The following is a 72,089-nucleotide window of genomic DNA, read 5'->3' on the forward strand; positions in this document are numbered from 1 at the left end:
CAGCAATCTTTATGGGCTGCCTAGAGTTTCAGTCTTTTTTTTTTTTTTTTAAGATATTATTTATTTGAGGGAGAGGGAGAGAGAATCTGAAGCAGACTCCATGCTGAGCGTAGAGACTGATGCGGGGCTCGGTCCTACGACTGGAAGATCATGACCTGAGCTGATACCAGGAGTCGGACGCTCAACCCGACTGAACCACCCAGGTGCCCCTAGAGTTTCAGTCTTTAAGACGTTGTGGCCAGAAGCACTCTGCATTAAAAATAAAATGAGTGAGACCAAATAAAATGTTTTAAGGAAGCCAGTCTCAAACATTTTGAAGAAATGCCAGTGTCATTCCGGAAGAAATAACATTTGCCAATTTACTGCTCTGTGAGCGGTACAGCCATCTTTTTTTTTCTCCTGCAGGCCAATTCCCCTGCTTTGGTTAGAAAACTAAAATGAAGCCTTGTGGAGACTAGCAAGAATGTAGGTGGTTGACATGTTTTGCTTGGGAAAGGCACTTCCGTGTTAACTTGGATTCAGCCTCAGTCAATACTCAGGGAGTACTTTGTACGTATGGAGTACCTATCAAGGGGCTAGGCATTGTGCTGGATGCTTCCACCCACATCATCTCTTTTAATTCTTAAAACAGCCCTGTTGAACACTGTGATTCAATTTGGTCATCTGTAAAAGATGAAAACGGACGTGCTCAAGGTCATGGCCGACGTGGCAGGGGTCTCCCAAGTCTAGAGCTCTTTCCTCTGTCCCGTGGCAGGGTTGCCACGAATATACATTGACGTGCTGCCCAAATAGTTGTTTGGCCTCGGGAGAGAGGGGAATGAACCCAGACGGAGTCCCCACTGTGCACCAGCCACTGTTCTCGGCGTGTCTCGACTTCAAGGTGTGCACAGGTCACCTCAGAATGTTCTGAAAAGACAGATTCTGATTCTGTTGGTTTGAACTTGGTGAGGCTAAGAGCCTGCATTTCTAACAAGTTCCTATGTGATATCTGTGTGGCTGGTTCGGGGCCCTCCTTTACGAACAGCTGTCATCCCATATTATGGGTGAAGAAACTAAGCCCAAGGCCACACTGTGGAGACCACTTATGGTCTCAGAGCTGGGATTTGAAACGAGGACAGATTGATTAAGGCCTCTGCCAATACACCCTGCTGAATTCCCTAAGGTTTTTGAAACTTTCTCCTTGTCGGATCCATTTGTATTCCTTACTTAATTAAGGGGCCTAGCACTTGAAAGTCCTCGTTTCTTTAGAGCCCTTCCTTCTTTGCTCAGAAAAACATCTTTGCAGTTAATCATGCTTACACTTGTGGCTTTAATTTTTCTCTTGTTGCCTCAATTAGCCACATTGGTTTGCCATCCTAGCTGCACCTTAGAAACACCTGAGAAGCTTTTTAAGGCCTATCAAGACGCATACCCCACTATGGGACCAATTGAATGAGAATCTCTAGAGGTGAGCATTTTATAAAAGCTCCCCAGATGATTCTGATTCAGCTAGGGTAGAGAACCCCTGAATTACGGGGTTCAAGGAAGCAATTTCTGGGAAATGGAGCCCAAATCCCTTATTGTGTGTTGTCATGAAAGGAAGGGCCAGCATATTTAGCCAATCACCAACAAAGTTCCCAATGAATTCTTGGCACCGTTTTGTTTTGTGACTGTGAGCTTAGATTGTACTGTGGTTGATACTGTAGCATATGTAAAGTTTGAAATAGCTGTGTGGACCCTGAGGATGAGGAGCTGATGAGGAAGGACCAGGGTAGCGAGATGAAGTATCATGGGCTGGCTTCAGGCCAAAGACTCATGTTCTCACCAGCCCAAGACATTGGCCTTGACGGGTGTTAATAGAATAAAGCTTGGTTTGACTCAATTCAACAAAACTGACTGGTGAGAGAGTCATTTTGAAAAAAAGTCATGAGAACAGAGGGCAGAGGTGGATTAATGCTATGGTAGAGCTATGGACAAACCACCGCAGTTGCTCAAGCTGGAATGGGGCTGCTATGTGGAGATCTGGACTGCTGTACAATTTTGTATGTGGCAACGCTGGGCTGAGATGTGGACAGAAATGGAAATAGTAAGATGACTGGGGGCCAGAGCCTGCCCTCCAAGGAGCAAAGAGGACTTTTCACTGGGATCGTGCGGAAAGGCTTAAAATAGTCCTTCTCAACCCTAGCTGTGCACTTGGATCAGCTGAGGAGCTTGGAAACCTACCAGTGCTCTGGCCCCAGCCCAGAGATTCTGGTTTAATTGATCTGGTGTGGCACCATGGGCATCTTATTTTTTCAGAGTTTCCCCAGTCACACTAAAGCACCAGCACAGCTGAGAACCACTGGTTTAGACTGCGCTTGCACTGGGCCGAGGAGAATGCGGCTGGCTGCGAGAGGCAAAACGAACAGCTGGGGCCGTCGTTCTCCACCTGTGATCCTTGCCCAGCGGCTGCAGCACTTAGGAACTTGTTAGAGATGCCAATGCTCACGCTCCAGCCCCGACCACCTCCATCAGAAACTCTGAGGGAGGGGGCCCAGGCATCTGTGCCTCCACAAGCCTTCTAGGGGAGTGTGATAGACGCTTCAGTTTGGCTGGGACTTGAGCAGGGTGCATGGCAGGGGAATGCAATGACATAAAGCTGGAAAACGTGCACGTAACAGGCTGGTGACAACTCCTCTGATTGTACCATTGAGATGGAGCAAGACCCAGTATTCTTAGGTGGAATGTATTTCTCTGTGGCCTTGCTCTTTCTCTCTCACATGCTCGAAATTGCAGCGGGGATGAAATATAGGTCATTCATGCAGGGGCACAGGACCTCCGAAATCACACTCTGCTCTGCCGGCGGAAGCTGCCACTTTTCTTGTTAACGGACTCATTTCTGTCTTCAGTAGGAGGAAGCATCCTCCCTGGTGACTTGGGCCTTTAGAAGATGGGAAGGCCAGGCTTCAAGAAAGCTCCCTGGATAAGGTCAGAGAGGGTTTCCCAGCCTCCTCTTCTTACCTCTCATCCCCACCTGAGCCAGGTCTTTGGTTGGCTGGGCCCCACCTATTATTCACAGCAGGTGCCTGAGGTTGCTCGCCATTGGTGCTGCCCAGTGTCCCCATTCACGGGACAAAGCTTTCCCTAGGCTGAGTAATGACCCCGCTGATGTGTAGCGGTAGTGCTTTACATCTTGCCAAAGGCTTTCTGTTGCCTAGGTGATTGGCATGCTCCCCGGTGCATTTTCCTCTCTTTCTGGTCCAGACTGTGTGGGGTAGTATTCATTCCCCAAATGGAATAGCTGAGTCCTTGCAGGATGCTGAGCATCTCCAAGGGTCACAGAGGGACTTCCAGGATTGGTGCTTTTTCTTTTCTTTCTTTTTTTTTTTGAAGATTTTATTTATTTATCTGACAGAGAGAGACACAGCGAGAGAGGGAACACAAGCAGGGGGGAGTGGGAGAGGGAGAAGCAGTCTTCCCGCTGAGCAGGGAGCCCGATGCGGGGCTCGATCCCAGGACCCTGGGATCATGACCTAAGCCAAAGGCAGACGCTTAACGACTGAGCCACCCAGGCACCCCGGTGCTTATTCTTTACAAAGAGGTTTCTAAACCAGAGGGGCTTTACCCATCATCAAGTCCAGCGATTCTCAGCTAAGGTGATTTTGTCTTCATCCTGCGAGTGAGGGATATTTGGCAATATGAGACAGTTTTGGTTGTCACAACTTGGCCGGGGTGGGGGGATGCTCCTGGCACCTAGTGTGGTAGAGGCCGGGGATGCTGCTAAACATCCTTTGGTGCACAGAACAGCCTCTCAAAACAAAGAATTATCTAGCCCCAAATGTCAAAAGTGCCAATGTTGAGAAACCTTGGCCTAGTACCCATCACTTATTTTTGAAATGGAAAGATTGAGGCTCAGAGGTCACCCAGAAGGTCAGTGGTGAGTCAGAGTGGGGGATCCTGGTTTTCTAACTACCAGAGTGTAGTGCTCAACAGTGTCATCTCCGTCCCAGACAGCATTTCTTCCAGGCTGCTACCACTGTGTGCCTGCCAATGGCCAGGCAATGTGCTGAACCCCTTCCATTTATGAACCCTTCTTCTTAGCACACGCTTTCAGGGTAGGCATGATTATCCTTAGAGGGGAGTGATCTTATGCATGCAAAGCTACCATGTGCAAAACATTGTGGGCCATTAGGGAAAGCAAAGATGATACCAAAAGACATGGTTCTTGCCCTCTGGGAGCTTACATTCAAATCGTGGAGGAAAGACATATGAAAGATATATGAAAATAATTACAGGGTATAATTGATAAAAATAATTAAATTAAATTAAATTAAAATAAATTAAATAATGAAAATAATTATCAACCTAACTTTTCAGTAAAAGCTTATAATGATAACCAAAAAGCTATAGAGTGATAAATGAGACAAATAATGTTCCTGCTTGAGAGAGTTTGTATTCTTGTGGGGAGAATGAGATGAGACACATGCATATGTGCATACATACATGCATTTAAAAATTATAGTTGTGATGGGGCGCCTGGGTGGCTCAGATGGTTAAGCGTCTGCCTTCAGCTCAGGTCATGATCCCAGGGTCCTGGGATTGAGCCCCACATCAGGCTCCTGGCTCAGCGAGGAGCCTGCTTCTCCCTCTGCCTCTGCCTCTCTCCCTGCTCATGCTTTTTTTTTCTCTCTCTCTGTATCTCTGTGTCTCAAGTGAATAAATAAAATCTTTAAAAAAATAAAAAATAAATAAAAATTATAGTTGTGACAAGTCCAGACCTACCTAAGGTAGCTGAGAAGACATGTCTGAGGAGGTGACATTTAAGTAGAACCTGGAAGAACATAAAGGGGGAGTCATAGTGAACAGCAAGTATAAGGCCTTCAGGCAGGAAAATGCCTACCATATTCTAGATACTAATGGAGAAATCTAGTGTGAGTAAGAAGAAGAGAGGCATTGATGGAGTTGAGGAGGTGGGAAGCCACCATGATAGAGAGTCTGCATTTCATTCTACCATGGGAAGAACAAAAGAGCCGGAACAAACAAAATTTGGAGGAAGTCCTAATCGCGGTTGAGGGCACTGAATGGAGATGGGGGAGGTTGTAAAGAAGAAGGTAACTGAAATTTCTAGAAGTGTTTTAAAGTTGTTTTTATGTTGATCATTAGTATTCGATTCTTTTAAGTGAATTACTTAAGTTACTCGTTTACATTTAAACCTGCCATCTTGATCGTATCCACTATGGCAGTAAAGCTTAAATATCATATACAGATAAGTAACAGGCAATTAGCCAGAAGGCAAAATGGAGGTCTTGAGGTAACTCACCCTGTGGTTGAATGTACTTTTCAGCATGACAGGTGCCCAGTGACATGGAAGGGTAATTTGCTCCAATTACTCGATTTTCTTCTCACTTTTTTCTCATTATATGAGGACATTTGATAATGTGTGTATTTTGCCACATTTTCTGATTCATAGGTGTTTTTATGTATTTGCTTCCTGGAGTCACTAATACATGTCGAATAACTTTGATTGGTAGTTCCAATCATTTCATTTCCATTGTCCTGGTGATCTCAGATTCGCTTTGATTTAAAATCATGTATCATTAATTATGTTGAGTCATCTCTGTGAAGAGTTCATTTGAAAGCAAAAAACAGCATCATCAAATAATTGAGGGCTTGTTAACTGCTTCCAGCTTGAAGCCAGCAAACCTTGCGAATCACAGTGACTTGGTGAGGAGGCAGGTGCCTACGTGGCATTGTCTAAATAGTTTCCTAGGCTGTCTCTGGTTGCTTTTCCATCTTTGAATGAAGAAAGAACACTTTGTGGGGCACCTGGGTGGCTCAGTTGGTTAAGCGACTGCCTTCGGCTCAGGTCATGATCCCAGGGTCCTAGGATCGAGTCCCGCATCGGGCTCCCGGCTCAGCGGGGAGCCTGCTTCTCCCTCTGACCCTATCCCCTCTCATGCTGTTTCTCTCTCTCTCTCTCTCTCTCAAATAAATAAATAAATTAATTAATTAAAAAAATTAAAAAAAACACTTTGTTGGGGGCAGGGGTAATCTTTTAAGCTAAGTCATACTGAAGAGCCCAATCCCTTTTTAATATACAGTGTACAAAGCAGTCTTACTTTAGATTTGCTGGTAAACACACTGAAATCCTGGCTTCCAGGCTGGGCTTTTCCAATAACTCTGTGACTTGTCAAGGCATGTCCCCTTCCTGAGCTTTATTTTCCTTATGTTTTAAGACAAAGGGGTTGCACTTAATAATCTCTAAAGAAATTTTGTTTGGAATGACATGGAGGACGACGTTGTAGTGTTTGTGATACTACTAAATATTTGTGTAGCTGTTTTATGTAGCCACTGTTATATTTATTGGTAAAAGTTATAGAGTAAAACAGCTGGATTTTTTTTAAAAAATAGGGATAAATGTTAACTTCATTAATTAAAAACACATTTAAAAGGTACATTACATTGGGATGATTTTTTATCGGTGATTCAGTTTTGCTATAGATTGTTGCTTTCTCTACGTCTAGTTGGAAAAGGGAATACTGTATCTCTGTGAACATGAGTAGCTTAGGCGAGGTCATCAGGCTTAGACTTAAACCCCCTTCCCTTGCCATAACTGCTCCCGCTACCCCTGTCCTTGATTTTGGTGATTACCGAGAGACCCAGAGGAGAGTGGGGATGGTTTAGTGCCAATCCAGTGCTGCCATTGGGAAACCAATTCTTGATGCAGGCTTGCCCACCTAAACGGTTAGTCAATAGAACACCTTTTATAACAGGCCCTGGTTCTTTCATAAATTGTGCTAATAACAATCACCCTCCCCCCTAAAGTCACTTATTCTTGTCACCTCCATGTCTGAGTATGCCACCTGCCAGTGTCTGCGTGTCTGGATGTGTGGATTTGCATGCGTGCACTTGTCTTCTCCCAACTCTTGCTCACTCCTGTGGGACTTTGCAATCCCAAGGAGGCGGGCTGGGTGATCAAGGCCAAGGGCACTGACTATGTGGGTGCAATTTCCCAGCAGAGCCCTACCCCTCGGTAGCCATTGTCGTGGGGCTCAGCAACCTTCCTCAGAGCATGGGGCCTCACGGTCCAGAAATCAACCATGAGCCACTCTTACCGTCTTATTTGTCTGGAAGAGTCAAGTTGGGCCTCTAAACCTGGAGGAGGCTTCGTTGTAAATCCACTGTCTTCCCAATCACTGGAGTCGTTTGTCTCCCTCCGAGATTGTATATATCTATTGTTGGGGAGGGCAGCAGGAGTCTTTGCATAAATGTGGACAAATGGCTCAAATGAACAGAAGGAGGAGGAGTTTTCAGAGGATAGAGGTCATGTGCAAGAAGGGAATGCACTAGAAGGAGAAAAATGGCAGAAACATTGGACTAAGCCGGGGAAAGAAGAATCACATTCTTTTTTCCTGTTTTGATGAGCTGGCTACTTTACCAGCCTCCTCTCCCTTTTGTAGAGCTAATACTCCTTGAAAGATCTGCATCCTCATCCCTCTTTTAGAGTAGAATTAAGGTGCCCACCTGCCCTAGTGCTGGGGTCCTGTGGGAAGTCCCCTGCCATTCTGGTTGCTGCCATTGCACATAGAGCCCCTGTCTTAGCTGAGGGAGCCCTGGGAATAAATGGATTTGATATAATAGTTTTAAGTTTTCACGTAGAATATGCTCAAGTTCAGAAATTTTATAGACCCAAGTGAGGTGTTGCCTATACAACGTCACTTCTGGTTGATAGGTTGGCTTTTTTTCTGTTTTGCCTGAACTGACTGATGTTCGGGGCATCGAGGAGAGACAGCCTGAGACTCAAAGCTGAGCCATTAACTCCCAGATGTTCACAATTTCCAAGGAAATGTTCTATGCCTGTGGTTATTACTCACATGGCTCCTTAAATGCTCTCATCTTGGCACCTTTTGCACTTGCTGAATTCAATTTGAAGAAAGAACAGGAGAGAGAATTTTGTGGAAAGCAATTATCCTGCACTTTTGTGACCCTCGTGCTTTCCCCATCATGATGAATTTGGGGGCTGGTTCTTGTATCGGTCAGCGTGTCGCATTTATTAGAATTTTGTTGTATGTTACAGATAACCAGTTGTATCTAATTAAACAATAATGATGGCAGCGCAAGGCATTTTCTGGGAATTAATGACCAGCTGGGAAAAGCTGATGGCTAGAGAGTCAGCAAAAGGCTATTAGCTACAGTCCGCCATTAATCTCCAGAAATGCCCATTTGTGAAGTCATTGTTGGTATTGAAAAATGAGAGTGGAAGACAATTTCCTGATGTTTATCAAGTGCTTCTGAATGACAGCTTCCCTATGTATTATCAAAAAGTTGTTCTTTTCTTCTTAATCCTCCAATTGTCCTTTCATCTTAAAATATGTTTCTTATACACAGTGCGTGAAAATGGAATTTCTTACCTTCTAGGTAATCATGGGAGTTTCTTTTTTTAAAGAGTTCCAAGTTTAGGAGGTTTTCTTTAAATATTTTGGGTGGTAAAACCAGAATTGGTCTTCAGCTGTGATGCTGGAATTTGATAAGTGTCTGTATTATCCTAACTCTCTGCTCATAGCAGGAAATGGTTGCAAATGTTTTGAATAGCAGCTGTTGCTAGCAAAGATGTGCATTTCACAACGAGATTCTATGGAGTTATAGTCATATTCCTAGTAGATGAAGGGGACTCTCTGCCAGGAAAAACTGTGATGGTGTGCCTATATAATATTTTTGATTACTGCTGCTGAATGCTAGAGGAAAATAGAGAGCTGACTAAAATATTCATCACCTTCTTGCATAATTTAATGACTTATAAAGGAAGACAACAATTCCACATACAAGCCATCTATCAAGAACTTGTTCTAAACTCATAATGCTAATTTAAAAGTTTTGTTGGTTTTTATACCTTTTTTTTTTTTTTTACCCCAACATGAAAGATAGTTCTTAAAGGTCATTAAAATCCCAGCCAATGAGCTGGGAACGTTTTGCCAAACACAGAAGCTTCAGGTCCCACCAAATTTCAACCATAAGCTGTTTATATTTTACAAACACCACAGTGTTATTCTCCTGATAAGAAGGTTGCTGGTGGTACGGGTCCTTCTAAATGCATGCTAAGTGTATGCATTTGGGGGAGTAGCATGAGTCAGCATGCCATTAATCACAGCTTTAGAGGCACTGACTCACTCCTGGCAAAATGGAATGGCCTCATTGGGAAGGGTGTGAAAGAGAAAAAAAAATCAATTCTGGGGTCAGTTCCCTGTTTTTTTCTGCAAATGCAGATCAAATTTGCACCTCTCCCCCTCCCCCCCCCGCTTGGTGGGTGGTTTTCAGGCTGAAGAATGTTGCGGTGGGGACCCTTTAAAATCAGACCACGTGTTTTTGCAGGGAAAAAGCACTGGACGTTCACAGTCTTGCTTAGGAAATGCAGAAAGGGTCTGGAAAGAAAAGGTGAGCTAGCTGAGAGGGGCTTGGGATCTATCTAAGGGCCATTTTGGTGAACCAGGTCCCGCTCTCCCACTGTTCAACCAGGTAGGTCTTTGATCCAGATCCAGGGTTGATTGTGAGGCTCACAAGTAGAATTTCTTGCCCTCATTAAGGGGTCCTGAATATCTGAAGACGATCTGCAACAGCCCCAGTTCTCTTTGAAAATCAAAGATTAAAGAGCAACGCCCTTGAATCTTTGGTCTGACTGGGTATATGTTGCGCTAAAGTCAGGTTCTTCTGGGGGAGCAGACCATGGAAAGAAACATCAACGAATATACTGATAATTGGTGGACCTCGGCCAGTTCAACCTGCAAATATTTCTATTATATCTTAAATTGAAACGTGTGAGCGCTACTTGGTGTTTATTTTGATACAATATGGGTATTGGTATTAAAGTGTTTTATTGTGCTTCGCGCCCTTAAATTATCGTTATACTAGCAACAGAGGTCTATGTAGTCGAGTAAGCTATTCCCAGGGCTTCATTATTTTAAAGTCAGCCCCTCAAAATAACATCAGCAAGCTAGTAAATGTTTTTCTTTGAAACTTTTCTTAGGAATGTTGTTTCTTTAGTCTTCCCTGGGAGTAGATGTGATTTGAGACGCTCGCTGCCTTCATGAAGCTCTAACTTGAGTTCATTTTGTTATGTGGTGACCACAGTTCTGGATGACGCCCCCCCTGGCACACAGGAATACATTATGTTACGGCAAGATTCCATCCAATCTGCGGAATTAAAGAAAAAAGAGTCCCCCTTTCGTGCTAAGTGTCACGAAATCTTCTGCTGCCCGCTGAAGCAAGTACACCACAAAGAAAACACAGAGCCCGAAGGTTTGTGCACAACGGACGCGTGTTTTTGCTTGTGTTCTCTCATTCTTCTTTCTTTCTCTTTCTTTTTGACTGTGCGTTGCCCTCTGGTGTGCTGTGTGTCATTCGGCCCCTGACAGCATTAGGAGGCCCCTGGCTCGCCGGTGAATGTGTTATGCAGGCTCAGATGGAACACTGTATAATACAGTCATCTCGGGCCCAGCGCGGAGCAGCCTCCTGCTTCTCACAGCGGAACCGGTTTCAGCTGCTGTCCTTACATTGCCCCATTTTGGCTGCCAAAGTTGCTTGCTCCTGTAGCCGACATCTGGCCAAGTCTGTTCCCATCACCTTGCATTCCTGACACAGCAGTCGGCTGAGGAATGACACTTCTAAAGTGACATAATGAGAAGATGATTCCAAATTCTCTGACTCTCCTCCACTCCATAAAGCTTCTGCATTGTGCTTGAAGAATGCTCATGATCTCCTTAGTCCGCTGAAGCAGGCCCTGACGTCCCATGTAATGCACGCCCCGTTGCACTTTGCCATAGTGAAATGCATGCCTCAAGGAAACTCTGAGTAGTTTGTCTTTCTTTGCAGCTCAAGTACAGGTTTGGAAAATTCTACTTGCCGGTACTTTAAACTGAGGTCAATAGCGTGTTCATCACCATCCGTGCTACCAATCTCTCTCTAAAATCTCCGCTACAAATCTCTCTCTAAAGTACCTCGTCTGTCTAGAGAGAGTTTTCAGACATTTCCCCCACTTTTTTGCATGTATCAAACAGGGACATTTTTCACATCACAAAATGTGGTCAGCTCTTTGCCATTTGTGTACATTTCAACTTGCAAAGTGACATTCGAGAAGCCTACTGTGTATGCTAATTACTTATTGTGAATCAGCCTGTGTGCCCTCCACATCAAATACCGGTGAGGCGGTTTACCAGTGAATAACATCAGAAGTGACAAAATGCACCTGTCCTTGGGCTGTTGGTGTACACTTTTGCATAAATGGCTCTGGGATGATTTCTAAAAGCGACTTTGTTCCTGTTTCGAGTTGCCCTTTTGCAACATTATGGGTATCTGCCTTACAACTGTCTTTCTGACCTAGAAAGAACGGCCACGTGGTTCTGTGTCAAGTTTGGTGTATAAGGAAACTACTCCAAATTGACTCGGGTCCAGGGTTCTGGAATCAATTTTTTACATCTCCAAGCCCCCCTTCTCCTCACTTCCAAATAGAGTTTTAAGTGTTCATTGGCAGAAAAGGAGAAGCGTACATTTTTCGATGTTCACATATATTTCAGCAATAGAATAGAATATTTGCATTTGTTTCTACCCATGCTTTGATATCCAAACTGTCTAATTTGGGGATGAGTTCTGATGTCAACACTTAACTCATCTGGAGATGTAGATGGTGACCCTTTACAGTGAGTAAAATGAATCCTTTGGTGGTTTGGTAGAGAGGATACCGACTTGACCTTAAGCTTCAACGAAACAAAAACTTTCAACCAGTGACAATTACTTTACTACTTATAATGCATTCCAATATTTTCTGCTTTATTTTCTCTAAAATCACATATACTTGCAAATACACACACACATAAAACCAGTATCTGTTATAGATATATACCATTTATTATCTAGTCATATATATTAAACACATATAACATAATTAAATATATGTGTTACAGATACTGTACCGCTTTTCTACTTGCACATAAGCCTAGAAAACCAAATTTGGTTAGAGGAAGAAAAAGCAGCAGTTTAAGAAGCACCTGCTTAAATTCAGTCAAGCAATCGGTTTAGAAAGTTACTTCAAATTATTTTAACAGTACTCAGATTTAAGAAAAATACAGTTGAATAACCTAAATTTAAACCCCCGCCCCTTTTCTTATTGCATACAATTTTGTCAGGATCTGTGAATTTTCAAAGTATCACCTGGAGCGTACTGTGTATACTGTTACGAATGTTTTCAGATATGAAGAATTCTTTAGAGAATGCGTAGCGGTCAAACTGCTGATACAAGGTTTGGATAGTTCTTAATCTGTCATTTCATCCACACGTTGAGTGGCTGCCATCATGCTTCATGTGACTGTCATCCTTTCATTTGTACGCTTTGATGATGGGCATTGTCTTCTCTCAGATTGAAGATTTTCCTTATCTCGCTCTCCTTCCAGGTCCTCTGGAATAGCGAAGCTAATATTTCCCTCCTTGTTCCTACGGATTATTCGTAAATAGTGTTAGACTCATTGCAGGCTTTCTGGAATACCATTTGAATAATACGGCTTACAATTTTCCTGTACCCCGCTTCATACAAGGTCCCAGAAGTTAATGGCAAAACCAGACCTTGAAATGAAAACCCTTGATCTCTGTACAAATTAGCAGGGTCCAGAGGACCCTAGACAGGGCGAAAGCAGTGATGCTGTGGAAGAGATCTAGGATAAATAAGGAAATTGTGCTGAGAAATTAACTACTTCATGTAGGATACCAAAGCTCCTCATTTCCGGGCAGTGAAGTAACCGCAGGTTTGGGAAAGCTTCGGTGGTCATTGTGGCAACCTGGAAGATGTTTGCAAGACTGGTTTTTAAATGCTGTAAAGTACAGTCTTTAGTTTTCTCTTACCGTTGCTGTAACATATTACTGCAGTTAGTAGAAATAAAAGGCCTCTCGATTACATACAGAATCTTAATTCTAAACTATAGCCACACTTGGAAACATTCTCTTCTCATGTCAAGCATTTTTGAAGAGAGTTCCTCTCATGGTTTCTGGGCCAAAGCATGAGACCTTAACTGAACTTGGCTGTGGACGCCCACCAGTTCCACCGCATGTGAACGCAATGGACAGGATGACCTCTTCTAAAATGAGGTGGTTTTGACATAACCCTCAAGTGAAAAATGAAAACTTCATTGAAATTTGGGAGGAAACTAAAAGTTTGAATTGGGTAAGTTTTAGAAATGATGAAATTAGGTCAAAGAGCTTTTATGTGTATTATGATAAAGTTGCAGTTAATTTTCTTCTTACTGAATTGATAAAAATCGACCAACTATTTTTATGTTATTACAGACAGAGTCTTGGTGCTTCATTTGATCGGTGGTGTCTTTGTGCGGGCCAGATTATCCCCATAGTTTATGACCACCTGAGATTTGCTACAGATCATTTATTTACAGTTCACAGTCACCTGTCTTTTAAAAGGTATTTTTGTATCACGTCCAGGGCCCTCAGAAGCCATGTGAAACAATACATTGAAGGATGGAACTGTCCCACTGGCTTTTTCAGGATACACTAAAGCCACATTACACTTTGCCAAAAGCAGGTTTCTATTTCTGAGCAGCCAATTCCAAAATAAGTTCTTTAATCTGTTCCAAATGCTTGTGATTTTCAGTGATATGATAATTTCCATAAAAACCACTTATGATGTAATCTTATGTGAGTACTGGAATTTGGCTCTTTGTTATAAGAAAGCCACACAGAGAGTGGAAGCTGTTACCAAAACCTTCCTTCTTACTGTTCCAGGAGACTTTTGAGAAGAGAAAATACAATCCTTGTAGCTTGATTCTTTTCTTTCATTGTCATGTGGGCCAAAATGAAACCACTGATTTCGAGTAACTCCTGAGAGCCAGTCATCGGACTTTTACTGATGTTTGAAGATTGCTCAAAGCATCACACCAAGATATACATGCTTGCAATTCGATACTGTTGAAAATGTACTGAGAAAAAGAAATCATGGATTTCCAGCATTCACTTTTAGGATTAAAAATCCTGATTACAATAGTAAATTTGAAGGAGTTAACACAACATAGGAGAATGTTACAGAGCTCGGGGGTTTGTCACCCACCGTCTTTTGATCAAGCATTTGGCCTTTTTCTTACAGCCCTGTTTTCATGTGATTTTATATATATATATGCATATATATGTGTGTGTGTGTATATATATATATATATATATATGTTCCATCTCCCTCAGGACTTCTATAACCTTTTAATTGAGAGAGGCATCCAACATAGTGACTTTGGTTGGAGGAGAAGAGAATCTGGGCTCCCGAGTGGTGATGAAGTATGGCAGCTTTTACCAACCAAAAGAAAGCAAAATTATGTGCCAAATGTTAAGGGGGCATATTTGTAACTAGCGCCAATGACCGTTGCTCTTTACACCGGAAAGAGAACACGTCCCCGTGAATATCACCAGTCTTGCCTAAATGGTAGGAGAGGAAGAAAGTAGAAGAATATTGAGGAACATGCCAAGGGAAATGTCTTTATTATCATCCTTACTTTTTCTTCAACTATGTTGTCTCCTGTTGTGTTTCTTCCTCATTTGAATAATAATGAGCCTTTTGAGAAAAATGGGTCTAATACTATTTGAATTAATAGTTTGATAAAAACGAAGCAACCTCTGATGCTTAACACCTTGAAAATTTCTTGACTTTCAGAAAGGATGTACCTGGGTTCCATATCTGTCCCCTTGAGGATGAGAACTGAAGGGTTATTCTTACTTTATTAGAAAAACATGGAGCCATATGTTTGGGTGGCTCTGAAGAGATAGAAGACTTTATTCTTAATCTTTTAATTTCAAAGTAACTATGACTTAGGGTCACCTTGCCTTTGATGTATTACCTGAAGGATTGCAAAACGACACCAGAGAGTTTTCTTTGCTCATTGAAGCAAATGGCAGCTTAATTGCAGAGTCACAAGAAAGATTTTAGAACTGGTCCAAACTGAAAACAAATTAAAGCCGGAAATCTGAAGGCCTTGGTGATTAGTAATGAGTAAACACTATCCTCTCCCCAGAAAATATTCAGATGTGTTTCTCTCGGTTGCATGTTGGCTATTTCTTAGTAGACGACTTATGTCCTAAAATATTAGGAGACTAGTAATGTCACATTCTCTCTTGTGTCCTATTTCCCACCTACGGCAGCAAACAAAATGAAATCATATTTTGGGGATAGTTTCTACTCTCTGGAAAACTCATAATTCGATCAAGGAAGTATACTTAACAGCCAGTAATTCAATTTCAGTCCAGGATGGGCGTTTATTATTCTCTTTTTAGTTATATGCATCTCAACTCAGTCTCCAGGCTGGCCTTTACAGTAGAAACTAACAACCATTCATTCCTAGAAAATATGATCCACTTTTTAAAGCAACGGGCCTCCCTTCTTACTTGAGCCTAGGTGTTTCCGTCGAGCTGGAAGTGACATTTTCCTGAAGTTTCCCTTGGCTAATATCAAAGGCAGATATTTCTCCTGTATGACGCCAACGCTGATAACCCGTTTCAAGATTCTTATGTTTAAAATAACACTGCTCTGGGAAAATGCTCTGAAAGGTCCATCGGATGAATGACAGTGTATGGTGATGATTTTGACTTAAAAAAAAAAAAAGTGAAAAATCTAATTGCCAATACTTGAAAACCTCATCCATCCATACGGGTACTGCCCCCTTCCAAGCTATTACTTCTGAGTAATGGTAGTATAGTATGATAGTATATGGCTTCTGAGGCTCTGAGAGCTCAGCAGCTCCTCTTGTTCGTTTGTTTCTCTTCACAGCCAATTGATAAACCACTTAAGAAAAGATGCCATTCTGACCCAACATGATAGGACCCGGGTAGGCTACGTTCCTTGTGCAAAAAGGCAGAGCCTGAATGCCTTTCAGCTCTTTCCCCAAATCAAGCCCTCCATAAGAATGTATGGAGGACTCCCTGTGTTCAGGAGATACACAGGAATCTGCTGTTGCCTCTGCTCTACTTTTCACTCTGTCTTTGGTTTTAAAGGATAACTTGCTTGCCTGGTTGAAGAGAACGTGGACACTAACTATACTCTCTTTCACATGTTCCTAAATAATAGGCAGATCGATATTTTCCAAATTATGTTTCATGAAACATTGATCATATATCTATGTGAAAAGATAGAATCTATGGTCAAATGCATGTTTCCCAAACTCCACACCACTCTTAGAGAGTCTCGATTCATAAGAGTATATTAAAAGTTTTGAGGAGTCGTACAGATCAGGAATCTGACTTCGGGCAATTCAGTGGTAAACATCTTCCAGCTACCAAACGCTTTTTGTTCATAACACCTATCAATGTCCCACAGATACACGTTGGGAAACGCCATGCTGGCTCCATGGAGCATCAGGGTATCCCCCATCACAGCTGGGCTTTGACAAGTAATACACTTTGGAAATGGATGTTGTTCTCTATCCCTCTGCCCCACCCCCTCCACTATCTTTAGGGAAGTGCTCCTCAAAGTGTGGTTCCACGGATCAGGGCTGGGTCTGAAATTATTTGTTACAAGTCAGTGATGAGAAAAGGAGCTTTTGCCAGAATGTAAATCAATGCACTGCTTGCTTCATCAAGAAAGTCTTGCTGTCTTGCTGTGAAAAATAATGTCAGTTGAACGAAATAAAAAATCTGCTCAGTGACAGAGTTCATAGATCAGCGCTAAGTCTGTGGACCATGCTTTGAGTGACACTGCTTTCGATTACTTAGATGATTCTCAACCTTGGCAACATGCTGGAATCACCTGAGGACCTTTGGGATAATATTGATGCCTGAGCCCCACATCAGAGCAAAACCAACCATCTAACCAATAACTTGTCCAAACAAAAGCCCTACAAAATCTCTCGTGGCAGAGGTAGTTTTTAAAAACTCCCCAGGTAATTCTAATGTGCTAACAGGGTTGGGATCCCTGCCTTAGGAAAAAATCACCTTGGCATAAGGTCTGGTGTGTGATGTCAACTGTCAATTCAGAATTCTTATCATGCTGATTGCATGGGCCTCTTTAGGAGGTGCCCTGTGATGAGAGGGCACTGCTGAAGAGGCAGCACTTACATGACCTTTAGAACTTGTGGCCATGTAAGGTATCCATCATTCTCGACACACACGCGTGCGCACACATGCATGCGTACTCACACACACCCCTTTCTGTTGATTGTTCCCTTTGCTGTGAGAAGTTTTTATTTTGATGAGGTCCGATAGTTTATTTTTGCTTTTGTTTCCTTTGCCTCAGGAGACATATCTAGGAAGAAGTTGCTGTGGCTGAGGCCAAAGAGGTTGCTGCCTGTGTTCTCCTCTGGGATTTTGATGGTTTCCTGTCTTACATTGAGGTCTTTCATCCATTTGAGTCTGTTTTTGTGTGTGGTATAAGAAAGTGGTCCAGTTTCATTCTTCTGCATGTGGCTGTCCAGTTTTCCCAACACCATTTATTGAAGAGACTGTCTTTTTCGCATTGGACATTCTTTCCTGTTTTGTTGAAGATTCATTGACCATATAGTTGTGGGTCCACTTCTGGGCTCTCTATTCTGTTCCGTTGATCTATGTGTCTGTTTTTATGCCAGTACCATGCTGTCTTGATTGTAATATAACTTGAAGTCTGGAATTGTGATGCCTCCAGCTTTGCTTTTCTTTTTCAAGATTGCTTTGGCTATTCGGGGTCTTTTGTGGTTCCATACAAATTTTAGGATTGCTTATTCCAGCTCTGTGAAAAATGCTGGTGGTATTTTGATAGGGACTGCATTAAATATATAGATTGCTTTGGGTAGTATAGACATTTTAGCAATATTTGTTCTCCCAATCCATAAGCGTTGAATGTTTTTCCATTTCTTTGTGTCATCTTCTATTGCTTTCATCAGTATTTTATAGTTTTCAGAGTATAGATTTTTTTTTTTTTTTTTGAGGATCAGAGTATAGATCTTTTACCTCTTTGGTTGGGTTTATTCCTAGGTATCTGATAGCTTTTGGTGCAGTTGTAATTGGGATCGATTCCTTGATTTCTCTTTCCGCTGCTTCATTATCGGCACACACCCCTTTCTGAAGTTCCCTTGCCTCTTTGCCGCTCTGTGCTTTTAGAAAAATAATCAGGCTTCTCCATAGGAGCGTGGTAATCTGCCACCTTGTGACCAACATCCTTTCTTGCAAGCAATTGTTGCAACATGTGTCTTCTCAAACTATGATTCAGCTTGCAAATGTGGGTGGAAGAGTTTCTCAGGACCACGTATGAGTGTACCTGAAGAAGAGAAGATGGAGAAGGAGAAGAGTGTATCAGTATGCCAGAAAAGTACTATTACTTCTTTGCTTGATTGCTCCTGCTCTCAGTGAGATCGCAAACGTTGGCTCAAACTGCTCATGAGCTGGGTGTCTGTCTCTGAGTTGCACCAGAGGCTGTCGTCATTGAGACATTGCCCTCTTATCAAGTGGACATCACCAGCTCCTGCGGCATAAAATTATGACAGCAGCATGTATGTGAAACTGACTTTGACACGATCAGGAGACTTTAATTGCTATCCATGTTTCTAAATCCTCCCTAGCACTGTATACTACACTGATTTGTATTCATTTGTTATACTCTATGGCATTTCTTAGTGTGCTCCAGAATACACAGCTTGAATGATGCCCACGGGAAAGTGCGGAACAAGAGGTATAACATCCTGCATTTTATCAACACTTACCCTTGTCTTGCTTCACAGCTGATATCCGCACTCACTCCAACACATCACAATCACATGTCCGCTTGCACCCATGTGCTGGCATATTTCTACTTACGAGCCTCAGCTATTTTAAGATATATATTCTTGGAACAACTCCAGGTCATCCTTCAAGCCCATCCAGCTTTGGAAGCGACAAGCGTACGTTGGCTGGAAGACCAGATCCTCACAGAGGAAGGGAAAGAGCACAGTTCCCCTTAGCTGCTTCTCCATACAGACACTTCCCTCATAAATGACAGGACTTGATTTGAATCTGGTTTTTCTGGCCTCTGAAGCCCATGTCCTTTTCCCTCCATGGCTGCTGTGTATGCTCAGTGTTCACCCTCTTGCCTTACACATGAGTTTATCGTCTAACGGCAATTTTAGTGCAGAGGAGATATGTTAGGTTGAAAGGACTAGAATGCTGTCCATACTCCGTTCTCAAGCTATGCTACAGGAAGGAGTTGCCTTAAGTGGAAGGGACTCAGGAGGTATTTGTTAATTCTGTGGGCCTAGAGTTGGATGTAGGTGGCACACAAAAGAAGTGGGTGAAATGTCCCTTACCTTCAAGGGGGTGATGACTTCATCTAGGACACACAAAAAAGAGTAGAGTGATTAGTGAAGAGCTAAATTCAGTTTGAATGCAATAAAACTGTCCTTAGGGAAGAAAAAAACAAACATGAACAGGTTACTTGCCTAATCTCCTTTCTTTGAGCTAGGCAATACTCTTCACCTATAATGTTAGAAAAGAGGAAGGGTCTTTTCTAAGTACTGAACAGCTGATTCTGTTGCTTAATTTTTTTCTCAGCTCAATAAAATTGCCACCATTGACAGGAATGTTATTAAGACTTGCTCTGAGCATTTCCCCAGTTCCATAAGATTAGGTGTTCCCTAGAGGTCTGGATATTAGCAATGAATTCTCTTTCATCACTTGTTGGAACCCTACTCTCTTGCCTAAGGTAAATGATAATAAAAACAGTAATTGACAATTATCCAGAATTTACTATGTGCCAAGCATTTTACCTAACACTATCTTTATTCTCACAACAGTCTTTGGAGGCAAGTAGGTATTTTTTTTCTCTCCATAATATGGAGAGATGGAAAAATCCATCCATAATATGGATGAGGAAACCAAGAGTCAGAGAAGTGAAATAACTTGTCCAGTGTCACCTGAGTGAACAGTGGTAGAGCCAATACTCAAATGCGGCCTGTCTCACTCCCAAGACCATGGTCTCTCAATTACAAGAGACTGTATCCCATAACAAGGCTGAACCTAGAAATATCTTCCATTTTGTTCTCCAGTTACTCCAGTATCCGCTTATTGAGACAAATTGCTGGATATACTAAGTAAGCAGGAGGGACCTTGGGCCCGCTGTCAGAGAAACAATAGATTTAAAAGGTGCCTTGTTCTTCAGAGGGAAGAGAAGCAGCCAGATTTAACTTTAATATGTTTACAGGGCAAATTCTCATCAAATTTGATTTGGTCAAAATGCTTCACACTCTGCAGTATCAGAATTCGGATTTATTCACTGTGCTGGTGTACATTTATTTAGCCACAGGCCAGATCTTAATCCCCTCAGGCCAACTGATCTCCCACCTCAGAATGTTGCCTCACAAAATATCTGTTGACCTAAGTCCCTGGATAATAAAACCTGCATTTCAAAGTGAGAACTGACTTAAGGCACTTGAAGAAAAAGTCCTGCCAAACTGGGTTGGGTCACTGTCAAGATAGTGTTCTGTGTGATTTTCACAAGGAATGAGATTTCATGGAATGGTCCATTTCCCTCCAGAAGCATGAAGAAGAAGGTCTCAGGAATTTGTGTGATATATTCTGTGCAGGACATTCTATACTGTGCTTTGGTTAGATGCTTAGCTATCAATTTTTAGCATCTTTTATGTGCCAGGGACTTGAGGTTTATTATTGTTAATCTTCCCAACCTATGAGGTAGGTGTCATCAATCTTGAGGACATAATGGGGGAAACTGGAGTGCAGAGATATACAATCACTTGCTCAAAGTCATACAACTAATAAGTGTCTTAATTGGGATTTGAAGCCAAGTCTGTTTCGCTCCCAAGCCTGGTTGGTCTCGTCTCCATTGTGCTGCCTCAGCTTGTCCTGTACCACGACCCCTGACTCCCCCTTTCAGGTGCAAGGCATGAGAAGAGAGCTCAGCACCATCCTATCCACTGCTGGTGACAGGTGCTGTTCGGAAAAAAACTATAGAACTGTCTTTAACTTCTCAGCAGAGTGCACTTACCCAGTGCATCCTTTAAGAGACGTCTCGTGTGTTTCTCCACATCCTGGCTTGAATGCTGGTCTAAGCAGTAGGCCAAGGGTTAAAAGCAGCATCCTTGAGATTTGTCACATGTTTCTTGTTTTTAATTTTTTTTGAAATTTCCCTGCCTTTATTTCTTTGGATTTGGATAATCTTTCTTGCACTCTATTCTTTCCTCCTGGAACTTATTTTTTTAACTGAAGTGTAGCTGACAGGCAGTGTTATATTAATTTCAGGTGTACAACATGGGGAATCAACAGTTCTATACATTACTCAGTGCTTACTACAATAGGGATAGTCACCATCTGTCACTGCGTGTTACTACAATATTATTGACTATGTTTCCTATGCTATACTTTTCATCCCCTTGACTTCTTATTTAGTGTATTGAAGTATAATTGACACACAATGTTACATTAGGTTCAGGTGTACAACATAGTGATTTGACAACTCTATACATTATGTTGTGGTCACCACAAGTGTAGCTGCCATCTGTTACCATACAGCGCCATAACAGTGCTATTGGACTTGTCACACGTTCTTGTCCTTTGTTCCCTACATTGACATCTACTAGCTGTAGGCCATTTTTCCTGTAGTACTTCCTTAAATGAAATAATGCTTCAAAGCCATAGTTTTCCTCATGGAGCCACTAGACCTTGAAGCAGCCTTAACTAGTTCTGCTATGAGCTGCCTCCCCAAGAAAAGAGAAGGGGTGATGTACAGTTCTGGGAGTGCCGTGTTTCTGGAGGTGGGATCCACACAGATAAAGCCTATTTTGAGGTCCTCCATCTTTGAGCACTCCCAGTGGAAACTCAGAGGTTCCATTCTGACATTGGATTTTTGTGACCACCTTAGAGTAGAGCAATCATGTGCACCAAAGGTGGCCCCCTTTTTAGGGTAGTCTGTCTGCAAATACAGGGAGATTCTAGGGACAGACATGTCTATAATGGGGTTATTTGCTACTTCTGTCCCTCTCTCCTGGTGTGAGCACAGGGGACTTCCCCTGGATCAGGTGCAGAGCTGTCTCCAGGTTCAACTCTATCAGAAATTTGCCATTGTCCTTATGGTAGCCCTGTTGCCTTTGCCCCTTCCAGAAACACAACACGCTGGGACAAGTGAAATATGCCCTTTGTGGTGGCTAGTTGCCATTCAAAGAAGGTGTGAGCACACGCACACACACATATGCACATCTCGAGTTAAAATAGCTTATTAAGAAAAACACAGACAGACAAGTAGTAGAGCTCACATGGTCCCTCTACTGGAGCCCTTTCTAGAAGATAGCCAGCCCAGCAATGTGCAGCCTAATCACAGACCTCTGTGGGATAATGTGGACTCAAGCAGGCCATTCATACAGCGAGGCCATTTGTCTAGCAGGCTGCCTCAGGCTGTGAACAAAATCTCCTTCTTTTCATGCAACAAGGAAAGAACAAAGGGCATTTCAAAAAGTAGGGGTAATGGAAACTGCCAGCCAATAACTTTTCTCTTTTGTTCCTTCTTCTGCCACCTTTCCTCTATAATCACTTGATTTTTCTCCGAGAAGATAGCATTTTGGATCCATGTTAGAAGGTTAATGAACTGATTCAGTAAATTTCTAATTGGCATGCATGGTTAACTGTTCACTTAGTGGATAATTGGCTAACTATATGCAGAATATTTACTGAGGGAGGGGGGAAAAAATCCCCGAAGCAAATCAGGATAGTTTGGGAACCTTTTATTCTAGTGCAGCTTTTTCTTTGGGAGCAGTTAGTGGTGTTTTAAAAGAGGTCTCTCTCCCTTCCCAGTCAGGGCTCCATTTAAACATACATCCTTTATGTCATCCCTACAGAATAGAGCTTTATTAAATAGATGCCACAGGCCTAGCGGTGTCTGCCAACAGTAAATACTCAGTAACATTTACCATTAGGTACTTCTTCAAATAACCAATTCTGATATTCTGACTTCGACCAGTCATCTGCCCTAATTCTAGGCAGCGAATGACTGACAACGCTTCCAGTCACCATTAGCAGAATTGATATATTTGCCAATAGAAACTTCTTGTCTTATACAAGCCAGAAATTTTGCTGGTTATTAGGCACAGCGTTGAATGGGGGCACTCTCTCTGCCCTCAGGGAGGAAAGACTGGAAGGGAAGGCAGACTTTGACCTAGTCTATCAGTTAGCTCTTTGCATTTTAAGTCACCCTAAAACACAGTGGCTTAAGACAGGAACAGATGTCTTCTTTCTCATAGCTGTAGGTTGGCTAGGTCTGCTAAAGGCCATGGATAGGTTCTGCTGCTCTAGGATGGACACAGGGCTCTATCTTACCACCCTGAGCTCATGACCTGAGCCGAAATCAAGAGTCGGATGCTTATCCACCTAAGCCACCCAGGCACCCCAAGCCTCTCATATATCCCTTTTAACATCTAGACTTTGTGGCCCAATTCATTTCAATATAGAACAGGTATCTCTCCACTTCTCTCACGATAGTAAATAACTGACCTAAATCACTGACGTGCCCTTGGTTAGAATGAGTCCTGATAGGATGGAGTGATGAGGAATCATGTAGTACCTGTTATTCCTTCAGCAGTAGGTCTTTGTAAAGATGTCATTGATTTTTCTTCTCCATAATGCATCTAAAGCTTTAAGTCTTTGCCAAGACTGATTTATTCTTTTGTTGTTTGTCCTTTTTAACGTAGTTAAGTTTGCTCAATATTTTTTAATAGCCTAAAAATATTGGACCACTGGGAATTCAAATGAAAAGCAAATTGCCTCTTGAGTTCAGTATTTAAAAACAGGTATTCTTTGGAGTTGTATTAATATGCTGCAATCAAGGATGACATTTTGTGAGTTTCCAATAAAGCAAGTGTTCTGCCAACTTTACAAACGTGCGCTTTTGCTAGACTATGGAAATTGATTCTTTGTCTAGCGGTGAAGGTTTCTTGCTGAATCAAAGAGCTAGTGTTTAGAAAGAACAAATACACAGTTTTGTGGTGAAAAACTGTTGACAATATGATATCAAGTCTATATATTTGAGCTGAGTTCTCACCTAGGATTTGTGAATTTGGATCCCAAGGAAATGTTGACTTCCCATGCAAAATTGGATGGCAGTTTTCTCTGTAGGGTGTCCCCTTGTCCAAGGTCAAATAAGTCTTCCTCAGTGGCTTCTAAAGAGTCAAAAGAAGCTTTGTATTTTTAGGATGAGAAAATAAAAAATTAATTAACTTTTCATAGTGCAAGCTGGTCCAGAGGGTTTTGGGGAAAAAAAAAATTCACTTTGAAGGAAGCCTTGGACTTGGATCACCCCTTAATTAAGACTACATTAGGCTGCTACCCATTTCTAAACTAAGATCAGAGGCTACAGCTGCTGAACTCTTTTTGTTCAGTACCCTTTTTACCAAGACAGGAAAATGTCATTGTAGAAAATACTGCGTTCACACACCTACCCCTAAAAACATTCAATTTTGTCCTTAGCCTATCCATTGCTACTTTCCTTCCTGACTGTGTCTCAATTTAATCTGTGCTGAGACAGCAACCTGTACCGTAAAATGTAGGTGGGGTCCCAGTAGTGGAACAAGGAGGCTAACCAAGGAGACTCTATATTCCTATGGCTTGTCAAACCATTTGGTGCCTGTCATCCTTTTCTCACCTGTCTGCTGGCCCCGAGAAAGGGCTTTGAAGAGGAAGGTGTCTGTGCACAGAGGGGGAGGAAGGTTCGATTTAACACATAGTGTGAACTTTGTCTTCTCTCCTGTTCAGTACCATTCCTGCTGGCTCTAGAGGAGTGAGCACTGGGAAAATCAGAAATGGACCTGCACCCCTAGAGTCCTCCAAGCAGTAGTATTTATCATCCTTGTGCACTGGTGCCTAATTTTTTCTATATGGAAGATCTAAACAAATCAGCCAACACATCCAATACTTGGCAACAAATAACATTGGATTAAAAATGTTACCAAATTAACATGGGAAACCAAGTGAGAACTTAAACCCAGTGGGCACATTTATTAATGCTTCTTTCCTGCTATAAGAAGTAGTTGACATAACTATTTTTTATTCAGTCATGTCATCCCAGGCCCTGTGTTGAGCTGGAATAGGGATTCTCAACCTTGGCACTCTTGACTTTTGGACCAGATAATTCTTTGTCTTCAGGGGCTCTTCTGGGCTCCACACACTGGATGCTAGTATCATCCCCCAGAGTTGTGACAAAAACTATCTGTTGACATTGCCAAATATTCCATGAGGGGAGAAACCCCCCCATGAAGAACCACTTGGCTATATACCAACTATGTAAATAAGAAAGATATGGTCTACAAATTACTCTTTCTTTAAGAGCCAGTCCAAAGGCTTTTGTTTAATTGCCACCAATGTTCTCCTTCCTTGGAGAACTTAATCCAAATTCTGCCTTACCCCTCCCAGTCTTTCCCCCACCTCTCCAAAAGCTTTTCAAGCTATCTAAAGTACTTAGAAGACTCTCCAGTAAAATGCAATGCATTTATTTGGTATAAGAAAACTTAGGCCTCTGGTTAAATTAATCATTCCACGGTCATTTAATGAGTACCTACTTGGTTTCTCCTTGTGTCTCCTCTAAGAGATCTGGAGCAGTATGACAGAGCTCCGGCCTTCTGTGAATTCACAGTCATATATAAAAAGTAATGTAAATCAGGTTGTGTAAAGTGTCCAGGCTCAACTACAGCCTACTTCAGGAAGTTCTTTTCATTGTGGTCCTTTTAGCAAGCTTCTGTTTAGTCCACTCTCTTCAGCAGAGCTGATGATGAGCAGAGGTGAAAGTATCCCTAAATATTTTCTTTTACATGCTTTTATATCTAGTTGAAAATTCAAAAGTTTTGAGCATTAAATCTAACCAGTAAGACTCAACTAACATTTGCTGCACTGGGCTAGTTGCTTCCCTCGGGGTCCTTAAAACAACCCTAAAAGTATACTATCAACTTTTCCCTTTATCCTCTTGGTTCCCTTATAGCAACAAACATGAGATCAGGAAAAAAGGAATTTTGTGAAGCCTTGCATAATATTTTAGGGGATATACAAAAATTAAACTCATCAAAGTTCAGAAAAATTAGTATTCTGAAGGACAGTCAAAGAACAGAATTAAATTTACCTCTCAGCTAATTTAATTTTTTTCAAAAGCATTTGTGGTTTATCTGGTTCCTGTTTTTTAGCTTTGCTTTTATTCCCTTATCATAGTAAAGTGCCCCTGGTGGGTTATGTAACTTTGGACAAGATCCATTCCTTCCTTGGGCCTCCATATCTTTTTCTGTAAAATGAAAAACAAAAATAGATTGAATATGTACTGATTTTTCTTCTTGTTTTAAATATCTCAGATGTATAAAATAAGAATCAATATGTTACTAAGTTTCATAACAGATTTATGCATAGTCAGAATGGAAGTTGGACTAATAGATATTGTCGAAGTATGACTTCATAAGTTTCAAGTGTTTGCTACCTTCATATGGGCCATTCACTGATCAAAAGCTAGGGCGCTTCGTGGTCCATATGGTGATGGCCATGGGCTTCTCCTTTTCCAGATTCTTGCTGAAACTGGTAATCTTGATTCTGGGCTAGCTTTAAGAAGAGTAAAGCCTAAGCATGGACTGGGGTGGGGATGGGGAAGAGTAACGTTTTCTGAGTGCTTGACTGTCTTCATTTCAAAAATTAATTCACATGATCACATTAGCTAACTAACTTGCCCAATACCACACCATTAGAAAATGGGGGAATTGAGGTTCAAACCCAGGTGTCTTGCCTAAGCTGTATTCTGCTTTCTCCACAAGGGAGGCTTTCAGGGCCCACCTTGAGGAGGACTAGGAGGTAAGCGTGCTTTACCTTTGGTGACCCTTTCACTCCTCCCTTTAGTTCCTCTAAACTGGACTTCAGGGACCTAATGCAGTCATGGCCCTGATGTGAAGAACCCCCAGTATGTACCCTTTTGTGGAGAAGTGCTTTGGAGCAAAGAGGACTCCTTCACCACAGACAATGAGAAGCTGGAAACAAGAGAGAATGGTTGGTTGGTTGGTTGGTTGGTTGATTGGTAGACCAGCATAGCACGCCAGTCACTGGACTTCACACCTCTGTTCCCTGGCTCAGAATTACAGGCACCAAACTTCACATCACTCCTCAACTTACCATCCCTCCTCTTGGGGCTGTCCTGGCATTTATGCTTCTTACATGCCCTTCCTTCTCTTCCGGACATATGGTGAGAATATGTGAGAGGTGCGGGAGTGGCTCTGTTCTGAAAGTAGCCAGGTATTCTTTCAGTTCTCTTTCCTGGTTTCATTTCAAACCCATTGTTGCATTACACTTTCCCCTGTGGAGAAGTAGAAGTGCGTGCACATCACATTTTACCATCCATCTATTCCCACGTTTGCCGATTTCTGCTGGAAGCTGCCTAACAACCCTTATCCTCCCAGTGTGTAAACTAATTCTGGGTGAGCATTGGGTACAATGGTGGGACATTTATTCATCTAACTAAATTTTAGAGTTTTCCAAATAACCCAGTTTTCTTTTAGATGATAACCGGTCATCCATAGAACAAGAGCGCCACACCTCTCTGATACTCCTACAACTGTTCCGACTGCTGGTGGTTTAGGAGACAGAGAAGTTTAAGGAATGGTTAGAAAACCAGAGTGATATGCCAGTTTGTTTGGAAATGAGAGAACCTTGTGGAACATCACCTCACAGCAGGCTCTGTATCTTACCTCTCCTCACCCCGGTCCCCAGCACCTCACATTGGCCCATTAGCAGCAATCACCATAGCTGCTATTTATTTGAAGGCCCATCCAGGCCAAATACCATGTCAAGTGTCTCTGTTCTCTATATCAGTCCTTTAATGTAGGTATTTTATCCCAATTTCATACCCCAGGTAACTGAGGCTCAGAGAGTTTAGGTAAGGCAGAACTAGGGAAACTAGTAGGTGCTTAAAAATACAATTTGATTTGAATTTTGAACTACAAGTATCTAAACTGATCTCTTGATATGTCAGCTCCTCCATCTGTTGATTAAGATGTGACTACATTTAAATGTATATTTTCTATATACAAAATAATTTACTCTAGAGTAATAGCTGTACTAGACACATAAAACACCGCCTTGGTAAATCTCTTATTAGCTCTAAAGATAGTAGCTGCATACATATGCATCCAAATCCGTTTGTCCATAAATAGCAGATCTGACTTGAGTATCTTCATTTCTGGACTTTTTGTTTTTAAACTTACGGTCTTTCAGTTTTCTTTTACTGTGGACAACACAGCTCATCACTGTAAATTGGAAGTCGGTCACATTCAAAATTCTTAAAAGCCTTGCTCAAATCCAGCTTCAGCATTTGCTTTCCCAGATCTATTCCCAACACTCCCAGCCTGAGACCATCTTGGAATCAGTCTCTCCTTATCAATTTCCCTCCATGTTAGGTCTTATTACCGCCTGCCTCTGAATAAAGGGTTTTGTCTTCCCAGAGAGGGCAGGACCTATGTCTTCTTCCTGGCACATAGTAGGTGCCCAGTACACACTTCTCCATTGAAGACTACAGTGCTACTGTTTTAGAGATGAGGCAGCATGGCATATTAAATAAACAGAACCTTCTGTTACCTCTCGATGCACGAAAGGATACTTCTCAGTATTGGAAAATACTATGTGTTACACGATACTATTAAGGGCATGTTTGTCTTACTAGCAAGAGGCTTTCACAGAATGTGTTGTACAATAATGTCTGTCTCTTGAGTGCTGTTTTACCTTAATGGAAATTTTAAAATGCAGACTGAACAATAGATAGATTACTTTATCAAGGCAATTAGACTCCACATAGAATTTGCTTGCAGGTTACTTCGGGTTAAAAACATTTGGATTGCTGATTGTATTTTTTTTTAATTTTTAATTCTCTGCTATTTTATTATTGTTAAAGATAATGAAGGTTCAGCTGTGGGTCTTTTAACACATCAGGCCATCCTTAAGCCAATCCAGCCATTGTCATGGATAAATGGACCTTCAGAGCCCTCATCAGTTTGTAGCCACTGTCCTAAACTATTTAATGGGACACACCTTGTGTGTGCTTCTAGACTGGTTCCTGAGTTTCACATATACTCTTGCACTTAATAAATGCTGGTTATTCTTATTGTTATTAAAATTGTCTTTACAGCAACAAATATGTTACCCACATGAAATGCTCCCCTAGGAAAGGTCCCAAGAGTAAAAATTGAGTAACAGCTGCTTGCCACATCCCTGCCCTGGAGATTTGCACTGCGTATTAGAATATTAAAGACTCTGAAGAGTCCTGTATCATTCTTATTTTATGCATATGAAATTGGGGGTTTTTTTTTTTTGCAGTTACAAAGTACCTCCGTCCAATGAAAACTCTTTTGTTCGTGCCATCTTCATTTTTTCTTTGCTATCTTCTCTTTAATGACAACCCTTACCATTCTTCCACTGTCTTTCACTTCAAGGGAGTCCTTCAATAGCCAGGCGCTATGAAGTTGCAGTCACTGCAATCAGGCCACCAGGACCATAGAACATGTCAGTCTGTTCACTGGAAGCTTCCAGGTGGTTGGTATTCAATGTTACTTTCTAGCATGTACACAAGTTCTTTTAATATCACAACACACTGTGGTAGCTGGCAGACTTCCTTTGATAGCAGCTGAATTTTAAAGTGTAGCCAATTAAACAGGAAGTACAATCTCACATAGAGAAGGCTATACATCACATATACACCCCCATGGTACGATTCCATGTGTCACAAGCTTAGGGCTTGTCTTTCAGTTTACTATGCATTAATATACCAGTATACCAGTTTAGAGCCATAATGCCCATCTTGAAATAGAAGTTGCTCATGGTATATAGCTATTGAGCTAGGTTCTCCTGGGTCATAAGTAAATCCCACTTTAAGTATTACTATTTGAGCATTGGAATTTATAAAGGAGGTAAATGGGAGTAATTATTCATTTTACTAATGCATCCGCTGCAAGATTGATTTGTAGGGCCTTTGAAAAATATATTTAAGTAAGCATTGAATTCTACACAACTTTCCAAGATCAAACCATTTTATTAGATAAAGTAAGGAATAGCTGTCCTGGGCTATGTAGTTTGATTCCTTCCCTTAGCAGCGTTCTTTGGATCTGATTTTCTTGTTTCTGCATAGTTGGTGTATCATGAAGAGGCTTTCATGACTAGAATAGTTCGTGAAATATTACCATTCACAGGAAATATCTCTCCTTTTACCGCTTGAGAAATCTGTGCTGTAGACCTGTGCTCTTAGGTTTTTTATTCTGTGAAAAGGCACCATTCTTTGGTTTCATTTTGGATGGATTTTGTTGGAACACTATAAATGACTTGTAGGGAAATGAATTAGGCATTTAAGGGGTGTGCCAACTTTTAGAGTACCTGAGTGCTGTTAGTACATTATAGACATACGTTGTCTAATGGTATTCATTTAGCCTCAAAGAGAGATTTTCCGAAGTAGCAAACTCATTCCCAAGAGTACCTAATGCATCGGGTGAATCATGCTGAAACTCTGAAGAATTATAGTATTAAAGTCCTGTGGGAAAACGGTACAGCCAAATATTTAAGAAAGGACAGATATCGTGATCTTCTAGAAAGGATCTTTATAAATCAGAAAGCTGAACTGACAGGGACCGAGAGGCTGGATTGCTTTTCAATCAGGCAAAACTTTTCATTCAGGTACTACTTCTGTAAATGCTCTCACCTGCTCTGTGAGAACCACCATTGGGGGTCACGTTTTCTAGAATCTCTCACAGGTTGGTCCAGCATGGCCAGTTTCTTCATTCCCCGAGGAGTTAGAAACTCCCTGTCTAAGAAGCCAAACAACCATCCTGATGTGAGTTTGACTGCCAGCAGGGAACTGAGTTTAGCGCAGGGCTCTGGACACTATTATTGAGAAACCTAGAATTTGTCAGACTGCCTCTGGAAAATGTCATCTTTACTCCATGAGCTAAGAGTGAGCCTACAGTAAAATATCAATTGCCTACATTTTTAGCATAACCACATACCAATCACTGTACTTGACATACATACTTCATTTACAGGTGAGAAAACTGGAGCTTAGAAAGGTAGCTTGTAAGTAGCAGAACAGGGACTCAAGCTTGGGCAGTAGAGTCCAGAGGTCAAGTTCTTAATCATAGCCGTCCATTTTGAAAGGGTTTGCATGTTTATCAATGAGGTCCTGGAGAGGTAAAGGACAAGTTACTTTTCTTCTGAAACACAGGCAAGAGGAAGCACTGAATTATTTTCACTTAGCTGCACTTTATGGAGCACCACTGTGTGCCAGGTACCCAGCTAAGGCTTTATATGCGTTACCTTTTGTAATCTCCCCAACAATACTGTGAGGTTGATCTCATTATTTGTCCCCAATTTTGAGATAAGAAAATGGAGACTTGGAGCATGAATTTGAATTTACTCTCCCAAGACCAAGTAGCTAGTAAACTGTGGAGCTGGGATTTGAACCCAGATCTGCATGACTCCATAGACCATAGTCTTTAACTACTCTCTCTTGATATATATTTTGCCCCAGTGAGTAACTCCTCTAAGACCATCAGAACAGTTACTTTGACCACCATGTTTATCACTCACAACCGAGGTGCTGCAGTTAATGAGTAGGAGAAGGGAAGATGAGTGAAACTGACGGTCCAACCTTCCTATGATTGTTTTCAGTGGGCCGAGAGTCATCTTCTTTAAAGGAACACTTTACTCAACTCCTTGAGCTAGTGGTCCTGTCTGCATAAGACATGGATTGGGAGCTACCTGTGTGGTGGAGGAAATGCCCAAAGGAGAAAATGTTTGAGCACAAATACTGTTCTTAAGCACAAGTCAAGTAGGGCGTATAATTCCTTTGCAGCAATATGTAGGAGCCTGCTCACTGAAGCAGAAAGACAGCATTCCTTTTCCTTAGGGGTTGCGAAGCTATAGGGTAAGTGAAGGAAGGGATGTGAGTTTAGATCTTATTGGAGGGTTTTTCATATGGAAAGTCCTAACCACTCTTGATTCCTTCTCTTTAAAGGCCAAATGTTATCAGATGGGCTCTTTGAACATGCTTAGAGAGAATATAGGCAGAATTCTGTGAAATCTGGCTTGTATTTGTGGCCAAGGTCTTTGACACAGCTCTACTTTTAAGATGTGTTTTTTTTTTTTTAATCACGGAGAGTAAGAAGTTATTATTATATACTCTCAGTTATCCCTTAACTTTTGACCTCCAAAAGTTCAGTTTTTACAAAAAGTGTAGTAGTTGGTCATGTTCTAACTTTTTAGATTGTTTATATCTGGGACACAGTAACAGAAGAATTTCACCTTTGGACCCTTTACATTGGAAAGTGAGTAGGCAGAATGTATCCATGATTATATATAGCCACTGAAGTCATCAGGTCAGTGTATCCTGTTGTCTCCCTATTTCATCTCCCACGGCAGATAGCCTAAACCTCTGTCATTTGGCTCAAGCCTCTGCCTTATCTGAAGCCTACCATATTACTCGGGATTCTCCAGAGAAACAGAACCAATAGGAAGGGAGGAAGAAAGAGGGATTTCAATTATAAGAATTGGTTCACATGATTATGGAGGCCAGGAAGTCCCCCAATCTACTGTCTATAAGCTGGAGAACCAGGAGAGCTGATGGTGTAATTCATTCCAAGTCCAAACATTTAAGAACCAGAGGAGCCAATGGTAGAAATTCCAGTCTGAGTCCAAGGGCCTGAAAATCGGTATGAGGGGTGTGTTAATGGTGTAAATCCTGGTCAGAGTCGTCAGCCCTGAGAACCAGGAACACCAACATAGGAAGGCAGAAGGTGGATGTCCCAGTCCATGCAGAGAGCCGATTCCCCCTTCCTCCATCTTTGTGCTCTTTTCAGGCCCTCAATGGATTGGATGATGCCCACCAACATTGTGGAGGGTCATCTTCTTTGCTCAGTCCATTGATTCAAATTCTCATCTCTTCTGGAAACACCCTCACAGACACACTCAGAAATAATGTTTCACTAGCTATTCAGGAATCCCTCAGCCCAGTCAAGTTGCCACATAAAATTAACCATCACACCTTTTCAGTGAATGTATTCACAATGTTGCAGAAAAAAGTCCCGGTGAACTCTCACAGCTTCCCCCTTCTGCACCTTCAGACTTACCAGCGCTTGTAGTCGCCGTCTCTCCCATTCCCCTTGTCACAGGAGATGTATCTCTTCCTGTATGTGCCACAGACCATTCTTCCTGCCTCTTTGATGACCTCATTCTCAATCAGACTTCTCTCCCTTACAATTCTAGCATTTTCCTTCCCACGGGCTATGCTGTCTTTTGGAATATAAATATGCTCAGGTAAAGGAACTCTGGAGACTGGACACATCGTGGTGCTAATTGGCAGAGGTAGAGAATATAGGAAAGTGAGTTTGGGTTCACTCCCATGCTCTGTCCCCTGTATAAAAATAACCCATTAGTGAAATGTTCTGATCTCTTAAATGGGTGTGATGATATGGACATGATATGGTTCTTTTGAGGATCAAGTGAAATAATGCTTATCACTGAACAAAGGTGTGTCGTCAAACATAGAAACCAGAACCTAGTAAGTGCTCAAAAATGATGATGGCTGTGGTCATGGTATTATTTATAGTACTTATAGTAGTCGTAGGAATAATTATATGGGGGAATTGAGCTGAAATATCTTCAAGGTGCCCTTTACCTCTACACATACAAGTTTGGATCTTAAAAAAATATATTTTTAAAAGATTTTATTTATTTATTTGAGAGAGAGAATGAGAAAGAGAGAGCACGAGAGGGGGGAGGGTCAGAGGGAGAAACAGACTCCCCGCTGAGCAGGGAGCCCGATGCGGGACTCGATCCCGGGACTCCAGGATCATGACCTGAGCCGAAGGCAGTCGCTTAACCAACTGAGCCACCCAGGCGCCCCAAGTTTGGATCTTATAATGTCCTGTCCAATCCTTTTCTCAGTGTTTAATACATTGTAACTGAATCCAAACTCTCCCAGTTTCATTTCCTCTTGAAGAAACCCTTGTTCCAGGCATTCGGACCACTTAGCATTCCCCACTTATGCTGTGGAGTTTTGTGCCTCATGACCATGTTCATGCTGGTTCCTCTGCTTTCCCTGCCTTTCTCCCTTCTTTACAAGACCTAGAATGGTACACCTTGATCAGTGATGTTTTTCTCATCCCCACATTCCTCTGGGCAGAATTGGTGATCCCTTAGCCTTTATATGTACTGTCCCACACTGTATGTTCATTGTTGACTTGCTTTTCCATCTGCTACACTTGGAACTCCTGGAGGACTCAGATGAGTTAAACTTGGCATCTGCAATGGCTGGGTACTCATTAAAAGCCTAACAGTCATGGTAATGGACAACTGATAGGGCCTCGTGACACCACCCCCCAGTTGAAGAACTCAGTGTTCACTTTAACCGAATTTTTTATCACATGACTGGAGGTTAAAGATTATTTTTAAAGCCATTAAATAGCAATGTTCCTCTCTTAGACATTCTAAATATGGGAAGTTAATACAATATTCGGTTCCCTCCTTTCTATTCCAATTGATGCTAAGAAATCGAAACTTTTAGCTTCTTGATTATAAGGGGGAGGTAGCCTCTTAAAAATAATTGACTCCAATAAGCAGAACCCCTTCTCGGCCACTTTTCTCTCATCTCTCTGTGAGGGCATGAATGATTTTAGTGATTTCTCATCAATTTGAAAGACAAACTCTGCCATCTTCCCTGTTCAATGTGTATGAGGCCACTTAGCAAACTTAGAGGCAGTAATTATCATCAACTTACTCTTTCATCCAAGATGCAAAGCATGGCTTCAGCATTTAATGAACAGTTGCAGACAAGAAGAGAATCCGACTGGTATAGCCTCAGTCCTGTTGGAAGGGTTGGGGCTATGATGTTGGTAGGCAATCAATTGAGGCATTCCTCCGATTGAGGAGGAAGGAAGTATGCAGGGCTCCCTTAGCCAAGGGCCTGGATTGTTGCTTACTTTTGAGTTTGGCAACCTTGCAATAACTAATAGTTTATTTACATCTTAGTCACTGGCTACAGATACCCCAAAAACCTTGCTTTGTTTTTCCTGCAGGGAGATCAAACCCTTTCTTCCAAAAGTGGATTTTCTACTCAGTTCCTCACTTGTTGGCACTCTCAGGTTTAGAAATGACCTAAAAGGTCAATTTCTTCAAATGTCCTCTTTTCTTCTTGCTTGAATCATTTCATACTGTCCATACTTCTATCTTGAACAAAGTGGTTAAGATCCCCAGCTTAGCCACTGAGCAGATATTCGACCTTTGGCATGGCATTTAACTTCTCTGAGCCTGAGTTTCCACATACGTAAAACTGTCAGAATATTAGTACCTAACTGTTAGGACTGTTGAAATATTCCATGGGAGAAGACGGAGGGAAAGTTGGCTTTTGTCGTTACGAATTGATTTTAGTTTTTCCTTCTATCACCCCCCCCCCCGTAGGACTCTGTAGAACAAGCTCAGTTGCCTTCAGATGTATAAAAACCTTTACTAATGTCCTCAAGAGTCTCTGTGAAGAAACTTTATCTTATGACCATTACCTCCAGTTGATCACTTTTCTTTTAAGAATCTGAATGCCAGGATTCAGTCAGAAGCAAGTAGGGTGAAAGATACTATACGTTGTTACCGGTTGTCTGAGAATTCTCATGGATGAGTAAAATGACCCCATTAGTGAGCAGTCTGACAGATGAAGGCCTGGCTTCAAAACAGTCATCTGAACACTTTAAGAAAGTCACTTTAATTTCAGGGCCTATTTTGATTTTATGTTGCAGAAACAGTCTATCTCAGAGTAAATGTATTTTCTGTTAAGAAGTTAAAATACCAGTTTTTTTTTTTTTTTTTTAAGTTCTTTGGTTCGGTATACAGAATCTCTGAATTTTTTTCCCCCTCTTTTTTCACGTTCTCACTTTCTTAAATCAACCACAATACTTGCTTTTAAAACATGGTCTCTCAACATTATTGACATTTGGGGCCAGAGAGCTTTGTTGTGGGTGATTGTCCTTTCTGTCATAGGATGTTTGGTAACATCCCTGGTCTCTTATCCTTGACATACAAGCAGCACACCACCCCTGCCCTCAAGTTGTGACAACCAAAAATGTTTCTAGAATACCATGTGTGCTCGGGGGTGGAGTGGGATGGGGTAGAATGGCAAAAACACTCCCAGTTGAGAACCACTGATTTAACACATTTTGTCCATTTTGAAGCCTCCACGCCAGAACATGTGAAGAATTCTCTATTTTAGAAAGGAAAAAAAAAAGAAGGAAATGATGGGCTAGGCAGGTTGTTCCAAAGAATAATGTAAGTCAATCCCACTCAATTTCCAGATATTTTTTTTATTCTTATGTTAATCCCCATACATTACATCATTAGTTTTAGATGAAGTGTTCCATGATTCATTGTTTGTGCATAACACCCAGTGCTCCATGCAGAATGTGCCCTCCTCAATACCCACCACCAGGCTAACCCATCCTCCCACCCCCCTCCCCTCTAGAACCCTGTTTGTTTTTCAGAGTCCATCGTCTCTCATGGTTCGTCTACGCCTCCGATTTTCCCCGCTTCATTCTTCCCCTCCTGCTACCTTCTTCTTCTTCTTTTTTTTTTCTCTTAACATATATTGCATTATTTGTTTCAGAGGTACAGATCTGAGATTCAACAGTCTTGCACAATTCACAGCGCTTACCAGAGCACATACCCTCCCCAGTGTCTATCACCCAGTCACCCCATCCCTCCCACCCCACCCCCCAATTTCCAGATATTTTTGTAGTGTTTATCTAGTGTAAGCAACTGTGTGTTTTCATTTTTATCCTTATTAATTGATTTCTCTTTTCATTAGGTTCCTCATCATCTGGACAGAGGTTATGCCTGTGTTTTAATTTCTACTGTAGATTTACAGATTATACACCTGGTCTGAAGAATGAATTTGGAAAGCAAATATTCCCCATTTGCCCCTCTAGATCCATTCTCTACCGTTTTTGGTTTTTTTTTTTTTTTTGGAACTTCTCTGACCATAAGGTGTGGGATAAGTGAATCATCCAGAAACCTTTGCCTTCAGGCTTCAAGATGGTTCAATTAGAACAGGCCATTACAGAGCAATGACAAGAGATGGGAGGACAGGAGGAGAGAAAGCCTGGGATTCCTCTGTCTTTGGCCACAGCTTCTTTCAGGTGGCCCTTCTTCCAAGGCTACGGCTCTCTCTGGCTTCCAGTAATAACTCTCCCCATGTCCTTTCAGGTGTAAGTGAGGTAATGACTTTCTACTCTCTAATCCCTGGGAGCTTCACTATTTCATAAGGGTCTTCTGAATGCTACTCTTGTTTCTGTAAATGGTTCCTTTATTAGACACTCTTCAGTTACTTCCTTGAATGGGCCACCTGTTTCCTTCTAGAAAGCTGCCCATACAAGATGACCCTTCTCTTTCAGTGAACCCAGGTCACTTTTAGTAACTTGTTTCCATCAGGGCCTTGACTGCCTTGGAGGAGTCTTGTACATTTCCCATCCCACTACCTGTAACTCTGGTCCTGGAAAGTTGTTGACAAACCTTAGCATTGCTATAAGTAACAAAGTGAAAGTAAGGAATTATTTTGACTCCTTTAATAAGAATATGGTGGATACATCTGTCCTTATTTATGCAGGGAGATATAAAGGAGGCTTTCTATTTGCTTTAGAGTGGTTCTAACCAAGCACAGATATCTAAGACAGAGAACTATCACATGTCTTGACTTGATTTGACTTTGAGGTTTGATGTGTATTCATGATCATGTGAACTTCACCATCAGGTAATAGCCAACAGATATCATATGCCTTCCATATATGTACTGGGTACAGGGCTGCAGAGCATATGAACCTTGGTTCTCCTTCCCAGATTAAAGAAACTTGGTTGGGCATGTCGACTATGGGAAGATCATTTGATTTATTTTTTTCTTTTTGAAAGCATTAAAATCATTTTTCTTTTATACTTTTCCACATATCATTCAATCTGATCACTAGCAATACCCCCACTCTGTCCCATGTAGTCCTTAAATCATAGAAATTCTCCCTTTAAAGCAGTGCTCTTCAATAGCAATGTAATATGAACCACATGTGTAATTTTATATTTTCTAGCAGCCACACTGAAAAAACAAAAAAGAAACTTTTAGGTAAATATAAATTGAATTATATATTTTATTTAGTCCAAAATAGTGTAAATATTATCATTTCACATTTAATCATGACAAATCATACCAAATATTCACTGGAAATATTTAGCCTATATTTTGATTTCATCAAATTTAGGGTTGAAAAAGCAGATCCATATTATCCAAGTTTTTCCAAACATACTTGAATATTCGCAATAACTGAATTGAATACTGGCTTTTACATTTAAAATTTAATTTAAATTTTAAACAGTTTAAATATTCAGTTCCTTAGTTGTATTACCTCATTTCAAGCGCCGGTGGCTACCATATTGGACCACGCAGGTCTAAATTATCTCCAGAGTGCATTTCCTCTTGCCAGGTAACCAATAAAGCCTTAGATGAAAGCTTAGATTGGTTGTTTGGACAATTACCACATTCTCCTATCTGACTTCTTTGTCATTCATCTTCTCCCACTTCACCTGAGCCCATCATCCTCACTGGTTCCTGAAGGATTTTGGTAAAAATTCTTCAGTGCCCACTCTTGACTTCAGGAGAAAGCCCAGTTTCTTCAATATGGCCTGCTAGGTCCTCTCTGACCTGGTCCCTGTCAACTTCTCTAGCCTCTTCTGCTGGTCCTCCTGGGCTTCAAACACACTGGACTGTTCTCTGTTCTCTAAGAGCATCATGTACAAACAACTCTCTACAAGTTCACTTGTACTACGTTCTCCCAAATCCGACTCTTTATTCAGGGCCCAGACTAAATGCTATTTACTAAAAGAAGCCTTCCACTAGCCCTTTGCCAGGCAACACTAATGTCCCTATTCATATCTCAAATGAAATGCTTTCCCATTGTAGTTTCTTTCAGATGTGAGTTGATCTGGCTCATAACTAGTCTCAGAACTCAGAACAAGGGTCACAAACCATAGACCACAAGCCAAATTGTACACTTTACTAAATATGCTCTCTCATGTACATATTGTCTATTGCTGTGCTTATGCTCTATGGCAGAGCCAAATAGTCACAACAGAGACCGAATGACTCACAAAGGCAAAAACTTTTAGTATTTGGCCTTTTACAGGGAAAGTTTGCCTACCTCTATCCTGGAGGATGGGACTTCTGTCTTATACACCTTCGGTGCCTTGCACTGCACTAGGCATATGGCAGGTTCTCAGTAAATGTTTGTGGAATGGAATAATAGATGAATTAGATGAAATTGCATTGATGACTTGAATCAAAGTTGATGTTTTGTCTTGTAATTGATAGGATTTTTGGGAAGAGAAAATCCTTTTGGCTACCTCTTTAGAATTCTTTATGATCTCTACCTTCTTGCACTTTCTGTTTGCTTGAATAAAACAAGTTTTGTCTTACATCTTCATTCTTTTTTTAATGTTATGTACCTACCATTTGTACTGTGATTTCTATTTGATTTCACTTGTTTCCCATGGACACAAATTGATTAACTCCCGAGAATCTGAGTGCCTCCAACACACAGAAGTGGTAGAAGCTGTGGATTCAAGTTTTGGCTTGATCTTTGGCCTAATTGGTTACTTTAAAAAGACGCTTGGCCTAACTTGTTAGGGTTATTTTCTGATTCTTTAGCGCATATTACAATATCCCACCTTCAAGTTATTACTTGTAGTGTGTGTGAGTACAATATGCAGTTTTGTAATGAGTATCATTAACATAATAGATTTTCCTAACGTTCTTAAAAGAAGCGATTTTTCTTCCACAGAGAATGGAAAAATAAGCTGTAGGTGCACCAATTTTAAACATTGCTTAGAGTCAGCCTCCATTATTAAAAGTTTCCTGTTTGGGGGAAGAAATTATTGGCCATCAATAATCCTTTCATAATTGGGTAATAACACCAAAAGGCCACATGGCCATTGCTTCTAATGTTGCATTTTAAAACTAGAATTCTGAAAGCAGACGTTGGAGATGGCTTCCACACTTGAGCCATACCTTTATGAATGAAGACCTTGAAGGATGAGAGGCTACAGATCACGTAGAAAGGTCTGGAGGCTTTATGACATGAGGGCAAAAGATGAAGGATTTGTCCTTCAGAAGTTTCATTTCTAGCAGGACTTTCCATCTTGTAGCGGCTAGAGGCATTCCTCATCCACACCCACAGACACAGCAAGTCTTACAGTTTGTGTTTCTGTCTCACGGTTTTTCCCAGAATTCTTAGGTTAGTGACAGATTCCATGTATTGAACACTACTGTATACTATTTATATATCTTGTTTATGTAATGCATCTCTTGTCCTCACAATAAACCCTATGAGGTAGGTACTGTTCTCTTCAATTTACAGATAAGGATACTGAACCTCAAAGAGACTGAATGCCCTGCACCCAGGTCACAAAGCAAGTAAGTGGCAGATCTGGGATTTGAACCCAAGTCTCGGGAGCCCATGGGTTTAACCACTATGAAAGCTGAAATATTTTCTGAAAGGAAAGAAATTAGGCTTGGGGGGGTGGGGGTGGAGGTGCCCATTCTGTGCTTTGAAATATTCTACTTTTTTCATTTGAAGGACTGAATCCTAGAACTAGACGGGGCCAGATAAATCACCTCATTGAATCCAAAGAGGTTGAACCACTTGGCCACATTACCTCAGCTGACTTAGTGATGAATACAATAGTCTCCTGACTCCTAGCCCAGCGCTTCCTATACTACATCCCAATTCACATTTCTGGCTGGATATAAACAAGTGTACACCCATTTCATTTTATTTTAAGATTCGTTTTAAGAAAAGTATTTCTGCTGAAAGAAGAGGAAAGAAAACAGTACTCCAGAAGTAAATGAAAGATGATTTATTTTTACCAAATCTGCAGGGAATCCAGCAAGGGATGCCAGCACACATCAAATTACCTACTTAAGAGTTTTGCTGCTGACAGGCTGGGCTACTGTGAGTAACTCTCTGTATCTCTTTGAGCTTTGATTTCTTATCTGTAGAATGAAGAATCTGAACTAAGTGAAATCTAAGGTCCTTTCTGGCCCATAGTTTATGATTTCAGGGGAGTGATTAGGAGGTGCCAGGACCAATTAAAGGAGACAAATTTTGGCTCAGTATAAGAAATTCTTTCCAAAGAGCACAGCCTTCCTAAAATGAATTAGGGTAACTTAAGAGATGGGGAATTTCCATATTCAAGCAGAAATGGACTACAACTTGGTGAGAATGTTGTAGAAGTTATTCAGACATTATATTGATGAGGGCATGGCATTTATGCTTAAGGTTATTTCTGTACTTCATACTCCGTGAGAAATGAAATACATTGAAATTTTCAGGCATAGCCACACCATTTGACCTGCAGTCACCTGCACAATCATTCAACAAGTACTTACTGAGTACCCTTGAGGACTCCAGGTGCGGTGCCAGAGCTGAGGATGTCAAGACCTGGCCTCCACCTTGAATGTCATAGACTAGGGATCAAGGCATTGTGGCCCTCAGGCCAAATCCTGCCCACCATCTTTTTTTTTTTTTTTTTCCTAAATAGAATGTTACTGGAACACAGCCACCCCCATTTACTTTCATGTTGTTGATGGCTACTTTCGCACTATTGAGTAATTGCAACAGGGGCCACGTGGCCCACAAAGCCTGAAATATTTGCCATTTGATTCTTTTTAGCAGAAGCTTACCAATCCTTGTCGTAGACGAACACGTACTTCTTGAGCTTCAATCTTGTGGCCTCCGTGCAGACCTGGAGGACGCACAGAGGCAGCACATATAATTACTTCTTGAAGAGGCGTCAGAAGTTTTTCAGAGGAATTAAACTGTATAATCATGATGTCTTTGAGTGGGAAGAGACCTTAGCAGTTTCAGCTGTCCTAACTTTTCATCCATTTCTCTATATATTGCCTCTCCAGCATCCCTGATATACTGCATTTCTTTCAGCAGGAAAGCATACATGCTCCCTACAGAGAAGTGGTAACATTTTACAAAAGTTAGCCTGCCAATTCATGCAGAAGTGTGAGACAGTCATAGGTGGCCTCTGCATTCTAAAAGGGAGGCAGAACCCCCAGTCTTCCTGTGCCTGTCTGAACTTCAGATGAAGCCAAGTTCAGACTCTGTAGCTGGCCTAGGCTGATGCAATCAACCTGCAGGGAACTTGAGGGCATAAGGGCTTGGGGCTTGTCCTCCTTCCCATACCCGAGGATGAGAGCCCAGCTGCTACAGCCATGATTTTATCACCCTGGCAGTAGAGTGAAGTCCCACTAAGCTGGACTCAAAGGTACTAAATAACTTGTCGTAGGGAGACGTGGAAGAACCACCAGAACCACCTCCATTGCTTTTGCCCTAATGTCATATATGACCTCCTGGAGTACTCTCCTCACAGTACGAATTCTCGAGATAAGTGGCATGGATTGATTGACCGACTTCTTCTACAATTTATTGTCAGCCTGAAGAGGACTACAACAGTGCAATTAATGATTTGTTAAATATCCTGCTCACTTATACGTCAAAGCCTTGATGCTCTATTTTTAAAATGCAATGTGAGATGGATACTTCGACAATGGGAGTCTTGAAAATTCCTGATAAACTTATGAGGGTCTCTTTAGAGGGGGGAAAAAAAAATCCTTTTTTTTTTTACTTTTAATTTTGACATGATTTCAGACTCCAAAAAATGACAAGAACAGTACTCTATGGTACACCACCATTTCCCATATTTTTGCAATTACCATGCTGCAGTAAGTAACCTTGTGCTTCTGTGTCTTCATATTGTTGGAGATATATGTTCAGGAAAAATCCTGACAAGTGGGATTGCTGAGTCCAAATGTAAGTACACATATAATTTGGTTAAATATTGCCAAATTCCCTTCGGAAGAGTTGTACCAGTTTGCACTCCCATCAGCAAGATGTGAGAGTGTCTATCTCCACAGCTTCACCTACAGAGTGTGTTACACTTTTTAATTTTTGCCAGTATGGTAGGTTAGAAATGGATTGTTAATGTCGTATTAACTTGCATATCCTTAACGTGCATATCACTTGAGTGAGGGTGAATGTTTTTCATAAGCTTAAAGGCCATTTTAACATCTGTTTTGTGTGTGGAATTACCCATATCTTTGCACATTTTTGTATCTGGAATTTGGGGGTTTTTTCCCTTCAAAATTTGAGATTTATTTATACAGTAGAGATAGTAGTCACTTATCTGTCATACATGTTGCAGTATTTCTCTTGGTTCGTCAGTTGTCTTTTCATTTTGTTTACGGTATTTATTGACATTCGTTAGGTTTTTTAAAGTACTGTTATATAGTGAGGTTTAACAACCGTATCTTTTATTGTTTTTGCATTTGGAGTTCTAGCTAAAAGACTTCTTACTATACCAGCTTAAAGAGGAATTCACCCATATTTTCTTCTAGTGCTTATATGGTTTCACTTTGAATTAGATTCCTGATCCATTTGAAATTTATTCTTGGGGTGCCTGGGTGGCTCAGTCAGTTAAGCGTCTAACTCTTGGTTTGGTCTCAGGTTATGATCTCAGAGTTGTGAGATCGAGCCCCGCATTGGGCTCCACACTGTGCATAGGGCTTGCTTAAGATTCTCTCTCTCCCTCTCCAAAAAAACTATTCTTATGTATGCTGTGAGGTGTGGATCTAATTTATCTTTTTTCCAAATGGCTAACCATTGTCCCGGCACCATCTATCACAAAAGCCTGTCTTTGCTGCAGTTATTCAAGATAAGACTTTTATTATATACTAAAGTTCCATATTTATTTGGGTCTACTTTTGAACTTTCTATTCTTTTTTAATGGTCTCTATTGATGCACTAGTATCACACCTATCAATTACAGACGCTTTATAATACATTTTATTGTCTGGTAGGGCTACTATGTGCTCATAGTTTTTCATCTTTGTGTTTCCATGACTATTATTAATTTTTTCACATGAGTTTCAGTGACAACTTGTCTAACTCTGTAAAAAGGCTTGTTGATATTTTTATTGGGATTACATTAAATTTATAAATTAAACTGATAAATTAAATGACATCTTTATACTGTTGAGTCATTCCATCAACAAACAAGGAGTGTCCTTCCATTTCTCTAAGACTATTTTTGTGCCTTTTATGAGTAAAAAAGCTTAAAGAAAATCAGATTTTTCTTTCAACTGTTGAAGTTATTCAGAACATGACAAATGGACTTAATGATAATGCCATTTACATTTATAACAAGTAGAAAAGGGAAGAACAAATCTGCTCCAAGCCTATTCCAGTTGTATTCCAAGATGAAATGTCCAGCATTTACTCATTCATTCATTCATTTATTCTCATCAGTGACTTCACTGAAGCCAAAGAACAGCTTATCAAAACCCAAGAGAATAGTTATAAAGGATGACAGTCATGACTGGTAAGAATGAAGATTCAAAAATATTTTGGCAGTCTGGAATGATCAGCCCAAACTCAACAAGTAGAGTAAAAGCTACCCTGAGCTTCAACAGTAGAATCACATATGTCAAATTTAAGAAAAAAATCTGCTTTAGCTGCAGTACTTTTGATATCTGGAGGAGGTATCTAGATTGACCCATAAACTTAATAGGAGCCAATACTTTCTACTTAGCAGCTATTAAAATAACATATTAATCCAGGCTTCATTGAAACAAGTGTGGTGACCAGATCGAAGCAAGTAGTGCACTGCTTTGGTTGGACCAACCTGTAGGTAGCACTCTCTTCATGTGAGAAGAAGAATCATAAATTAAGGGAAACATGAACAACTAGAGAGAATCTAGAGGAGAGCACCCAGAGATGTCAAGGTGTCAAAAAAAGCGTCTTTTGTTAGGAACAGTTGGAAGAGCTGGGGATCTTGGAGAAAAAGAAGAAAGAACTTAGAGCTCTTACCTGCCTTTGATAAGTGGGTGTCAGGAACTCAGCATTGCTCTAGAGACTAGAACTAGAAAGTGAAACAAGGGGGCAGCTGTTGGTTCAACTTGGATTTCTTAGCAAAGTTTCAGTTGACTAAAATGTTTGTGGGGGAGGGAGAAGAGGTGGAGAAATGGGGTAGGGAGAGAGAATAAGAATGAATGTACTATAATGGAGCAACAGCAGAAGCAAAGAGCTCAGTTGGCACGGTAGAGACAAAAGATGATGGTGGTTTGGTCTAGACTCCAAAGTGACAGTGGAGAAAATGAAAAGTGTTGGATTTGGCATTTATCTTATAGGTAGAATTAATGAGATTTACCAATGGATTGGATGTGGGAGTTGAGGGAGAGACAAGCATGAAGGATGAATTTTAGGTTTGGGGGGTTGAACAACTGGCTGGATGGTGGTGCCGTTTACCAAGATGGGGCATATTGGGGGGTCAGGATGGAGTCATGGTGGGGTTGGAAATCCAGAGTTATTTTATGAATGTCAATTTTGAGATGTGCACTAAACATCAACGTGAAGATATTCGGTAGGCAGTTGGCTTTATGAACATGGAAGTAAAGGGATAAATCAGTGCTGAAACCATTGTTTGTTCACAGCTCCCTCCTATATGGTTGATTTTTAGAAGTTTGACCTCAAGCTCAGTGGTTCATTACTATATATTATACAGTATTTATCCTAAAAGAGCCTCCAGTCTGGCTTCAGAGGCAGAAAGCCATCTTAGAACAATTTAGGAAGCAAAAGTGAGCAATTGGAAGTGTGGTAGTAAATGGTAAGTGCAAATGAAAGTCTGAGAAGAGAGAGATTGAAGACTACAGTAGATGAGGGCATCCTGCAGGAGGCAGCATTTGTTCTGGGCCTTGAAGGCTATACTCAGGGAGAGAGCAAGGGTGTGAGCATTCCATGTTGTGCTAAAATATAGCGTGGCCTTAGTTCTTAGTGGGAATGTGCTTTGAGATTGCTTGACTTGATGACTTTGACATTTCCTAAGCATGCTCTGGGTGCTGTGCTCCATTTTGCTTTGCGAGAGAAATGCCCCAAGTTTGCTATAGTGTTTGCTCATGGTTAAGGGATGTGGAGAGTGCAGTGCAGCAGGGCACATGACTTGCAAAGAATCTCAAATGCTTGTGCCCTATATGGCCTATCTCCAGCGCCAGAGATAATCACTTCCTCCTGGGATTACACCCTCTGATGGGACCACGGTGCAGAGTGGTTTCCTCAAAGTAGTATCAACGCAGTTTCTCAGGTAGAGAAGCTATGCAAGGAAGTACAGATGTGTGGGTGGGAGACCACATGGGGAGAAAAGCACTTCCCACACTTGGAAGTGTTGACAAGGGCTGCATCAATGCACTCTGAATATAGACAGCAAGTTGTGTGTTTCTGCTAAGGCAGCTGCCACCAACAGGCGCACAGGCTGTGCTATTCTAGGAAGCCACCATAATCTGATTGTAGCTCTTGCTCATTTTACCTTGTGATACATTCTTTCAAGTCAGTCCATGTTGTCCAGCTCCAAATTCATGTCCTCACATTCCCACCCTGAGATAGAACTCGGCTTTCCTTCTCTCTCCTTGCTGGAGGTAGTCCTAGAGCACTAATTTTCAAACTCTGCTTTGGGGAACCCTAGGGATTCTGAGCTGTTGGGTGCTAAGAGAGAGCTCTGCTTTTTAATTGTTTTGTATTTTGAGCTATACATATGGTTTCATTAACATAGAGTTGAAATTTACTGTTCTAAAAAGTATAAGGAGTACATTCAAACTCTTAATGTAACTAGATTCAAATCAGCCACCCCAGATTTTTAATAGTGCCCCCAACATTCCCTCTTTCTCTTTATGCTTAAAAGCAGCTGGGTCCTGGGGCACCTGGGTGGCTCCATCAGTTAAGCATCTGCCTTCAGCTCAGGGTTCTGGGATCAAGCCCCGCATCGGGCTTCACATTCAGCGAGGAGTCTGCTTCTCCCTCTCCCTCTGCTCGCTCTCTCCCCTACCTCAAATAAATAAATAAATAAATAAATAAATAAATAAATAAAATCTTAAAAAAAAAAAAAAGGCAGCTAGGTCCTAACATTTACAGAACTCAACTGGCCCTATACATTTTTGAATCATGAAATTTTAATCCGTTTTCATTCAAGCCAGTTAGAAGAGGATTAATTAGATTGTAGGGCCTAACAGATTCTTCCACCCCTGACCCCTCCACTTCAGGTTGCTGGAGCACAGGTCCAATCAAGTATTGCTTTTAAAAAATACAGTCCATCTAGTTGATTTAATAAGAGCATCAGCCATTTTTATATTTAGATTCCTTCCCTCAGTGTATGTGTGCACTTATATTTATCACAATTCATCTCATTTTTGGTATAAAATATCAAGTACCTGAAAATATAGCAAAGAATTTTGAAAGACTTTAAGGACAGAAGACAAGAAGGTTTCCTCAGGCCCCAGTATCTGAAAATAACTTGACATCTCATATTACCTCATACATTTATTTCCACGAAGTCACCATTTATAGATGGTTTTTGTCCTTCATATCCAAGTGTATTTATTTTAAGTTGAATGCATAGGAGGTTTTATGTATACAAATTTATATTTCTATAACATATAAAAACCCATGTCAGTTTGACATCTGACATTAATTTTGCACCTACTTGAAATGTCTGCCTTTTCATTTGATTGGTATCAACAAATCATTGTTATGAGTCTTTCTTCTTAATCTCAATCAATTCATGATTAGGTAGTCATTAGTCATACATTAGGTAGTATGAAATCATATTATTAACTTTTGCCCTACTATCAGGTGATTAAGTTGAAATTTCAATTTTTCTTTCAAAAGTAATGCGGGGCCTTTTAGTTCTCACAGTCTGAAATGAACTTGTAAGACTTTAGAGAATCTGTTTTCAGGATTAAAATTATTTGAATGCACTCCAGTGGGAAAGACAGTCTCAAAAATTGAATATTCATCTGTTTCAAAACTTATCACAATATAGCACAAAGCAAAACTGAATCGAACTGTTTCTTCTGATACACTGATGCAACATAGATTTGAATTGCAAAGAAGCCTTTTAAAAATAGGATGTGTGTGTACAAAGAGAGCCTAAGTCACATTGACAAAACAGAAATGCACATGAAGCACAGAGATAGAGTGACAGATCAAGTGAATGATTCTCCTTTTGTGAACAATAATATCCCGCAGATATGCAGAGAATATTGGACTAATCGGTGATGAAGAATTATGGTAGAAGACATCAGTGGCTCCAATAGATGATTGTGTCCACCTACCCTGGGTGCATGCATTTTCATTTTTATTGAAAATGAGAGTCTGGGCTTCGGAGGGATGCTTTCAGGCCCACAGTGTATTGTGCCCATCAAGTGCGTGTGACATATGACAGGTAATGATGGTGGTAGGAGGAGCTGTGACAATGAGATAGATAGCATTTTATGAGAAAATGTAATGCCACATTTGAAGAATCTAGCTGTCCACGAGAGGCCAGTGAATGGTACTAATACGCTGAGGAGAGGGGTTTGCGAGGACAAATTTGAAGCAGAGTGCTTACTGGTTAGCTTCCACACTTTTTTCTCGTTAGGGAGCTGAGGATATTTTAAGTGAATGAAGAGGAAATTTAAATTCTGTGGGAGCAAATTGTGTCAGGTTTTAGAAAGCAGACTAAGCCTGACCGTGGTAGAGTATGCTTCTCTTCAGAGGGGTTACCTAGAGAACTGGCCCCTTTCTGGAACTCGGGCAGAAATAATGGCAGTGATGGCACCCAAGCGGGCACTGCTTTTCAGAGTGAGGATTGGCGTTCAGAGTTCCTCCCAAGTCCCAAGCCGGACTCGGTGCTGCCACCCTGTCTCGCATCAAATCAAAACAGCCGGCTCTGTTGCCCAGGAAGCACACGTAGCTGCGAAGTTGTGCCGGTTTTCTGAAGCACGGTGGAATTGTGAGGAAGAGCGGAAGGCTTCACCACAGTCTCATCAGCCAGTCCAGAAGGACATGCAAGTAGATGCAAATAGGTGGCAGGAGATCCAACAGTGACAACTTTAGACAACTGAGGCACCGTCTTAACCAGTTTCATACACTCTGAACCTAGAAATCACGTTCTGGGGCTCAAGTGCCAAGTATCAACTTGACCTCCAGAAGGGATTCGACAGGTAGTGTGCATTTGGGTCTCACTCAGTAGGCTCTGGGGGTGGGAATCCTGAAGGTTCAGTCTGAACTGCCAAGACCCCCACCCAGGACAATAAGTGTATGCAAGAGACCAGCCCAAGCAGAGATGAGTGACACAAAATGGGTCCAAATAAATACGAAGCAACTCCTACTCCCAGCAGTCTGGATACTCATCCTGACTCATTTTCCAGACCCGTCTCCTACCTGCTGCTAGCTATTACAAAGGGATCACAGAGACTTCTACTCAAGTTCTTTACCTATGTGCTTGGATCACCTCTGCATCCCCCCCCACACACACACACACGCACAAACACACACTTGCTTTTAGCAATAGCAATTATGTAGCTAAGATGGGTCATACTTTGACATCTAAATAAAGGAAACTTCAAAATCCTAATGATTTGAATTGGGAAGCTAGAAATGAAGGCAGATAGGCTAATTAAAAGGTACATAGACTATAGCAAGAACAAGATGATGGGCTGGAACCAAGGCAATTGTCATTAGAGTTGGACAGATGTAGCAGTAATTGGGTAAAAAAAGGTCCAGGAGAACTTGGTATTGTCCTGGTTGTGTGGCTTAGAGAGAGAGAAGACAAAATGATGAGCCTGGGGTTACAAGCCTTGGTCCCTTAACAAATGGAGATACCCTTCACAGAAAGACATCGGAAGGAAGAGTTGACTTAAAATGTTAAATTCTGTTTCAAATATTATGAGCCTGGGGTACAAATGGAACATTGCATTGATTGCAGAACTGATGCTTTGGAAGGAGGCCAAAATTTGAGAATTGTGCAAGTAGTACACGGAGTAGATGAGACCACTAAAGGAACACAGAAAGAGAGGACAAGGAGTTGAGGATGGATCTGGGAATACCTGCTTTTAGGGCAGAGGAAGAAAAAAGGCAAAGAGGGACTAGTGAAGGGGGGTAGGGAGCAGTGGTCAGAAAAGTAAAAAGAGAAATAGGACAGCACAGTGCAATGGAAACCAAGGTAAGAGAGAGGTGGGCCAATAATATTAGATACTTCAAAAGATCAAGGAGTGTGTGAGCTGAGACAAAGCCTTTGGGTTTGGTAGTTAGAACCCCATTCTCTCCCTTTATTATAACATTGATGAGTCAAGGCCATGACCACTACCAAGTCCTTAATTAATGGTATACTAACCCCAGTGATCAGTGACTGAACGACTTTGGAGAAGTGATACAATTTTACATTATCCATTTATTCACTCAACAAATCTTTGTTGAACTTGACTACATGCCAGGCACTGTGCAAGATGTTATCTCTCCCATGCCAACGTGAGGTATAATATTAGCAGTACCCTCCCCTGGCCTTCTAGCTAGGTCTTGATATAATTATTAATAGCTCCTCATTTCATCCTCAGCAATGTCCTGATTTGGACAATAAATTATATTTATTGCCTATGGTCCACTTCTCCAGACACCTATGGCCTAGTCCACTCCTATAACTCTTTTTGCCTGAGCAAGGGCTTCTGAACTCAACTGGAGTGGGACCCCTCATGTGCGCCAAGTTGTCTGTGAATTATAACCATCTTTGTTGTCTTTGCAGTGTGGGTCATGTGTTCCCAAATGTATGTCTTACAACACAGGCTGTGTGTGTTCCTGAGGCTCACCTGCCCTAGACCTACTAGTCACATGTTATCTGCCAGGAATCCATGACAGCCGTTCAGTTTGGATTGATCTTGATGATTCAGAGTCGGTCTGTCACTTACTCGCAGGAATAACTCATGGTACGAACTAGCCTAGATTCATTGTGTTTATTTTAGGACTGTAGACATCTTTGCCAAATCATATAGTGTGAAGAATAAGTGAGGATAGCAGAACTGACTTGGCTACACCAAAATTTCTCATGTAGAAGTGAGGATTAGGGTATTTTTAGCTGGTCAGTAAAGAGTTAAGTGTGTTAGCTAGAGGCACTTGGGAATCCAAGCTGTGCTTATTTCTCGGATTTATAAATAACTTAAACCTATGTAGGAGTTAATTAATTTGGCTCCTTTCCACCTACGGTTTCGCTTCTTGAGGGAATAACTTGACCCTTCTTATACCCAATGTTTGTAGTTGTAAAGAGAACTCCCAACAGAATGAATAAAACCTCTCTTGGATTGTCTGAGTTTGGCTTCCTGTATACCTCTACGGAGAAATTCTGAGATGTCAGGCACAGCACAAAATGTCAAAATAACTCTTCGGGTTGGGACAAACATATGCCTGGTATTAGTCCTGGCTGGAGTTATTTGCGATTCTAGGGTTTTTGTTTTTGTTTTTTTCTTTGACATGACTGACATTCTAAAGCAGGAGTTAACCTGTGACTTGGTAACAGTAATAGAGACCTATTAAAAGTACCCCAAATTTCACTCACTCCATCCTGACTTCTCCTTTCCCTGGAGAATATTTTAAAACAAAATTATTGCCTTTGGGAGGATAAGTCGGTTTCTTCATCTCTGAGGTTCCCCATGATTAAATAAGCAGTTGCAGGAGTTTTCTCAGTCGTCAGAAGCCCAGAACGCAGGAACACTGAACAGTAGGAATAAAAAAGCCACTGGTCAGGCTGACAGATCTTCCTTATAACAGCTCTAAGAGGATCTGACAGATTAGACTGCAGGTAAGGCCTATGAACTGAGTGGAACAGATGAAAATGAACTGAGTCGTTTGATGTCACGATGCAAATGAAGTGTGACTTAATAGAAAGTACTCATTCCAAATGCCACATCCCTTGCGTCATCCAATCTTCCCAGCCACTCGAGTGGATGCCACCCCTGAATAGCATGGCAGAATCTAGCCCATTAGCTGGGATGGCAGTCTGTATTGTTTTGTGGACTTCATTTTAAAATGTGTCATCCCTATGAACCATCCCTATCATAAATGTGACTACATTTTCTCCTGAGTTGCAAAAGAGCCATCCTGTCTTTTCAGAGCTATGAAATACGTTGGATTTCACCATTTCCCCCACTTTGGGAATTGGGTCCAGGATGGAGAGGAAGCTGTTCCACTTAGGTTACAGCACTGAGCGTGAGAAGAAGCCCCCCTCTTCCTTACTCCTGAACCAGCTCAAGGCCAAGATTGCAGCAACCGAGCTGCAGTCTAGGGTCTCATGACTGAACAGAGCAATTAGCGTTTATAGTGAGCACTTAACTTCATGTCAGTGGTACTACATGTAAACTTGGAATATTTCATTTAATCCTGACAACATCTCCGTGAGATAGTTCCTGTCATTGTCCCAATTTTGCAGATAAGGAAACTGAGAAACTTTCTAGTTACATCAGCTCAAAGACTGTGACCTTGGACAGGGCCGGCATTCAGACCCAAGGTTGTTAGACCAAAGTCCATGCTCATTTCTCCACATCGTACGGCTTCAGGCGAAGTTTAAAGGCAGGGTAAATTGCCCTAATTGAAGCCTCCCCGAAGCCCACATGTTTATAGGTTAGTACATCTTCTGTGGCATTGATCGCCAGTTCGTTAGAATCCTTAGCTTCACAACTATCGAGATTCTCCTGTCACACGTGTTAGCCCAGCTGTTTCCAATCACAGGGACTTTGCTAGGCCCTGACTGACACCCACTTACTCCCTGAGCCTTATAGTCCAAGAAATTTGGCCTGCACCCTGCATTCTAAGCATCCTGGATCCTCTGATTGGGGATTTGTCACGATCAAACTACTCAGCCCTGGAGGTAGACAGAGCTCTCCTTCTATGTGTCTGCAGATGGAGGCACTTCAGTCCATACTCAGGGCATGGAACAGTTTCTGGTGGCAGCCACGACAAATTACCACAAACTCGATGGCTTCAAGCAACAGATTTTATTCTCTTGTGTTTCCAGAGGCCAATGATCCCAATTCATGTTGTTGGCAAGGATACACTCCCTCCAGGGGCTCTAGGGGAGAATTTGTTCCTTGTCCCTTCTATCTTTTGGTGACTCCAAACAACAAATTATATTCTCTTGTGTTTCCAGAGGTCAGTGACCCCAAATCATGTTGTTGGCATGGATACACTCCCTCCAGAGGCTCTGGGGGAGAATCTGTTCCGCTCCTCTTCTAGCTTTTGGTGACTCCAGGCATTCCGTGGCTTCTAACTGCCATTACTTCAATCTCCGCCTCTGTCTTCATATCACTTCCTCCTCTTCCCTCTGTCTTCTCTTCTTCTGTCTCAAATATTCCTCTGCCTTTCCTTTATATGGACATTTGTAATTGGATTTAGTGCGCAGCCAGATAATTCAGGATGACCTCATCTCAGGATCCTTAATTTAATTACATCTGAAAGACCCTTTTCCCAAATATGGTAACATTCACAGGTTCAGGGATGAGGATGTGGACATATACTTTGGGGCATCACCATTCAACTCACTACAGGGGACTCAACATCCCCCAACAGTGTCCTGAACCATAGGGAATTAGGCTATCAAGGGCCAAACTGAGTCACTAGGATCATGAGGATAGGATTGTGGCCATTGTCCCCTCCCACCTTTCTAAATACTGCCCCTCATCCATTGCACCTTCCAGTCCCCCGGCTTTCCTGACACCCCATGGGATCAGCCTCAGGTCAACCTATGTCCGTTGTCATGGAACAGGGTAGTTTAAGAGAGCGCATGAAATTAGGAATCAGGCAGGAATCTGGGTTATAAGTTACTCCAATGATTCCTGGTGAGGTGACCTTGGACAAGTTACTTTAACCTCTCTCAGACTCAGTTTACTCACCTGCAAAACAGAAACGAGATGAAATAATTTTGATCAGAGGTTCCTGAAAGAGGAAAAATACCTTGGCTTTGGAGACAGAGACTCATGACGTTGTTTCCTGGCTCTGCCCCCCACTAACCATGTAATTTGGGACAAGACACTGCAACTCTCTAAACCTCTCCATTTCCTCATCCACAGAAGAGGGATAATGCCTCTTAACCTACAGAGATGTTAGGATCTAATGATAAAATACACAGAAAATCTAGTTGGTGTCAATGCACATTTATTAAACTTCTTGTTGTTGTCGTTATCTACAACTTGGCAGAGTGCCGGATCTATGTCAGACATCCTACCGCACACTATGAGCAATGCAGAGGTGCGCCTTGGTCCTCCTGTAGAGGTGGTTGACTTAGAATGAGAAAGATGGTATTGTTGTGAAAAACTAGAAACACCACTCAACTTGTGCCCCTAAAAATGAATTCCTTGGGATATAGTTAAGTCATCTTCACTCTTGGGTGAAATTGCATAAATTTGTGGAGTCCAGAAAAGAACAAAGAAGATGGGGGTGAATTACGTTTTAACGAGCAAACATTTTAACTATGGTGAACATTTGGATATCAAGACCACAGATCAAAGCTAATGTCTTTCCTGTCCAAAATTCATAGACTTTAAATATGTCCTGGGGATAAGTTGAGAAATGTAGATGACTAACAAATGAACCCTTTTTAATTGGATTTCACTTTTCTAGCCGAATGTGCATGGAGTTCCTCTTGTTTTACTGGCAAATTCCAATTAGGGTCATTAGGGTGACAAAACCAGCTTGACTGTTCATAAATATCTTGCTTCGTACAGAAATTAAAGTGTTGCTGCAGACATCAGGATATTACCGTTCAGACCACTGAGGGAGACTTCCAGGACAACAATCTAGAAGCCCACATTAGCCTTCCTCCTTTGATTGCAGTTAAATACACAACAGCTGCTAAATCTTCCAACATCAGTTCAAATGTGATAGTACCACCAATGGTAGAGGAAAAGGACTTCCCTAAATAAAACAGCCAATTAACTGTTTGATGTATAAAAGGCAGGCCTTGCCATCATACTAAGCACTGGGTCCAGGAAGTACCACTCTTGTTTCCTGAATGAGCAAATCCAGGATATGAGGATCCATTCTTCGGCTCTTTCATTCAATAGGCAGTGACTAAGTACTTTGAAAATGTACCAGTCTTATGCCAGGTTCTGACAATCCAGAGCCAAAGAAGTCTCAGCCTTAACAGGTAAACTCTACAAGTTCTTGTGATTACACTGCTGTGGTTGTTAGGAAGGGTATGGGCAGACTGCGGGGCGTGCAGGAGAGGAAAGCGTGCCTATGCCTTGCAGACTCGGGGGAGGCTACATTTGAGAGGATGGATGGGAACTAAGAATGGGCACAAGAGGCAGAGATTTTACTAAAGGCAGAGGACCAAGGCACAGAGATGTGAAAGCACAAAAAAAAGCATTAGGCGGGTCAAGGTGCAGGATGAAAGGTTGGCTCTTTGGGTCTTGACCTATCAGGGAAATGTTTTTTTGAGGCAGATTCGCCAGGACCCGGTGTTGAATAAGATATAGGGAGAGCCCTGGGAGGGTGTGGAGGCAGGAAGGCTGTGAGGCTTTTAGGCTTGGGCATGGGGATGGAGGCCCAGTTTGGGTTTGCCCCAGTGTGCTTTGTCCATGAAACAAAATCTGGGCCGCCAGAGCCAATGCTCTTGAAGCTCTCACAGCCCCATCTGGCTGATTAAGTGCTAATTCAAATATCAATTAATCGTTCCTCATTTAATTTCTTTTAAAACATTTTTCACAGTGCAGATAATGAGGAAAAATTTTCTCCTTTGAAAAGTCAAGCAAGACCCACCACTTTAAAGAAATTAGTCCCAAACTGGCAAATTGCAAGCTAGTAAGTGAGCAGATATTGGCAATTTGGTTCAGGAGGTTAAGATTTCTGTCTCACAAAAGAAAGATCAAATCATGGGTGAATCATAAGGTTTTCCAAGAGAAAAGGGGAAACGCCCAACTTTTTTTCAAAACTACCTATTGTTTCCTGTCTTTGACCTGGTACTAGTAGAATTGGTGATGTGCTGTGACCTGAAAACCGGCAGTTGATTCTGGAATCATAGCAACATTAAGGCTCAGAGAGGTTATGTGGCCTCCCCAGGGTCACACAGCTGATTAGTGGCAGGTCTAGCTGGACCAGAAGACAGAAGGCCAAAGTTTTCCTTGCCTTTCTTTTGATCAGTGTTGCCTCTGGTCTTGGTAGTGAATGATGCTTGCATTTGGCGAGACGGTGAGAAAGACAGTAGGAAGTGAGGTAGAGATGGGGGTGGGGGTGGGGATTCTAACAAACTCGTGGAGGCAGGAATTTCTCTGGAAAGTAGTCCCCTAGGGAAGGCCCAGATTGGTGGACGGATTGACCCATGCTTGGGAAGAAACTGCCAAAGGCTTTTTATTTTCTTCAAGTAAAGCAGTCTCCTCCTCCTCAGGCACAGATGCTGGGTGAGTGTTTATACCCTCTTCCCCAGTTAGGCTTTCTTTTTTTCCTGGAAAGTGGAGACTGAAGTGCCTCCCTGGCTTTTCCCAAAGGACTTGTTGGAAAGAGGTAAGAAAAGGAGTTTGGATTTTATTCTAAGTCTGCTGGGTAGTCCCTGGAAGATTTTAAGAAAAGAAGTGAGTGATTTGATTTATTTTTTAAAAAAAGCTTACTGTGGGGCTGAGTGGAGAATGGATGGCAGGGAGTTACAGAAGCTAAGAAAAAATCTCAGAGGCAATTGCTTTAGGCCAAATGGGTATGGTGGATCAGATCAGGATGGGAATATTAGTGATGGATAGAAGTAGACAGAATCAGGATACATTTTTGGAGGTAGAATAAGAAGGATTTGTGGAAGAATCGAACATGAGGTGAGAGAAAGAATGTAATCCATCCTGGAGTTGTTATGTGGGCAAGTGGGAATGTCTAGGGGAGAAGAATTTTGCAGGAAAATTCATGAGGTTGGGTCTGACTACATTAGTTTTCAGGTGCCTAATCAGACATCCATGTGGAGATGGCCAAGAGGCACTGAGACATATGAGTGGAAATGTAAGCTTGGGGAAGCAACAGCACATAGATAGTATTTCAAGCTATAGGACTGAATGAGGTCACTTAAGGTGAGAAGGAAAAGAGGCTACAAAACAGATTGAGGAGAGGCCAGGGAGATAGAAATAGAACCAGGAGAGTGCACTGTCCTGGAAGCCCAGGGAAGAACAGGTTTTAAAACGGATGGAAGAGTCAGCTGTGTTAAGTCCTGCTTGGAGTCAAGTAAATTAAGAGCAGAGAAGAGAGCACTGACTTTGATTACATGAAGGTCATTGATAACTTTGGCAAAAGCAATGTTTCTAGAGTGGCAGAGGCAGAAACTGGATTAGAGTGAATGGAGGAGAAAACAAGAGGCAAAGAGTGCAAATGGTAACTGTATACTACTTATAAAAGGGATTTGGTTAGGGGAGGGGGGTGGGAGGATGGGTTAGCCTGGTGGTGGGTATTGAGGAGGGCACATTCTGCATGGAGCACTGGGTGTTATGCACAAACAATGAATCATGGAACACTTCATCTAAAACTAATGATGTAATGTATGGGGATTAACATAAGAATAAAAAAAAATTAAAACTCAAAAAAAAAAAAGGGATTTGGTTGTGAAGGGGAATGGAGAAATGTGGGGTAAAAGGAATTTTCTGTAAAAGTAGGTGATAACAACTACGACATGCCTGTTTGCTGATGATGATGATCAGGTAGAGAGGGAGAAAGTTAAGGCACAAGAAAGAGAGGGACTAAACCAGAGGAGGGAAACCCCTGAGAAGGTGGGGGGAGATGGGATGGACCCCAAGCCCAAGTGGAGGAGTCAGCCACTGGGAGAAGCAGGGACATTTCACTCTAGTGCTCCTGCTTTGTCAGTTAAGGGAGGCAAGGACATCATCCGTGAGTGCCAGGTTGGATGTCAGATGTGCTTATAGGTTTGTAGCTGTGAAGGGGTTGTTTTGGAGAGTGGGAATGTGAACAGTAAAGCAAGTGTGGTAGGATGTTCAGGCAACATAGAGGGCTCATTTGGAATTTATGACCGTGACTTTAAAATGAAGCCTGTCAACACAGCTGTGTGTTTTTTCAGGCAATATTCAGCTGCTAAAATACAGGATGAAGAGGGCGCCTGGGTGGCTCAGTCGGTTAAGCATCCAACTCTTGATGTCAGCTCAGGTCTTGATCTCAGTGTCGCGAGTTCAAGCCCCGTGTTGGGCTCCATGCCGGGTGTGGTGCCTACTTAAAAAGATAAATAAATAAAATAAAATACAGGGATGAAGTAGGCAGAGAGTAGAGTTGACTGAAGTTGGGACTTTGCAAGGCAGATGTGATAGAGAGAAAGAGAAATGAGGAAGTTAAGCTTGTTCCAAGAGCGTGAATATAATGATGGATGGTTGACTCTAAGGTCTGGATAGAGTGATGAACTGTGAGAAGGCGGTGAGGCCAGTCAGTACCTTGCAGGTCTTAATGAAGTTCATTATTAGAATGAACTACACTTGACACTTGAACAACCCTCATGTTCACTCACCTAACATGAGGGTTAGGGGTGCCAAACCCCCCCATGCAGTTGAAAATCCACATACACGTGACTCCCCCAAAACTTAGCTACTAACAGCCTACTGTTGACTGGAAGCCTTACCGATAACATACGCAGTCCATTAACATATTTTGTATGCTATGTGTATCGTATACTATATTCTTACAATAAAGTAAGCTGAGGAAAAGAACATATTATTAAGAATATCATAAGCCTGGGTGGCTCAGTCAGTTAAGCATCTGTCTTCGGCTCAGGTCATGATCCTGGGGTCCTGGGATCGAGTCCCACATCAGGGCTCTGTGCTGAGCATGGAGTCTACTTGTCCCTCTGCCTGCCGCTCCCCCTGCTCATGCTCTCTCTCTCTCTCTCTGAAAAATAAATAAGTAAAATCTTTATTAAAAAAAATAAGGAAAATACATTTATAGTACTGTACTGTATTTATCTTTAAAAAAAAATCTGTATATAAGTGGACCTGAGCAGTATAAACCCATATTGTTCAGGGGTCAACTGTACTATGGTAGGTGAACTAGAAGGAAGAGAACAGGCAGATAGAGAAATAGGAACCCAAAGTGAGATTAAGGAGTACCCAGTGAAGTACGAGGGGGAAAGAGTGTTTCTAGAAGGAAGGATCAGTCAACAAATTGAGGCATCGAGTAAGATAGAGACAGAAAGGTGAACACTGAATAGAAGGACAAGAAGTTTACTGTTAACCTTGACAAGAGCCATTTCAGTGAAATGATAGGATACATTGTGGCAGATTGAGAATTGATTGAGCTATAAGGAAGCTGACACAGAAGTCAGAGGACCTTTTCAAAATGTTTGGCTGTGAAGGGAAACTAAAAAAACAAATAGGGTGGTAGTTAGAGAGGAGTATGGAGTCTTAAGTGAAGACTTTTTAAAATTGAGCAACACTTGATTGTGTTTCTTTTTTTTTTTCAGAGAGGGTGGGGGAAGGGGCAGAGGCAGAGGGAGAGAGAGAATCTTAAGCAGGCTCCACGCCCAGTGCAGAGCCTGACCAGGCTCCATCTCACAACCCTGAGATCACAACCTGAGCCGAAATCAAGGGTCCGATGCTTAACTGACTGAGCCACCCAGGCACCCCTTGATTATGGTTTTTTTTTTTTTTTTGAAATTGCTATTGAGATCCCTGTAGATTCAGATGAAGTTGCAAAAAATAAAAAAAAGTTTTTTTTTGTTTTTTTTTTTTTTTTTTTAACACAACCTGCCCAGCTTCCCTCAGTGGTAACATCCTGCAATAACACAGTACAATATCCCAACCAGGACACTGACCCTGATAGACAGCACCAATCCTATCCAGATTTCCCCAGCACCACTTGCATTCATCTCTGTGTATATATATTAAATTCTATATGGTTTTATCACTTGTGTATATTACATATGTGTCACCATGTCAAGACTCCATGCAGCTCCAACACCACAGGAATCCCTCTTGTTGCCCTTTTTAACCAACCATACCTGTCACTCTCCTGCATCCTTCTCACCGCCACCACTCAGTCCCTAACTGCCTGTAACCACTAATCTGTTCTTCATTTCTATAATTTTATCAGTTTATTAACACTTTATAAATGGAATTCATGATATGTAACCTTTTGGTGTTGTCTTTTCTCATTCACCCTATTTCTTGGAGATTCATCCATGTATTGTGGGTATTAATAGTTTACTCCTTTTTGTTGCTGAGTTCCATGATATGGATATACCACAGTTTGCTTAACCATTCACCCGTTAAAGGACATCTGAGGTGTTACCAGTTTTTAGCTCTTACAAATAAAGCTGCTGCAGACATTCATGTGCAGGTATTATGTGAAGACAAGTTTTCATTTCTCTGGGATAAATGCCCAGGAGTACAATTACTGGATCATAGGGTAGTTGCATATTTAACTTTTTAAGAAACTGCCAAACCATTTTCCAGAGTGACTGCACCATTCTGTATTCCTACCAGCAATATATGAGTGATCCAGTTTCCTGACATCATCACCAGAATTTTGTGTTGCTATTATTCATTTTATTTGCATTTCCCTGATAGCTGATGATTTTGAGTATCTTTTCATGTGCTTGTCACCTGTATATCCTCCTTGATGGAATGTCTGTTCATGGCTTTTGTCCATTTTTCATTGGATTGTTCGATTTTTACTGTTGAGTTTTGACAGTTTTCTGTATATTCTAGGTACTCTTAATCATTTTTGTCAGATAAGTGGTTTGCAAATATTTTCTCCCAGATTGTAGCTTGTCTTTTCATTCTCGTCACATGGCCTTTCTCGGAGAAAAGAATGTTCTTTTAGTACTTGAAAAATATTGTGTTACATCCTCCTATTCTCCATGGTTTCAGATGAGAAATCTGCCATCATTCAAATTGGTGTTTCTCTATGGGTAATGCGTTGTTTCCTTTGGGCTGCTTTCAAGATGTCTTCTTTGTCTTTATTTGTGAGAAATGTAATGATGATTTGTCTTGGCTTGCATTTCTTTGGGTATGTCCTATTTGTAGTTTGCTCAGCTTCTTAAATCTGTCAGTCTGCATCTTTCACCAAACTTGGGACATTTTTAGCCCTTATTTCTTTACATATTTTTTTCAGTTCCACTTTTTCCCCCTTTCCTCTGGCATTCCCATGATACAAATGTTGAATTGTTTCTTGTTGTTCCACAAGTCTCTGAGGTTCTGTTCATGTTTTTTCCAGTCTGTTTAATCCCTGTTGTTCATATTGTGTGAATCCTGTTGATCCATTCTCGAGTTCATGGATTCTGTCCTCTGTCATCTTCATTCTACTATTGATTCCATCCAACAAGTTTTTTTTATTTATACTCTTGTATTTTTCATTTCTATAGTTTCCATTTGGTTCTTTTTTTTATCATTTCTATTTTTTTTCTGAGCCTTTCTGTATTTCTTTCATTTATTTCAAGAGAATTTGTATTTGCTGTTTAAGCATTTTTATTTTTATTTCGTCATTTAAATTCAATTAGCCAACATATAGCACATCATTAGTTTCAGATGTAGTGATCAACAATTCATCAGTTGCGTATAAGACCCAGTGCTTATCACATCACGTGCCCTCCTTAATACCCATCACCCAATTACGCCATCCCCACACACACCTCCCCTCCAGCAACCCTCAGTTTGTTTCCTAGAGTTCAGAGTCTCTCATGGTTTGTCTCCCTCTCTGATGACTTCCCATTCAGTTTTCCCTCCCTTCCCCTGTGATCCTCTGCGCTGTTTTTTATATTCCACATATGACAATTGTCTTTCTCTGATTGACTTGTTTCACTCAGCATAATACCCTCCAGTTCCATCCACGTCCATGTAAATGGTAAGTATTCATCCTGTTTAAGCATTTTTATGATGGCTGTTTTAAAATCCTTGTCTGATCGGGGCACCTGGGTGGCTCAGTTGGTTAAGCATCTGACTCTTGGTTTTGGCTCAGGTTAGGATCTCAGGGTCCTGAGATCAAGCCCCTCTTTGGGCTCCGTGCTCAGCGGGGAATCTGTTCGAGATCCTCTCCCCTCTTCCTCCCTCCCCCTCTGCTCCTCCACCTGCTCAGGCTCTTTCTCTCTTTCTCTAAAATAAATAAATAAAATCTTTAAAAGCCTTGTTAGATCATTCCAGCATCTAAGTCATGTCAGTATTGACATTAGTTGATTATCTTTTTTGCCCCCATTCAAGTTACGATTTTTCTGGTTCTGGTGTGACAGGTGATTTTTTTTTTTTTTTTTTATTGTATCCTGGACATTTTGGCTAATACATTAGGAGACTCTGGGTCCTATTTAAGTCTTTTTTTTTTTTTTTTTTTAAGTAGGCAGTCATTTTGTTTAGATTTGGCACACAGGTCCTGGCCTACTTTGTGAGTTGTGGTTCCAACGGCATTTTAATTTTTAGAGCCGTTACTGTGTTACTTTGGGTTAGTTGATCTGTACATGGAGGTTCCCACTGGCTCCTGCTGGTGTTACCCAAGGGGACAGAGGTTTTTCCAGGCCCACAGGGTTGAAGAAACTTCCTGGAAGTCTGCTTGTAGTGACCAGATCCCCCCTGCCAGTTTCACCCATCTGCCCCAACACCCCTTGGCTGGGGAAAGGGTCTTACGTTCCTCTGTCCCCTTTCTGGTGACGAAGTGCTGATGGCACAGGGTACTTGTCGAGGTAGGATCCTCCTGGGTGCTGTTGCCTTGCAACCTGATGTTTCTCAAAGGGGGAGAGAACGCCAGGTCTGCAAGGACAAAGAATTTTTCTGGACTAGGCCTGCCTATCATGGCAGGATGCCCCTGGCTGGTCCTGTCTGGCTGTCTGGTGTTTCTCAGTAAGGGAGGAGCGTCTTAGACCAGCAGGGAAGGAGAATGCTTCTCTTGCTGGTACCACCAGGCTCACCTGATGTTGTCAGAAGGATTACCATTTGATTTGGGGAAGAAAGAAGCCTCCCTGAGATCCCTTCCATTGTTCAGCTCAGGATCAGGAAATGCTGGGTCTAGATCACCTTCTGTTGGGTGAGAGTGATCCTGTGACCCCCTGCACTGTGCTGTTCCTCCAGTCTTGGGATCCTAGTCCAGTTAGCTTTCCTTTTGTCACTTTTCAGAGTTCTCCTCTGCTTGCCTCTTGCATTATTCCCAAACTTTATAGTTATACTTTGGATAGAGGAGCAGGGGGAGATGCATCTACATCATCTTGTGTGGACCCAGAAGTCTGATTATGTTTTCAATGCCAGTAAGTGGAAGCAGATAGCGAGGGACAATCAATAGCATAAGGTCCCACAAAAAGCTAAGAGAAAAGGATCATAACATAGATGAAAATACCCCAGCATTAGCAAGAGGTCAGGAGGAGGAAAGGTGCAGATTCAGTTAAATTTATAAGTTTGGTAGCAAGAATGAGAGGAATTCTTATCCAATGGACCTAATTATTTTTCTGTGAAACAGGGAGGCAGCCCTTAAAGAGCCCAGACCCTGAAGTTTGACCCGCTTGGCTATGAACCCCAATTGTGCTTCCTACCAGCTGTGCGACCTTTGGAAAATCACGTAATCCCTCTGTGCCTCAGTTTCCTGTTAAAGGGAGATAATAATAGCACATATCCTCATAGGAATATTATGATGATTAATTGAAATGAATTAATATTTGTGAAGTGCTTACAATCAGGTGTTACCTAAGTGCTTTGTACATAAATATATAGGGTTCTGGTGAGTATTAAATGAGATAAGTTTGCTAAGCAAAGCATTCAATAAGTGTTACTATGATTTTCAGACTTACTCTTTTCAGTCTTAGGCCATTTCCTTGAAGTAAAATCATTGGCCGAAACTTGCCAAACTCAACTTGGTACCGTGCTTTTGGTGGAGAGGGGCCAGGTGAGGGCAGGCATAGGAAGAAGGAACCAGTCTGGGTAGGAACCGTTGGGGGGAGGGGGCGCAACTGAACGCCGAGATTCAGCTGGAGCATTTACTTCCCCGGGAAGATTTAGGCGAGTGCCTTCGGCCTGTTGAGCACATTCTTCTGGAGTGCCTCCCTGCCTGCAGGGTAGGGACCAGCAATAACAGAAGGCTCCAATCTCTTCACATCACAACATGCCCTCCATGTTGCAACATATATCCTCTCCCAAAGTAACATTTGAAAGTCTCTGAGAGAACCATTGTTTTCAAGTGTCTAAAATATGTTCCTATGAGCAGTCAGCTATGGTAGTTGCGAAACAAGTCATGGTTCTGTTTGTTCTCACTGTGGAGAAATCAGGGTCTTTCAAAAGCATGGTGAAAAAGGAATACAAAGAAGAATTAGGAGTGCCATCTTGTGGAGTGATCTGTCATTACCACTTAGGAGTCATAAAAAGCCACCAGTGGGAGCTGAATCTGTTTTCTTTGTACCCCCAAGGCCCAGTCTGAAAGAAATAGTTGAGAATTATTTGCTGAATAAGTGAATGAGTGAGAGAAGGGGATAGGGATGGAATGGAGACTTGCTTTGGAAAGTTAAGCTGGATGTCATGTCGATAAAATGTCTGATGCGCTGACCATTGTTGGTTTGGAGACCTTTAAAAATAAGGTTGTAAATACCTCAAGGCGTAATTATGTGCCTGCCATAGAGGAAAATGAAGAATAAAATATTTGCATGAGGAAATCAAGGACCGCCAACTTTGCCATGTTCTGGCCTTTCCAGTGGTAGGTGAGTAGACCATCTGCTGGTATTATTCTCTTCCTATAAGTATCAATGTGCTACAAATTAATAAAGCATTTAAAGGGCATAAGAATATGGCTAGCTTCAGAGCTGGTACGTGTTATCTGTATCCTAGTAGGTTGAACTAAATGAAATTGACAGTCAACTATTTGGACCTATAACAATGTCAATTTCATATGGCTTGGCCTAATATTTCAAATTGGTTTACTTTCCTTTTTTTAAGATTTGTTTATTATTATGTTCAGTTAGCCAACATATAGTACATCATTAATTTTTGATGTAGTGTTCAACGATTCATTAGTTGTGTATATTTATGTATTTTAGAGAGAGAGACCAAGAGGGACAGCATGAGCGGGAGGTGCAGAGGGAGTGAGAATCTCAAGCAGACTCCCCACTGAGTGCAGAGCCTGACGCAGGGCTTAATCCCAAGGCCCCAAGATCACGACCTGAGATGAAACCAAGAGTCAGATGCCCAACCAACTGAGCCACCCAGATGCCCCTCAAATTGGTTTACTTTCAAAATGTATTCTGGACATATGCTAGGCCTGGGTCCTGTGCTAGGCGCTGGGAGATAAAGAGACAAATAAAACATAGGCCTTGCCTGCAAGCATCTCAGCATTCAGTGGGGGAGGCAGACACTTTAGATAACATGCCTCATATTCCGGTCATTTCTGTTAAATGTTAAGAGGGTTAGGTTAAGCCAAAACATGTGAAGGAGCTAGGAGAGCTGTAGGAGGGCACAGCAGTCTGGCATCATGGATGAGAGCCTGGACTGTGGCATCAAGCCATCTGGGTTTGAATGCTAGTTTTGCTTCTTAGCGGCTGGGTGACCTTGGGCAAGGTACTAAACTTCTCTATACCTGGTTCCTCATCTATAAATTGGGCTCACATAGTGCCTACTTCCTATGACTAAAGTGGGGACTAAGTGACTTCATACGTACAAAGCACTTAGGATAGCTCCTAGCACAGAGTAAGCGCCGGGTAAGTTTTAGCTGCGAACATCATCATCATCTCTATTCCTGCTGAGGAAGCATTTCAGGTGTGCTTTGTAGGGTAAGTCAAATTTCACTATTCATTCTTCCATCTTTGTACTTAACAGGAATTTACTTGTTGGGAATAGCTGGATAAAAGCTTATCAAAATAAAGGTTAAGGGGTGCCCGGCTGGCTCAGTCGGTAGAGCACGCGACTCTTGACCTCAGGGTCATGAGTTCAAACCCCACGTTGGGCATAGAGCCTACTTTAAAAAAAATTTTAAAAATAAGGTTAAGGGTGTGTCCCCTTGCTGGTATATGGTCCTTAAAGTGTCTCTGTAGACAGTCGATGAATGCTGAATGCTCTGTGTTCTTAAGCTGTGGAATCATCCCTCCATGAAATATATTTTCTACTGAATTGCTTAATCCTAAATTAATTTTCGTGCCATAGCAAAAGTATCGACAGCTAAGAAGTAAGGTGATAAAAGTTAGCTGCTGCGGAGTATGGATGGTCAAATTCTTACTTGGGTCGTAATGCCTTAGCCACCTAACAATATAACGCAACATGGCTTTACAAAAAGTGAATAATGTTCATCGTTCGATTGTTCAGTATTTCAAAGTTCTTAGGCTAGCGGGCAGTTGTAATTGGTATTTAATATTTCATAAAATGTCCAGCTGGGAAAGTGGTATGTTTGCACCACCCCCTCCAACTTGGTCACTGAAATATGGGAAGCCCATCAGCTTCACCCATTGCTGAGTTCACCTTTGATTCTTTATTCTGTAGAGGCCCAGTGAGATCAGGATTTCTCTGGAAGGCCTGCAGGTGACTCCACTGGCCAGAGCAGCACTGAGCATTAGGACCGATGCCCAGGCACACCACACACTGTGGGTATCCCAGGCCATATGGGCGGACTGACTAATTTCATGGTTCTCTTTGAATTAACTTGCCTCTTAGAATACCAGTCCTTCTTTTAATTTTATGTGGCAACTATCATTTGCTTGTACTGAGTCTCAGTTGATCACCTCTGTCATTTTTCAGCAAGGCCTTTTTTTTTTTTTTTACTAAATACAGGCCAGCCATCAGCTTGAACTTAAAATGACACAGCAGTGAACTCAGTCAATGGTGCAGAAATAGTCTTCTGATGCTGTGATTTGAGCCCACTATATACGTTCATAACTAGCTCTGCCAGCAAAACTCAATGAATAATACTTTGTCCAGATTCCTATTAGGAACTAATAATACGAGAAGTAACACCAGGTTTTAACACAGGATCTATTTGTAGTTTGAGTACTTCATGGGCTTTAAAAGTTTTCAAAGCTAATGGCGAGTTAAATAGGTCACAGAGGTAAAAGGAAAAGTGGCTTGCCCCAAACCGTAATGGATCAATTTGTGGTAGAGTTTGAGTTTCTAATTTACAACCTGGCTATGAGAACATGCTTTTGAATAGAAGAGGAGACCCAGCCTCTACCCATCTTTCCCTGTCTGCAACTCACTAACAAAACTAGCAGAGTTTGCCCCGTGCCAATGTTAAACGTGGTTGAAAACAACACAGAAGCAGAGGACTGGCACACAGAATAAATAATAATCAAAACTGAATAGCATCAAAATTCTGTCTGGGTAGAATATTTGCTATTGTTGTGGGTGCCATAATTTGAGGGCACAAATCCAGCCTTGAGGGTGAAATGTAAGGTATGGAAGCCCCCTTTTCTCTCCTTCCCCTGACAGTTATGTTTGTGCTGTATTCCTTCCTTTGAAGTACTAGAAGAAAGGCAGCTCATCGTAGATTGCTCCAGATTTAGAAATAATACGGACAATAAAGATGACAATAATATTAGCAGCTCCAATTTCCGGAACATTCATTCCGTTTAGGAGCTTAAACCGTGTTATCACAGTTAGTTCTTGTTAAAGCCTTAAAACCCAGGTATTTTTATTCTCTTCATTGTAATATTCTAAAAACTTCATTTTGAAGAGAAAAAATATATTTAGATTTTCTCTAAAAGCAAAGAGAACAAAACTTAACAAACCAGCAGCAAAAATGGAGGCACTCACTACTTTTCACTTTAAACGTGTCCTGTTATCACAGCCTCCCCAGAATTTAGCAACCAAACCTTGATGTTCTAAATCCTTCCTGAGTTTGCTTCCTTCCTTTCTGGGAGAAAAGCTTCTTTCTCGTAAAGTATCATGGCAATAATGCTTCTCCTTGTACAATCCATCCTGTATGTCAGGGAAGGTGTTCAGAGGGTGTTCTCCTGTGTATCCATTAATTAGTGCCCCCAAAACCCTGTACCATTTTCCAGAGGTTCAGTACCAGGAAAATCTGACTTTTCTATTCTAGCTGTTTATACACAAGGGCATCATGTGTGTGGTTGCCAGATTTAGCAGGAAAAAAAAAGAGAATGGCCAGTTAAATTAGAATTTCAGATAAACAGCAGCAACAACAAAATTTTTTAGTACAAGTGTGCCCCAAACAGTGCGTGGGACATACTTATACTAAGAAATTCTTTGTTATATGAAATTCAAATTTAACTGGGCATCCTACATTTTTTTCTGGCAATCCTGAATGCTATTTATAATTTCCAAATGACATAAATGAAGTACAGCAGTAAGGCCAATTTTAACTTGTTTCTTTATAGTGGGAATCCTACAGAATGAGCTCCACTTCCTTAGAGACAAATGAGCAGCAGATGTCCGATTTGGTTAATGGGCTATCAGCTGAGTACAACCAACTTCTATGATAATTTAAGCAAGAGGAAGGAAACATGCTAATTACATTCAGGCTTCCACAGAAATGTCTCTCGTTTACTTCTTTTAAACTTACAGTGTTTCAGGTCTGAAAGTTCAGTGGAGGTCAATCTGTGTAATATTCCCTCCAAAATCCCCCATCCCAGCCTGGAACCCTGTTCTTTCATTCCAGGGTTACCAGCAAAAAGGTTCCAGGCCAAAGACGTCCATTGGAGCTGAAGCCCAATCCATATTCTGCTTCCCATCTTCTGCACCTAGACGAAGGGGGACCTCCCACCCACCCACACATTCACATATATGTGCCTTGCACTTGCCAAATCATGCACTCCCAGTCTGAGCCTGCTAAGAGCAGGTGCCTTTTAATTTTTTTTAAAGATTTATTTATCTATTTGAGAGGTAGTGCATGCGCGTGAACAGGGGAGGGGCAGAGGGAGAAGGAGAGAGAGAATCTCGAGCAGGCTCCATGCTGAGCACAGAGCCTGAGGCAGGGCTCGATCCCACGACCCCGAGATCATGACCCAAGCCGAAGCCAAAAGTTGGACGCTTAACCGACTGTGGCACCCAGGTGCCCCGAGCAGGTGCCTTTTTAAACCATAATTTGCAGAAAGGCGCTAGACCGTTGGCCCTGGTTCACACAGACCTGTATCACTGATTTGCAGAGTCACTACTGAGAGCCAAGAACTGTGCTAAAGTTCTGGGAAGACAGAGATGGATTGGGCATGGTCCCTTCCTTCCAGGTTCCTTCCTTCATGCAAAGTCTGGCAGGGGACGGACAAGTAGAAAAAAAATCATTAGAATATGTGCCGTGATACGGGGTGTGCACAGGACACAAGGAGAGCACAGAGGAGGGGAAGATCTTACAGCCTGGGGGCGTGAACTAGGAGGCATTCTCGGGGAAGTTGGAGTTTGAGCAGAATCTAGACAGAAGAATGGGGCTAGTGAGGCAGGAGGGGGCTGAGGGGAGAGGACCGAGTGGCACAAAGCACATTCTTCGAGATATTCATCTCAGCTGTAGTGAGAGTGGGGTGATTGGGAGATGTCAAATCATGAAGGTTCTCTACAAAGAGAATGCATTTGGAAAACACTGGGTGAGACAGTGCCCTGTGGGGTGGTTTTGTTCCCTGCTATATTCCCCCCAGTGTCTAGAATAGTGACTGGCAAAGAGTAAGTGCATATTTTATTAAATGAACAAATGAATAAGTGATCAAATGAATGGCAGGGGTTTTTCAGAGCCTCTAATAGGCCAATGTAAGTTACAGATCTCAGGAGGCGTATAGCATGCAGAATCTCCACCTCATCTGACCACGTAACTGTTTTCTTCCACTGAATAATCTGTTTTCAAAGACCATTGTTTTGGGGAACACATTTGGGGAAGTCATGTTCTAAAGGAGAGATGCAAATGAATAACTGCATGAATGGACATAAAGTGAGAGAAATCCAGGCTGAGGTTTCAGGGATTACACTTGGGTAAAATGTTCCACTTTCGCTGTAGATTCTCCCTGGAACCAGATGATCGATTGCAGGTAGGCAGCATGGGTCAGCTGGGCCCCGTCCCAGGGGGGCTTTGCAAGACCTTTTCAGGGGAAATAATTTATAGTCACTTTTTCCTTTCCTTCCTTTACAAGTCCAGATGATACCCCAGCTAGTCAGGAAAATATTCAGCTGCCCTGTGGGCCAAATGTTCCCACACCAGTGTGAATCTCTGGAACAGTGGTCTAAAGATAGTAACAGCATTTATCAAGCCCTAACTTTACATCAGGAAATTTCTCCATTCCATCTTATTGATTTTTCCAAGACAGGGGCATTATAATGTTGTAATAATAATTACTTACTGAGTATTTACTCTGTGCCAGGCAGTGGGCTAAGTGCACTCTGCAAATATTATCTTTTTTAATCCTAACAACCTGACCCATTTATAACAAAACTGAGGCAGAGTTGAAGTAACGTGTGCAAGGAGACATAGCTAGTAAGTGGTACAGAGCAAGGATTCGAACCTGGACCTGACACCAAAGCGCTCATGTTTAACCACCCTACCATACTGCTCAGTGTCGTGAGATCGAACCCCACATCGAGCCCTGAACTCGGTGCGGAGTCTGCTTGGGTTTCTCCCTCTGCCCTACCCACCCCCTCTAAAATAAATAAAAAATCTTTAAAAAATAAAATTCATAATAAAGTATAACACACATACAGAAGAGTACACATATAACTGGTGATTCATGTTTACGAACTGAACACACCTAAATAAGGAGCACCCAGATGAAGAAGCAGAATATTACTAGCACCCTGAGAAGAGCCACTCTGGCCACTAATCCCCAAGGGTGCCCTCCATCCTGACGTTGAACAGCACACAAGCTAAAGAGGTGTGACAATGGCCTATTCCAGAGCTTACACATTAGATAATGCATGCCTAGAACTGTAGACCTTTCTGAATCCCATAGAGAGAAGAATGTTGCTAGATTTTTTTAAAGCATTTGATGGTGTCTGAAGATAAAATGATAGGTGCCTAAATAGCCAGGCCCGCAAGAGTGGCTGTGGCAGCAGAGAAGGTAGTCTGAGATGATGCTACCCCTGGTGGAGCTGATGGCAGTGGCTAAGGGCCAAGTCCTAAACCTTGGAAGCTTTGAATTACCTTTAGGGGGCTTGTCTCTGAGCAGGTATCCCCACAGAGGAAACTGCCGATGAGGAAGCTTAGTTGGCCAGCTAGCGTGGGTCTTTTTTTTTTTTAAGATTTTATTTATTTGACAGCGAGAGATACAGCGAGAGAGGGAACACAAGCAGGGGGAGTGGGAGAGGGAGAAGCAGGCTTCCCGCTGAGCAGGGAGCCCGATGCGGTGCTCGATCCCAGGACCCTGGGACCATGACCTGAGCCGAAGGCAGACGCTTAACGACTGAGCCACCCAGGCGCCCCTAGTGTGGGTCTTAAATGCAGCCAGGTTTTCCGGGGCCAAGATGACCCTTAGCTGTGCTGATGTGATCACTGCCAGCCTCTGCCCTATGTCTCTAGTGTCAACCCTTCCAAGCTCCCGTCTGCAAGTGTTATCGCTTTTCACAGATGAGAACACTGATGTTCAGAAGAGTTAAATGCCCTGGCCAGGGTCCCACAGCTAGCGAATGGCTGGGCCTAGATACCCATGTCCGTTTTGACTGACACCTCTGCTTGTAATCATCATACACCATGGGCGCCTGGGTGGCTCGGTCGGTTAAGCGTCCAACTCTTGATTTTGGCTCAGGTCATGATCTCAGGGTGGTGAGATCGAGCCCCAGTCAGGTTCTGCACTGGGCGTGGAGCCTGCTGGAGATTCTGTCTCTCCCTCTGCCCCTGCCCCTACCCCTTCCCACTCGCTTGTGCGTGCGCTCTCTCTCCCTCTCTTTTTCTCACTCGCTCTCTCAAAGAAAGAAAAAAAAAGGAATTTGCATGGCCCTCCCGATGGTCACTGATCCCATCACGTCACTACTGTTGATAGCAGAGAAAGACTGAAGTATCCATAGGGCCATACTTCTCCAAGCGTGGCCCATGGAAATGTCAGATCTCAGGCCCACCCAGGACATCCTGAGTGGGGATTTGCATTTTAACAAGATTCCCAGGGGATTTGTACACACATTAAAGTTTGAGAAGCATAGTTGAATGCCAGAGAACAAAGTTCAGTGTACTCTGCTCAGAATGGGCTTATGTGGAGCTTCTGTCTATCTTTGGTAAAAGACATGGAAGATAAGAGTGAGATTATTGATCGCCTCATTTCAAGAAGAAGAAAAAGAAACCGCCTCCCCCTCGCTGAGGCAATGGGAAGTTGTGAGCAGATTATAATAGGAACAACCTCCCTCATTCACTTTGTTCTCTTTGTAGGCACGTGCTGTCATTAGCATTCATTGGATT

Source organism: Neomonachus schauinslandi, chromosome X (genome assembly GCF_002201575.2).
Source record: "Neomonachus schauinslandi chromosome X, ASM220157v2, whole genome shotgun sequence".
Classification (NCBI taxonomy): domain Eukaryota; kingdom Metazoa; phylum Chordata; class Mammalia; order Carnivora; family Phocidae; genus Neomonachus; species Neomonachus schauinslandi.